General features: G+C 37.2%; 2 protein-coding genes across 4 annotated transcripts; one reads left to right on the plus strand and one right to left on the minus strand.

The window, feature by feature from the left end:
- Nucleotides 1-4,096: 4,096 nt before the first annotated feature.
- Nucleotides 4,097-19,144, plus strand: LOC104094036 (dolichyl-diphosphooligosaccharide--protein glycosyltransferase subunit 2-like). The gene is made up of 20 exons (XM_009599896.4): nucleotides 4,097-4,226; nucleotides 4,339-4,480; nucleotides 5,680-5,872; nucleotides 5,973-6,062; nucleotides 6,334-6,396; nucleotides 6,500-6,569; nucleotides 7,057-7,121; nucleotides 10,231-10,285; nucleotides 11,913-12,040; nucleotides 12,123-12,238; nucleotides 12,406-12,475; nucleotides 13,272-13,373; nucleotides 13,499-13,588; nucleotides 13,686-13,834; nucleotides 14,509-14,620; nucleotides 14,694-14,777; nucleotides 14,959-15,039; nucleotides 15,182-15,406; nucleotides 16,239-16,361; nucleotides 18,653-19,144. Exons 1-20 carry the CDS (start codon nucleotides 4,142-4,144, stop codon nucleotides 18,767-18,769), a joined length of 2,160 nt encoding a protein of 719 aa, XP_009598191.1. The 5' UTR covers nucleotides 4,097-4,141; the 3' UTR covers nucleotides 18,770-19,144.
- A 3,067-nt stretch (nucleotides 19,145-22,211) lies between these two features.
- LOC104094034 (uncharacterized) lies at nucleotides 22,212-27,568 on the minus strand. Of its 3 annotated transcripts, none has more exons than XM_009599893.4 (2): nucleotides 26,427-27,568; nucleotides 22,212-22,624 (listed from the first exon to the last, which is right to left on the minus strand). In XM_009599893.4, the coding sequence occupies exon 1, from the start codon at nucleotides 27,453-27,455 to the stop codon at nucleotides 26,451-26,453; it is 1,005 nt and encodes a 334-aa protein (XP_009598188.3). In that variant the 5' UTR covers nucleotides 27,456-27,568; the 3' UTR covers nucleotides 22,212-22,624; nucleotides 26,427-26,450. The 3 variants fall into 3 exon arrangements, with proteins under 3 accessions (XP_009598188.3, XP_009598189.3, XP_009598190.3); XM_009599894.4 differs by having other exon boundaries at nucleotides 22,212-22,587; nucleotides 26,427-27,500; XM_009599895.4 differs by having other exon boundaries at nucleotides 22,534-24,845; nucleotides 26,427-27,500.
- Between the last annotated feature and the right edge of the window lie 44,521 nt (nucleotides 27,569-72,089).

Consider the following 72,089-nt stretch of genomic DNA (forward strand, 5'->3'; position numbering starts at 1 on the left):
GTTTGCTAAGTCTGGCAGGAAATGACCAGATAGTGTGTCTATAGGACTACACGTTTAGAAATTACCTATGTGGGTATGAAGTGTAAGCCACTTCAAGGGGAATGAAAGTAAAGGCCCATATCCTAAGCACTCATGAAACCAGGCGGTGTTCATGGCTGAAACGAACACAACCGTAAAAACTATTGATAGTTAATGGTTGATTGTGTGACTTATGTTGTCTAGGTATACAACAAAGCTCGACGGTTCAAAGATATCAAATCTATCGATTGACCAAATATATCTGATATAAGTTCACTACGGAAAATTCAAAGGGAAACTTACTTATCCAGATGCAATTAATCCTTGCATGTAAATCACACACTCATCCGTGCATTACTTTGTCTTATAGTCATTTTCCATTCATGTGGGGGATTGTTGGGATTGAAAGTTGGTGAATAGGAAATTGAGGGAAGAAACGTGAAGGGAAAGCGAGCTCCTTATGCTTTGGAAAGAGCAATTGTCCCTGACTGACGGTGGAAAGAAAAGAGAATGTGCTTATATTGAGAAAGCACTTCCTTTGGTGTTAAATGGGTTGGAAAGAAGGTAAGCCTCGCGTTGTCGTCATCGTCGTCGCTCGCTCGGCTCGGCTTCGGCTTCAGATTCGATCAAAGATCGATTGATTGATTAATTTTTTTGGACAAAATTTCTTTCAACTATTTAATTAATTAATTAAATCAATTATCGTAAAGTCAACTCGAAATAACCTAGGACTCGCGCGCGACGCGCTCCGATCTATTTCTTTCCCGTATTATTTTAAATTCTTTTTTCGGAATATTTTGAACGTTCCCACTTGTTCCAACAGCCATGACAGGTTCTGAAAGATTGCAAAATTTCAGAAACAGTGCCAGAAAATGGCTATAAATATACCTTGATCCCATAATTTTTCCTTACAAAATTTCCTGAAGTTCTTCTCCTTCTTTTGCACAAAAAAATTCCAGTGTAATTTACAGCCATTAAGTGATTCGCTGTTCACCGACGTTTTTGGTACCGATACTCTGGTGAGTTAAATCGTTCTATCATGGGAGGATAATATTCCAACACCTCGGGTACTTGAGGGGAATTATTTCCTTAATGACACACTGTGCATTCAGTGGGTTCGATTTCATTTCGTAAATTATTTTCTGATTTTGGTTTATGACAATCTCCAGTTTCGGCATTATTTCTATTTTTCTTGTTTCTGTTTTATGTTACAAAAAGCTACTGTTTCGTAATATTATATTATAGTAATACAGATTAATAACAAGATTTGCATAGTCACTTGTCAAAATCCTTCAACAATTGGCTTTAAGGCTTCATGCAAGAAGCCAACTAATAGATTTCTTAGGCCACTCAGCAATAGCTATGACACTTGTAAAATAAAAGGACATATGACTATTTAAAATTTTGAAAATACTACCACAATTTGAAGTCTCCAAAATAATCCTGAAAAAACCTAGAGATTAGAGTTAAGCTTCCTCTAAATCAAAACCCTAAGCCTAATCTTTGATGAAGTTAAAACTTTGATTCTCTTTCGGTCAATATTATGTATGAAAAAAAAGATGCAGGGAGACTTTCCATTAAATAAATTCGAACAAAAATACAAGCTCTCCAACTCCGTCAAGCTCTCGATTACCGATGGGATATATTTGGTGAAGCTATTGCCACTAGGGGTGGGCATAATACCGGCTGAATCGAAAAAATCGGTCAAACCGTGAATTTTGATTGTTCGATTTCGGTTTAATCGGTTATTCGGTCGGTGCACGATTTTTAAATTATTAAATTTCGGTTTTTCAGTGCAGTTTACGATTTTGATGTTTCGATTTTCGGTTAAACCAAAAAACCGAACTTCTCTGAACTTGACTGCAGATTTTACGCCATCTCGTGGAAATACACCTGTTCATCCCTTAGCTGGAAATTTAACAGGGAACAGAACCCCCGCTTATTTTTAGCAACCATCCCCAACGGATAAAAAGAAAAGATTATCTGAACTTTTTGAAGAAAGCTTGAGAAGCGATCAGGACCAAAATGGGCAAAATACTGAAGAAAAACAAAATGGTACAAATACTAAAAAAGAAACTGCGTCAACTGGTGCTCAACTAAGCGATCTGGACTTCTAATTTACATTGATTTGTTAACTACTAAGCTGAAAATCCAGCAAAAAGTCTGGATCCATTGTAAATCCAAGATATAAAAATTTTGAACCGTTAATAATCGAAAAACTAAACTGGAAATAACCGAACCAAAATTTGAAAATACCGCACCGAATAGTAAATACTTTAGTTTGATTTGGTTATTAATATTACATAACCGAAAATTGAACCGTACTTTCATAATAACCGACCGAACCGATCGACGCTCAACCCTAATTGCCACTCAAATCTGTTGAGGTTTTTGTTTTTAAGATGAAATAGTCTTAAAATGAGGGTGAATGGGAAATAGAGGGAAAATAAAATTTTTGAGTAAAAATTTTAAGTTTCCCCCTCTTGACAATGAGACATTGTCCCATATTGGAAGATGAAGAGATTTTTGGTGCGTATATATATAATTGCTCTTCTTGTAGCTCTTAAAGAGTTAAGAAGAAAGCAATCCTCGCGCCGTCGTCGTCGTCGCTCGCTCGGCTCGGCTTCGGCTACGGCTACGGCTACAGCTACGAATTTGGATTTGGATTTGGATTTGGATTTGGTCAAATGATCGATTGATTGATTAATTTTTTGGACCAAATTTATTTGTTAATAGTAAATATTAACGTAAGATTATCCGCATTTGTAACGGATATTTTCCAATCCGTGTATTGACCACAAGGCAGCCGCCTAATGCTCTTCCCACCATGAATGTGCTTGCTCCACAAACAAGCTAATGCTTGCTCCACCATGGAGGGTGGACAATGGTTCTTCTTCAACACTGGCTGCTATATATATGTGCAGCAGCTGTTGAAGAAAGACACACAAGACACAAGACACAAACTGAAATCGCTCAACAGATTTGGCTATACATTGCACTCCTTTCTCTCAGTATTTTCATACGATTTTTTGAGTTTCTACTCCCTCGTTCTGCATTGTTTTTAACTTCAAACAAAGCAACTGTAAGTGTAATTTGCTACCGAACTTTGTGTTCGCTTAAACACTGGGGTTTGAAGTACCGCTACACTAGTGTGTGATTCGTTCTATCCTGGGAGAAAATAATCCATTACCTTGGGTACTAGGAGGGGATTAAATTCCTTAAGGAAACACTGTGAATTCAGTGGACTCGAATTATTTATTGTTTCATTACGATAACTTATATTTTGCAGAATTTTTATTTACATATACATCAATATTGGCAGGACTAACAAAATCAAGATACATGATGGTGTAATGATAAATAAAAGGGACGGAAAAAATGTTCGTTTATGGGTTAAAAAAGGGACAAAAAAAAAGAAATAAAAATTACAAGAATTTTCCATGTGGGCCATGCAATTTATACCCTATATCATTCATCCGGTTCTGTATATTACAAGGGGTATTAGTTCCACTTCAAGCAAGTATACGTGGGTGATAAGTCGCCCGTAAAGTTAAAGTGTATGATTGACCTTTTCAAATAACGACATAATACAATTTATATAATTTTTTCTAGTTTTAATTGCTTCACTTGCTTTGAGGATTGTTGGGTGAATGAAGTTATGTGGCATATAAGTTATACACAGAGTATATATTTATACTATCAAGTCATAACTTTTAAGATAATTACAAATAATTTTTATGATAATAATTAGTTGGTAAGCTGATAAATATTGTAACTAACATATTATTTACAATTTAACTACGCTAATATTATAAATGTTTATACAATTAGAGTATATAACTTAAATAAATCCTAACTAAAAATAGTAGGACAAAATATGTGGGTCAATTAATTTTGTGGCTTCTTATAAATTTATTTTAGTTTTATTACTTAATCTCTTTTTTTATACATGTAAGATTTACTTTTACACATAAAAAATTTAAAAATATTATTTTCTTAAATTATAAAATATAGGGGATGATGTACAAATAACACTCATATATTTGGTCTATTAATGAGTCACCGGAGACTCCAGAGAGGAGTAGTTGGGCAATAACAAAAACACAGTGGGCATATTTGGAATATGGCACCAAATATTTCTGCATATGATTCACACTCCACTTTGGTCTACTGTGGCGCAAACTCACCTCCCTCCCACCGCATTACGAGTAACTCTCGAAGATCTCTCTCCTTTCACTTCCATTTCGACACGTCCTATGCTGTTATTTGCTAACAATTTTATCTTCATTTCCTTTTTTGTATTTGATTGTTTCTCTACAGGAATGGCAAAAGTATTAGGATTTATGGTACTACTGGCATTGTCCGCATTGATCTGTGAAGCTGCTATGTTCAAACCTATCTCCGATTCTCACCGATCTGCCGCATTGGAGTTGTTTACTCCAACTCATGGATCTTTTTCTAGGTTTGCTTAATTAAACCCTCACTAAAACCCTTCTTTCTCTCAATCAATCAACTATTCCTTAATCCTAAACAAGTTGAGGTCAGCTATGTGAATCCTATGATTTGATGCTTTTAAGTTGTATATACTGTCAGTGTAAGTGATTTTTTACACTATTAAGTTACCCAAATAATATCTATAGGTAAGTTTTCTTAGAATGTGAGATTTATAATCTTGAAAATAAGACAAGTTACCTGCTAGAAACAAATAATTGTGTAAAAATTTCTTATACTTATGGTGTATTTAAGTTGAACTCTAATTTAAATTATATTTATATTGGCCCTCAACCCTTCTCCTTTATCAGGGCTGAGGGAAGGCTATGTTTGCGTCCCAATCTGTCTCTGAAAATATTTTGCACATTATAACACCATATTTACTATTTAGTAAGTGCAACAAAAAAAACTACACTTCAATCCCAACCAGTTCGGGTTGGCTATATGAATCCTAACTATCCTTTCATCCACTGATTGCGTGCAGAATTCTGTGTACACATCTTTGGTAAATACACAATTAAATGTATAATTGTAATGTTTGGGTCAGGTCTCATTTCTATATGGACCCGATGGATGCTACTGTTTTAGATGGATTTAGAACACTCTACCCTTTTGGCAGTATTATATACAGAACTTCAAATACCTTTTATTTGTATTTGCATAATAGTGGCATGTAATGAGTTTTAATGGAGTAACGTGGTCAATGAGGATTCATATAGCCGTCTCTAGCTTGTTTGGGATTGGGACGTAGTTATTGTTTTTGTTATCCTTTTGGCAGTAATACCATTGAAACCCATATTGACTTGATTCTTCTTCACTTGTTTCTTGGGAGTTGGAAATTAGCTCTGGGTATTCTTTTGGAAAGTCTTTGTGCAAAGTGCTCCATAACAAGAAATAAGGAGAAAAACGGAAAACTATGTTTGGCCACTTCAGGAAAGGCTGTTATCGGAATCTATAGGAGCTTCGGATTAACATATATTTTGTGCATTCTAATATCTGTGTTAACATTTAGTGGATACTCACCTATTGGAAAGAAGAACATTCATGGTACTCGGGGGGGAAATCCCTCAGTTTCCTTGTTACATTATGCAACTTCTTTTGCTAGCATTACTGTGTGCTCTTGAAACTTGAATGGTGCATGTCTAAATTTTGCTTCTGTAATCTCTCCAGTCTAGAAGAAACATACGAAGCCTTAAGGACATTCGAGGTTCTTGGAATTGAAAAACAGCCTGACATAAGGGCTGCTTCATGTGCATCAGTGGTGGACACTCTTTCATCTTCTTCTTCAGCATTGAAAGATTTGTTCCAGGCATTAAGAGTTAATGGGATACTGAAATGCGAGCTTAACAAGAAAGCATTAGCAGTATGTTTAAACTTGAAATTTTCCGATATACTGATTGAAAACCAGTTTAAGTGCATTATATTCACTTTTCTCTTGCTTCTCTTACTTTGTTTCTCTCAAGGGCATAGCCCCAAGACTTAAGGATGCTGTGAACAATGCCATCTCACTTCTTGACTACTACTACTCAGTTGGAAGTTTAGTTCTTGTCAAGGTAATGAATGGGGAAATGCCTCTTGTTTTCTTTTCTATTCTATCTATTGGAACTGATATCCTCTCCTGCCCCCTCAAACACCTCACAGAAAGAAAAATGAAAATGGAAATAGGAAAACAGAAGCATCTAAATATAGCTCTTCCTTTTGCTAAAAATTGATAACATCTGTAGATATCATGATCTGCTTATTTATTCTGTGTGCTTCATAAGGACATTGTATTCAGTCAGGAATGATTTCTATTTTTCTTACATGCCATAATTCACTCTGTAGGGTCTAAGTTCTATCATGGAGGTGCATCTTGAAAGTGCTGATTCAGTTTTCCGTGCCATAAAGGTTCCATTTTATGTTTGGCATTTAGCATTTGTACTATAACTGGAGTTTTTACTTTTTGTTGTCTTTATTAGGTGTTTGGCATGACATTTGAAATTCTTGACAGGCTTTCGGCCAAAGTGATGGAAGGTGGCGCTATAGCTCCAACAATCCTGAGTCTAGCACTTACGCTGCAGGTAATTACTCTCGTAGAGTAGATGAAGTTATATCTTTTTCTTATGTTAGAAGAGCCAAGTCTCTGCATACTTATCAAAAAAAAAAAGAGCCAACTCTCTGTAATACTACTCCTTAAGGTTCTTAAGTATTTAGGCAGCGTTTCTGGAAATATTTTATGATTTTTTTTAATTAATAATTGAGGCAACTAGATGTGATTTTAGGTTAATCTTGTTTTAAGTTCCCAAAGTTTATATATTGTGGAAACAAAAAAAAAAGAGCTTTTGGTTTTCTGAAAACCACTCGAAAAGGAATTTCAAAAAGTAGAACTGTTTTCCTATAATCACATGAAATTGTTTTCAGGTTTTTGATAAACTTTTGAAGCCAAACCAGATTAAGAACACTTTTTTAGTTCACTTGAGAGTCTGAGTGATATCATTTCCTGATAGAACACTTTATCTCAAACCACGGCAAATTGTTTACATTTTCCTGATAAAACACTTTTTACAGGAATTGCACTTGAGAGCCTGGCTGGTATCATTTCATTAGCTTCTTCTGAGATTGATCAATCTTTGGTGAGTCCTATTTGTCCTCTGTCATCCTCGAGTATTTTAATTCATACTACAGTCATCGTAAAATGGATTTTGTTTTTTTATTCACAAGCTTGCTATAAATGTTGGATCGCGCTTGCATTTCATGGAGACCCCATCAGATTATTGCATTCACCTCTTGATGGTTTTGCCTTCAAAATGTGGCTATATTGGATTCTTTTTGTTGAGATTTTCCTATATCTGTTTCTTTTACAAGTTCAATGTTGGTGCATTGCAAGTACACTGGCCATTCTTTGTCCGCCTTTAATATTACACACGTACTGCACATGTTGCTGCCCAATACACATGCGAGTAGAAATGATGTAACAAGTAATATTAGGGGAGTATTTCCAATGAAGATTTGGCACCAAAGGTTGTTAAGTACCAAGACTGATACAATCTTATTGTGTAGACTACATTATTAATGTAACTACCAATTAACCGATGTCTATTAACGATAATACTACGTAAATTAGTGGATCAAGCATATAATTATGATTTTCCCGAACATTTCATTAATCTATTTTTGATCAAGAACATTTCATTAATCTATTGCACCTCCTACACTTGATTTTAGTGGATTTGGTTATTAACCCTGGTCATTAATTTACTTGCATGTCTCTTCCTTACTTGCCTACAATCCTATCTCCCTTAACCTATTCTATGTATTCTTATGCAAATGACATTGATTAAGATGCTCTGTTTTCATGTTCAAATTTTCGGCTTACATAATGTGAGTTGGCATATCTTATTCTTAACACAAATCAAACCAACTTATTATCTATTTGTCATGATTCTCTGCTATTCAATCTTAAGTTTAATTCTAATCTCCCTTTTCCAAGTTCATTGTAAGATCTAATTGCAGGCCAACCAGTTAAATAAATAAGTACAAGATTGAATAACTAACCCACATTTATTGAATATAAAGCAAGAAACAAAAAGAAAAACAACAATAATACTAACAACTATGTATCAGTCTCAAACAAGTTCTGTCGGCTATATGAATCCTCACCGACCACATTACTCCATTTAAACTCATCTCATGCCAAGTATTATGCAGACAAATAACAAGTATTAGTAGTTCTGAGTATTTTTAATGTATAAATGTCTAGCTAGTTTTATTTTGGCTGCCAGCCTACCGCAGTCCTCCTACTTTATCCGTGCTTGAGATTTAATATGAAGCAATAAAAGTGCATTTAAATTAAAATACATGTTGAAATAGTTAAGTTCACCACTAAACTAATACCAAGAATATTCCATTAACATCCGAGGAAGTGGAAGAAAACACTCTTGGAGAAGCCTCTCTTCAAGAACTTTCTCTCTTCAATTTCTTGCCTAAAGTTTGCGAAACCCTTTGATCTAATAGTGAAGAATTCTTTAAATATGCGGATGAATGATAATTTGTTAATAATGGGACATGGGATAGCGCTGAGTGCTACATTGCCACATGCTACAAAGGGATAGGCCCTAAGCCTCTCAATATCTTCACACCTAGGCGCTATACGTCTCTGGACTTTGTTCCTTTCTTTCAGCTCTTTCATGCCTCTATGTTGTTCTTTTTACCCTAACGTCTTCAGTAATCTTTTTCCTTGCCCAATACTGATTTCCTTAGTTGACAAGTTTCCTTCTCCAGCGGCATATCTTTCCAAAAAACAACGGAACCTTGTTACTATTCAATCACACACCAATAAGTCATTTGAAGCATCAAGCAAATATAGATTCCAAATAAACACATATCATGTGCAACAACATCAAGAACAAGTGCAATTTACTTCAAACTGGATTAAAGAATCTCTCATTTAAACACAGTATAAGCCAGTTGACTTGGCGAAGAAAGCAAGATTTGGTGCAAATATGGTTACACTTCCTTTTGCCCCTACTAATAATAATAAGTAAAACACTTTACTTTTAATTTCACTCTCAAGTCCTAATAACTCCTAGTAGATCCATGCTTTTTGTTCAATGGCACTGACTAGGTGCAATATCAATGAAATCATTTTGACTTAGGGCAGTCTGGTGCACGAAGCATCCCGCATTCACACAGGATTCGGGGAAGGGCCGCACTCCAAGGGGTGTAATGTTGGCAGTCTACCCTGATGCAAGCATCAAGAAAAAATGCACCAAATGTCAGATGGCTGACAAGTGACATTTATTACTAAAATGGGTTATACTTGGATGTATTTCATTTGGAGCGATATTTGTGTCACTAAATGCGAGTTTAAGTTTGTTAAGTGTCCCACGTTGGTGGAGGGAATGGGTTATTGTCTTTATGTGATCTTCGCAATCTTCACCTAATGAGCTAGCTTTTGGGTTTGTTAGGCCCAAGTTCATTTTCTTAACATGGTATTAGAGTCAGAGCCATTCCAATTCTTAGTTTACCCAATGTGGGGCTCCCATATTATATTGTCCATACTCCATATATATCTAATCCTGGATGATGGTGGGGGTGGGGGTGGGGGGGAGTTGTTAAAAGGTTGTGGGAATGAGTTATTATCTCTTCATTTAGTCTCACCTTTTGCGCTAGTGTTTCTGATTGAGTTAGGCCCAAGTTTTATTTTTTTAACAAGTTTACATATTCGCGATTTGATGACTAAGAAAAACCATCTTTGGGGGCCTTCCTTATCCTTTGGGTTTATAAAATCTACAGGTGTAAAGAGGTGTCTAAACGGATTAAGATTTTTTTTATTCATCTCATTTGGTAGTGAGATCTGTATCTTTTTTATTATTTCAATTTTGTTTTCTTTTTAGTTCTTTAAAATAAAGGATGAGGAAATAAGTATCTATTTCTTAGATTCGAAGTGCGTCCAGGAGATAAAACGGACATCAAAGTCATTGTGTTGACATTGTGTGTCACTTATCAAAAAATAAAAGGCTAACATTTTGTGTTACTTCATTTGAAGTTGCTTGTGGCTGTGTGTCTAGGCTGTGCTGAGTTTGGCCATTATGTCATGTTACATGTTAAAGTTATTGCATGCTAAGTAGTAGTACATAACACAATTAGTTTTTTTATTTTTGTTTATTCCCGGACATTATTTTGTGTAATGCTTTTTTGTAGATAATTTGTATTCTACCTCATATTTATCTGCATTGGCAGATTAGCATGGTGAAAAATGATATATCAAATCTTTTCGATGGTTTGGAGAAATATGGTATGCACCTCTTTTGTTTCTTTCCTCATTTCTTTTTATTGTTTTTGTGAGCTGGTGGGGGTGGCAGTTGATAACAGAAATGCCAAAAGTTTCTCCTGCTCTAATAAATGAAACTTATGATGATTTACTCAAATGTTCTTTGCGACATATACTTGGCCACTTTTAGATATTGTAAATATAGAGGGTCTTCATTCCATTGCATAGAGAATGTAAGAAAGTATAGCATTTGCATTCAGCTTTAACATATCTCACGCCAATAAAAATATCTAGTCCATATAAGAAAAATTTAATCCATATAAGTATTAATATGGATTTGTGATTGGTTGTCAGAGTAGATGATCAAGATGAATCATGAATGTTAATTTTTTTTATTGTTTCTCTTTCTTCAGATCCTTAATAAAGAAGAAATGTACTAGCTTAAGCCGTTGTGTATAGTTTATTAATATTAGAGTCAGAAAAGTAAAAGTTGGGTAGTTTTACTTGTGGTTTGTTGAATACCAATGATTCAGGTGAAAGTGCTTTAACAAAGAACAGAAGTGCAAGATGTTATGGTGCCCTTGGGCTTTGTCTATGTTTCCTCAATAATTTGAATTCAGAAAGTTCTTCTGTCATTTTCAATTAATGACAATGTGTATATGTTTTAAGATATTTAAGGTATTCACCTTATGTTATATATGAACCTAGCATCTTTATGAGAATGGTCCATTATTAAATTCAGGGGCTGTTTGATTCACGGACAAAGTTATGTAGGGTATCTAATACTGGGATTATAATAATTGGATATATAGTACATATGCTTTTTTGGTGGACGTTTGGTTCATCGCATTAAAAAAGGGATATACGGTGTATAATTTAAAACATGTGTTTGATCTTAAGTTTTTTTTTTTTTTTTTTTGCAATTTCACTTTTTACTTTTGAAGTAAATAAATTAAAAAATAGAAAAATGAAAATAAGGGTAGATTTGTCTTTTATATCTTATATGTCTTTTACAAGGAAAGCTAATTCCTTTATATGTTTTTCTATGTTGGATTCGCTATAAAATAATGTCTAAATTGAAGTATAAAGCTATCCATATTACTTGTACCGGAAATGGAAATGCCAACCAAACACACTATAAAATAATCCCAAATTTTATACAGTATTACAGTCTTTTTTTTCTAATCCCAGTAACAAGACAACCCCTTAGTGTTTTATATTTTAGTCATTCAAATGTGTCTTCTTATTGTGAAGAGATGATTAATGCATAAACAAAATTTGCATGTCTTTAGTCCAGACTTGGGAAAAAAATTGAGGTTCATGTCTTCATGAGTTGGTTTTGAAAGACAGAAAGCTAAATATATTTTCTTGGGCAATGGTTTAATAGACAAAAGGGAAGGCGATTTGATTGTTTAAAACCATCTCACCTTTTGTCATTTGTGAACTTCTGATACACTTGGTCTTTCACGTTTACTGATTCTTTATTACACTGTTCTGTATTTTTCTGAGGGGCTAATCAGTTGAAGAAGTAGCTCATGAACAAATGGTTCACTTTTAGCCTACTTACAGCTCATTCTGTAGATTGTCTAGTCAGACAATGGTACATGAGGTCATTCTGAAACAATTATATTATTGTTATATCATATTACAGATGATGGGGCCTATTACTTCGATGAAAAACTTGTTGATGGTCGTGGACATCAGGGTCCCCTCTCAGCTTCGTCAGCTGTAGTGCGTGGGGTTACAGCTTTTGCCGCAGTGTCTACTGAAAAATTAAATGTATGTCGGTGTAGTACGTGGTATTTGTTTCTCCAGTATTATGACGGTCGTTTTTTGATAATATTTTCCTTATAATGTGCAGCTTCCAGGTGACAAAATTCTAGGTTTAGCAAGGTTTCTCCTTGGTGCTGGAGTTCCTGGAAATGCAAAGGATTTGTATTATCAAATTGATGCATTGGCTTCCTTAGAAAACAATAGGTGAGGTTGCAAATATACTCCATGTTCCCTTATTCTGATTTTTTTGGCATTTGTTCGTTTCTGTAAAGTGTTGTGTTTTTGCTGGTAACTTCGGATGAAGCATCTTTTCAGCAAGCAGTCCAGCGCCATTTCATTACTTACATATCAAGCATTTCTTTTCAATGCAGGGTCTCCATTCCATTGGTTTTATCACTCCCCGCCAGTGTGCTCTCATTGACTAGAAAGAACCAGCTTAAGGTGCGTCACTTTTGATATCATTCTCTTGAGTTCTGACTACATTACCCTTCAGTGTGACGCTTCGGGTTTAGACTATGAAATCTTTGAGACTCTATTTTCCAGTTTTGGGTGTTTCTTTAGTGATAACGTAAGATGTAGAGATTTACACGAATAAGATCTGAACAGAGTATGCTCAATATGAGAATTGGGCTTCGGCTAAAACCACAGAAAAGCGAAAAGCATCCAAATCTGATGATGTTTTAAGCAAAGTGCAACTAAATAACGTGCTTAAGTAGAACATGCACATAAAGAAAAAACATACAATAACTGAAAAAGTAAAGCCAACTATAAGGGTAGAGGAAGTGAAATACTGCTACTAAGTACATCAAGTTAAAACTATGGGATTCACGTCTATAACCATATTAACTTTGCTTTATAAATAAAAAAAGATAATTTCTAAGATGGAAAAATATTTGTAATTCAGATGTAAAAACTAGTTTTTTTTCGTTGTGTAATGCTGCCTTTCTCAAGCAGAGCTCATGTGTCTTTAAATTAATCTAGTTGGTTTGTTTGTTTTTGCTTAGACACACCCCTCAGTGCCATCGCTAAAGTGCTGTACAAGCTAGACAAAGCACACAGCCTGCTTAGCCACTAGTTTCTATGATTAAGCGTGAATCAAGTGTGCCTTTTTAAACGGTGATTTCTATGAGATATGTGATGCATCCTTTCTTGTATCATGTATCCGGTTATCTTAGTGTTCTAATAAGTTTAGCCAGCAGATCTGAAACTGATGGACTGTTATCTTTCTTCCAACTAGGTAAATGTGAACACTGTTCTGGGTTCTGCTGCACCTTCTCTGACAGTCAAACTCAAGCAGATTTTTAGCTCTGGCTCAAAGGATGCCTCTGTTATTGATCAGGTGCTAAGGGGCTTTGTTTGTGATCTAGTGCATCAGATGTAGCTGTTAATATTTTCTTTTGAAGTAGATTTAGCTCTCGACTTTCCCTTAACTTTGTGAATATTTTGTCTACCCCCATGATACAGGATCTCAAATTTGACCATAAAAATGCTGTACATTACTTAGATGCTTTGCCCAAAGACATTGATGTTGGCAGTTACATTTTCTCTTTTGAGGTACGCATCTCCTTCTCTCACGTAATCAAAATTTGCTTCCTAAGTCGATTTAAATTTGCCGAATTTTACCTTTGCATTGCTCTTGATGATATTGTAGGTTTTCCTTCATGATTCAGATCATAAAACGATCTATGCCACTGGAGGAAGAACAAAAGTACCCATATATATTACAGGAGCTATCAAAGTTGATAATGCAGAGATTGCTGTACTTGACAACGATATTGGAAATGTTGAAACTCAGAAAAAGTATGCCCTTTTCTTTCTTGTCCTTTTATCTCCTTTATGACATCTTTTTGCAGACTACATTCCTTTTCTAGTCATTGACTGTCTTTTGACCTATTGTTTGCATGTATTAGTTATTTATAATCATGGTCATAGTGAACTTGTTTCTGTTCAGATATGTGCTACTGCGAATTCTTAATACGGACCATAGACACAGATATCTTTTTTCTTTTCCTCTTGTTTTTAAAACTATTTCATTACAATATTTCTTTTGTAAATTTTCTAAGAATGGGCTAGCTTTTGATTCACTTTACTTGCTGTACTTAGTTGCCTTTAATTTACTTCTGACAGCTGAACTGGATCCATGTAAGCTGTAAAATCAATTTACCATTTATTGCTACCTCACATTGTTGTCAGAATATCATTTGTCTTTTTTTTAAAATTACATTCAACTGCTACTTTTTTTTATAGGAAATAAAGTTTCTTAATTATTTTCTATTGATTGTCATATGGGTAACTCTATGCCTACGACTACCAGGTTGGCACAAGCATCGAGTGTGTATTGACAGCTTATACATGTTTATGGATGCAACAGTTTGTCTGGTTTTGCTTGATTGTCTTTCACCTCATTTTGATGCTACCTATGATATCACTTGAACTTTTTGGTAGTTTATCATTTCTTGGGGTGTTTTGTACAGGCTTGATTTTGCCGGGGAGAATGCCATCTCTCTATCAGCAAACCATCTGCAAAAGCTACGGTTGTCATTTCAATTAACTTCTCCTCTAGGGCATGCTTTTAAGCCACACCAGGTTGGGAGCCTGACTTATCTGTTGAATAACTCTTTATCATCCACAGTTGGTGGACTTAAGATCTGGTCTGCAGGCTTTCCTCAAGTTGAGACATGAGAGCAAGGTGGACCATATCTTTGTGGTGGGGAATTTTGGAAAACAATTCGAAATAATACTAGTAAGTTCTTGAAATCGTTTCTGTACTCCGTTGCTCCCACTTAACATAACGTGGATGTGTTTGCGAGTTCACAACTCCAATTCCAAGAAGAAAGAAATATGTGCAGTTGCCTCTAATTCCAATATTAATAATCTCTGAAAGCGCTAAGCAGTGAATACTTGAATGGCATTCTGTCTTGTAGGATTTCCTTGGACTAGTTGAAAAGTTTTTCTATCTATCAGGTAGATATGACATTCAACTTACTGTCGGAGATGCTGTAATGGTATGTACTTATTCTAGCTTCATTAAAGCTACAGTATCACATTTTTGAAAAAATATGCAGTAAAGAAATTTATTCTTATGACATCTGTATTTTGATGAATATTTGATCTGGCATCTTGAGCTGGGCATTTTGTTTCCTCCAGGAGAACTCGTTCTTGCAACCCTTGGGTTCTGTTGAATTAGATTTGCCGGAGCCTCCAGAGAAGGCAGCTCGACCACCTCCTCAAGCTGTTGATCCTTCCTCAAGGTTTGGGCCCAAGGCAGAAATCGCTCACGTATTCAGGGTTCCAGAGAAAAGACCTCCTAGGGACCTTTCTTATGCCTTTCTGGCCCTTGTTCTTCTTCCATTCCTTGGATTTTTGGTTGGGGTAGGTTTCCTCTACTTCATGGTTGAGTTTCTTTTTTAAATAAGTCAAATATAATGATAGCAGTATCGCCTCCCTTCCCACATTCTAAAAGAAAATTCATATGTATAGAAGAGAATAGCTGTGGGTTCAAGTCCTAATATAGGTGAAAAAGGTTAGATGATTTCTTTCCACTCTCTAAATCTTGGTGTACAAAGTTGCCCGGTATCGGATACCCAAACTGGTCGTGGAGGTAGCAGGTACCCGATAGATTAGTTGAAATACGCGCAAGTTGTCCAGAACAACACCATTAATTAAAAAAAAGAGATAATTGTTGTATGATTGATTCTATTTCAATTGGTTGCTTTTCCTGGGCTTGAATGTGGAGCTTAGCATTCTCTCCCTTGTCTATTATGCCTCTTTTGTGGTTAATTTTTTTTAACTGTAATATTGGGGCCAGCTTGCACGCATCTCGACTAATTTCACAGGGTACCTGCTACCTCCCACCAGTGCAGGTACCAGATAGCACTGTGTACCAAGGCTTGGATAGATGGAAAGAATTCATCTAGTGTTTTTGCCTCCACTGGGATTTGTACTTGAGACCTCAATGGTTCTCAACTCACTTCATTGACCACTAGGCTATTCCCTTTGGTGCACTTGACCTCAGTGCTATTAGTTGCAGCATTAATACATATTAACAAAAACTTATAATTTGTGATGGGTTGTTGATACTTTGTTGAAATAGGAGGTAATATGCTCATTGTAGCAGCAAAAAGTTGCACAAGCAGGAATTTTATCGGCACTGGATTTTGTTTCTTGTGGTTAATTTATCATGCTTTCATGTTTTTTTTTGAAGCTTTTGAGGCTGCATGTGAACCTGAAGAACTTCCCAACAGCATCAGGACCTGCAATGTTTGCCATTCTTTTCCACCTCCTCATTGCAGCTGTGTTATCACTTTATGTTCTGTTCTGGTCGCAGGTATGTTCTTGCTTTATATTTGCTATTTCGATGTCATTACTATATTCTTTTCTGCATAAGCGACTTCACTTCTGGTCACAAGGACCCAGTTTTAGTAGTGGTTGGGAGTAAGGGCTCATGATATTTAAAAGAATTTATGTATAATTTCTTTTACTCTCTAGTTTTAGCAAACATGGGGCGGTTAGATAGCAAGGGAATAGGTGCCGTTCCCTTGTTCTCTCCCATTCGTTGAGTCACAGTTTACTGGTTGATAGAATTGATGATTCAGTTTTTGAAAGGATAGCCTTACCATTCCTCAAAATTATCTATAGGACTTCAACAAGGTCTTAGAATATGTTCTTTTTAATTGCTAAAAGCATTAATTATCTGAGAAGCATCTAACTTAGCGATGCTTTTCCTCTAATTCTGGTGTTCTGTTACTTGACATTCAACTTCCTTTGAACTTTATGCCACTTCAAATGATTTGATATAAGATTCAGGGGTGGTTTGGTAGGGTGCATAAGAATAATGTTGAATAAGGTGTATTAGTAATGCTGGTATTAGTTATGCTTGCATTAATTATGTTGGCATTAGTTATGCTAACATATTTCTTATCCATTGTTTGGTTTGATGTATTAAAACATTACACAATTTCTAAAAGAATTATTTATTTACAAAAATACCCTCATAACTAGTCCATCATTTTATCTTTTTAAAAGAAACATATGTTGGGGAATATTTTTATATGAAAAAGGTTTAGAAAAAAATATTGATTTGTCTACCTATATGTCGTATAGAAATGAATATTTATTTATAAAAAAGTATGCTAAGTATTTATTTATCTACTAGGGATATAATTTTATTTTTCACTTTCTTGGATTATTAGGCAAAGAAAACAACAACAAAAATCCCAGCTGGATCCCATACGTGGGGTCCGAGGAGGGTAGTGTGTATGCAACCTTACCCTATAAAGGCAGAGATGTTGTTTCCGATAGACCCTCGGCTTAAGGAACGGTAAAAATAAAGCAACAAGCAAAAGCAATAACAACAGTAATATAATAAGGTAATGAAAGCGAGTGGCATAACAAGTAATAAAGAAATAGGAATAAAAGAATACAAGAATAGTACTAGTACTATTGGTAAACCTAGGAGAAACCCACAACTACTTGTCAACCCGCCACCTTAATCCTCGACCTTCACACAATCCTATCTCTAGTCATGTCCTCGGTTAGGTGAAGCACCGACATGTCCTGCCCAATCACCTCTCCTCAATACTTCTTTGGCCTACCCCTGGCCTTCCTCACGCCCGCCATGGTCAACCTCTGACACCTCCTGACCGGGGCATCTTCGTCTCTCCTTTTCACATGCCCAAACCATCGCAGCCTATTAGGCAAAGAAAGTTTGCATTAAAAAAATAAAAAGGAAAATGAGTTGATTGCAAGTGCATTCCAGTACGTAGTGGTAGTGTACAAATTTATAAATTTACAGTAAAAAAAATGGCAAGAGTATAGATATAAATAGCGGGAGCAATTTACGTATCAAAAACTTTACATCAAACTTGCATTAATATAATAGCATATTTTAATCGAGCATAAATTTTGAAGGGCAATTTTGTCTTTAACTAAGCTAATGCATGCATTAAAACCCATTGCATTGTTAATACCATGGTTTCCTATGCATTAGTTATGCATAGGTTCAAAAAGTGTACCAAACAAGGTATTATTAATACACGAAGCTAATGCATGCATTATTTTATCTAATGCATCCTACCAAACGACCCCTTAGTGTATTGATCAAAAGAGAACCATAAATATCATATGTGGTTCTTTTGCCCCCACTGACACTGGTGACAACTGCCAAGTATTGCCTTCTCAGGACTGCCACTTTAGATTGTTGAAAATTGTAGCTATAGCGGAAGCGTCTCTCAAGTCTTTGGCTATAGCTATCCTTTTTCAACACTCACATTATCACCAGTTTGTTTGACTTCCATAAAATTTCTTCAACTAGTTAGTCCTGATTCTGCCCAATTTATTTCTGACGGCCTTCTATATTCTGTGTTTCTCATGTAAGATTAAAGCTAGGTCAGTCTCCCCTAAGCAGAGGCAGAGAGAGAAAACTGGATAAGGCTTCTTTGCATACCTTAACTTTTTGCAGTTGACAATTAGGGGATTTTGCAATTCCAAATAACCTGCTGGGTGTTCACTGCCTTTATAAGTCTGTGAAAGGCTCAAATTCGGCGTGTAGATTTATTTGTTAGACAGAGACATAGTCTTGCGTGCTAAATCAACATATTTGTTTGCCTCTGCTTGCAGTGGAATCTGTTCCAAACACTGAGAGCGCTTGGATTCTTGGGGATCTTCTTACTATTCGTAGGACACAGAACCCTTTCACATCTGGCGTCCACATCTGCCAAGTTGAAATCTGCCTGATTTAGATAGATTAATTTTATTAACCTATAAATGCGGTGGAAGTGTTCACGAGAAAGAGGCTAGCTATCTTCAATCATTTTGGATTTCTAGCCTACAGATGGTAAAAAAAATTCTGTTTTACCTTGCAAGTAGTATGATATTTAACCACTTATTCTTAATTTTGGGCAGTCTCTCTTGTGTAATTCATGAGCTCTTCACCTAATTATTGCACTATGGAACAGCTTGAGTGTGATTAGGACATTAGGAGGGAGGGTTATGGGGGATATAAATGATTCAACATCCTCTGTACAAAAGAGCAAAGCTCTCAGAGAACATCTGGCATATTGTAGGATGTCATATTTCAATCCCTCGAGCTATAAAACTATTTGCTGGAAAGTGTTGGCAGGCCTTCAAAATACGCAACTTATCAAACAAAAATATGTTTATTTTGCTGTCTATTGTCTTACTCTTGTTAAGGGTGGATTACATGCTTATAGTTTTAGCATTCGAAAATGCAAATAAAGACTGACAAACAATCAAAGTTTAGATGGATGTATTATCATTCATTTGATCTGTGTATCAAATTTTGTTGTATTTATACTTTAATGCTATGTGATGCTATCGCGCACAAAGGCAGCGAAAGTTTTTACTTTTATGCGAATATGCATGGCATCAACCATTAATAACGTAATAATATAAACTTATGCATAACGGTGGGACTGTGATTATTTTACAAATACAAAAAGAAAAGAAATATTGCTTTAATTGATGGAGAAGTGGGAATGGGAGGAATTGCTCCGTCACATCCCAATAATCAGAGCTTTCGAATGGACTATGGAAGAAAAATCTTTTATTTGCTGGCGTATTAAACAAATAGAGTTATTTTGCAGTTCATCGACCATTTCATACGACGGGAGTCATTGGTTAAAATTCAATAATAGGTAAAATTTGTTAAATACCGAGGACACTGATATCTAATTAGGTTTACGACCCACCTATAGTGATATTTGATTCACATTCTACTTGGGTGTAAGTAGAAATGCAGCTGTTTTTAGTTCTTTCACTGAATGATGGTGTCGTTGATCATTTCAATCAGGACAGGTTTTCAGTATTTGGACTTGGCACATATTCTATTATTTGGAAATAAATAAAATTAGTTATTTTACATGTATCCTTCATTTGTTTTGATGTACTCATGTCTAAAGTTTGTGACAAATAGGAGTATCGAGTATATGGATACTTCGTATAGGTTTCTCAAAATATATTAGTAGTTTACAACTAAACAATAGCAAAAAGTTGCATATACCGTTCTTGATACTTCATATCCTGTAACCAAGTATATGTGACAAATATTTAGATTCTTTCCTTTTTCCTATTTAGAGATTTAGGAGCACAAGAAAACTCTGAAGTTTGAAATTTCTTTATCATGTCAAAATATAGGAAACATTTATCTGAAAAAAATCATGGTCAAAGTTTTAGATGGTCGACTCTCAAAAAACAATTTGGGAGAGCGTAATTGTGTTTATAATAGAAAGTCCGAGGAGGAATTAAAGGATACATAAAAAGTCGAAATCTCTTTGATTTTACCAAAGAGAAGGGCTAACTGCTAAGAGAAGAGACCTTTACTTCCACATACAAATTGCCTAACTCTATCATTTTAATCATCTGTCAAAAACATCTAAACGTTCATTTTACGACAGAATAAATAATTATTTTCCTTATGACATTCTGCACGTACAAGTTTGTTAACATACGTGAAGGTTTTACGAGTTTGAAACTAGTTGTGCAAATGGGACTTCATAGCATTATTAGGAAGATCCATGAAGCTGTGCAAGTGGTTCATAACCCAAAATTAATAAACAAGGAAAAAAGAAAAGAGCTATTTACATAGCAATAATGAACTTGATCCTGCTTAAGTAAATGCAGCACTCTGTCTTTCAATTTAAATTTTTTTAAACTTACGAAGGATCCAAAACAAGGGCAAAAAGAAATATGAGCAAACCGCACTCTTAGCTATGTTGTACGTAATAGTTTTTGTAAATGGCAAATGTCCAAATATACCCCGTACTTTCGAAAATGATCTAAGAATACCCCTCGTTATACTATTGGGTTATTTATACCTCAGTCATACTCTGGGTTGAAATATACCCCTCATTTAAACGGAGTGACACGTGTCATCGTCTTGTTTGCCAATTCTAAATATTTCTTAATTAATTAAAAAGACTCATTATTTGGTACTCGAAAAATAATTTTCTAAAGCAATATTTTTTTTTGTAAAAATTGAAAAAAAACTGAAAATATTTTTTTTCCAGTTTTTACAAAAAAACGACTTTAAAAGAAACTGAAAAATATTTTCCAAAACAATATTTTTGTAAAAACTGAAAAACAATTTTCTAAATTTTTTTTTTACAGTTTTTAGTTAAAAAAATTCAGTTTTTTTCAGTTTTTAATTGCTTTAGAAAATTGCTTTTCAAATTTTTTTCCAATTTTTACAAAACAAATTGCTTTAGAAATTATTTTTCAGTTTTTATTAAAGAAATATATTTCTAAAAAATGGAAAAAAATATTTTAGATTTTTTCAGTTTTTAGTAAAAAGAATTTCAGTTTTTAACAGTTTTTAATTGCTTTAGAAAATTGCTTTTCAGTTTTTTTTTTTTTCAGTTTTTACAAAAACATTGTTTTAGAAAATAGTTTTCAGTTTTTTTTAAAGCAGTTATTTTGTAAAAACGAAAAAAAAAATATTTTCTTTTTACAGTTTTTAGTATAAAAAAAATCATTTTTTTCCAATTTTTACCAAAAATATTGCTTTAGAAAATTAATTTTTGGGTACCAAATAATGAGTCTTTTTAATTAATTATGAGATATTTAGAATTGGCCAACAGGACAATGACACGTGTCCCTCCGTTTAAATGAAGGATATATTTAAACCCAAAGTATGACTGCAGGGATATAGATAACCCAATAATATAGCTAGAGGTATTCTTAGACCATTTTCGAAAGTACAAGGGTATATTTGGACCTTTGCCGTTTTGTAAATGGGGGAGTCCTCCCACAGACTGATATATAGCATCTCATGCATATTATTGAAGATGTGAACTCGCCTAGAAGCTCACCATACAAATAAACACACTTCTCTATGTTTAAAGAATTGAGATTGTTCATCCTTTCATTTATTTTAGGAATAAGTTTGTCCCTCTCCTTCATATATTTCACTTTTGGACGTTGATCTACCGAAGGGATCCATCTTCAAAAAGGGGTACACTAATTTTTGGGCTCTACTATACAAGCTGGAATAGCTTTATTAACTCAGAGAACAATGTGCCAAACTGGCAACCGTAGAGATTTAACTCAAGACCAAGGTCAACTACTGTTTCTGTTTAATCTCAATGTAAAACAGGAAACCATTAAAGAATCTGTGGAACTAAAGGGTTAGACATGTCATAATCAAATGGAGATACAAGTATGAAGAGGAAATTAAAAAATATTTACCACTATCATTTGATTCTGCAAACAGTTAGTTCATTACGAGCAAAGAAATATCGGACAGATGGGTTAGGACTCGATCACTTAATCCAAGAATTTGTTGGGGGAAGTGCACAAATAGCCTATTTTAAGACCACAGTTTAAAACCAAACCGGTATTTAATAACTATTTGAAGTTCAGCCGCTATGTAATAAGTAACTAAAAGTTGGACAAAAATATTCCCATCTCCCATACCATGGCTTCGCGGTAGCAAAACTCTTTCAACTCTTACAGTCAATCACCGGAGATACCTGGGAGCTCTACTTATGTTATGGAGTTCTTGTGTCAGATCATGGAGCTCATCTTCTACTAATCTCCTGCAAATGTTTTCATCAAGTGTAAGAAACCACCACTCTGCAATCACAGATGCACTAGAGATCATTGAGTGATATGAGATTGCTAATCATACACCACATTCATTTACAAATGCAACACGAATAGCAGCACTATTGCAAACCAATATGGTTTGACCACAGTAAGCAATCAGTCCCTTTTATATATAAATATGGCCTTGTTAAACATACGGAATGTAGTTCGTTGAAAATTAGGAAATAAATTGATAAGTGATAACAAGAACACCAAGAGCCTGCATAAAAAACACTACAATCCTTGACCATCGTCTGAAGTTTGCACTGCTACAAGTGAAACTTTAGACCCTCACATAGGCGAAGTTCATGACCATAAGAAGAATTTTTTGCTATAAAAAACGATTGTGTTTTTACACATTTCAGTTGACTACCCAGTAAAAAGAAAGCTACAGACATGAGACTTAACACTAGTAGTTATAGACTTCTGAAAGATTTACGAACCTTTGAAAGGATATTCACCAGATTCAATGAATTAAGGCAGGCAAAATAAGATCCAAAGACAGCAGCAGCTAATAGTGTGGACATAGAAAACCGGGATACCATTAGCTACATCACAAGTAAAACCCAAAACTCCAACTATAAAACGTTTAACTGGTGTTCTCTTTTTCCCATCAGAACTAAGCCAACCAGAAGTCAACATATCTTTAATGGATGTTTTAGAGTTATATTGCCACATCCAAATGCTTTTAGACGGGCAAAGTATTAACACATTCACATTCTTCTGTGATGCTTTTAGTTAGTGACTCAAACTTGTAGGAGGCATAAGAAAGAGCATGATTGCTCCAGATGTGATGATTAAGTTCAGCTTTGGCATTTCCACCTGCTACACCCATTGCTACATGTAAATGGATACAGGCGGTCACACCATGGGTGTGCAATTTTGGCAGTGTTTTATGATTACCAGAGAACGAGGTCTGAAGTTTGCACTCCTATAAATGAACTTCAGACCCGAGGTATGAAGTTTGCGGTGCTACAAGTGAACTTCAGACCCGAGGCCTGAAGTTTGCACTGCTACAAGTGAACTCTTCCCAGGCTGCAAGTCATCAATAGGAGCTATTTATAGAGCTATTAGGAGTTTGATCCTGCTTAAATTAATAAAATCACCCCATCTTTCGAGTAAGTATTTTTAAACTTATGAAGCATCCAAAAAAGGGGCAACACAAAAAAATGACCAAATAAATGCTTATTTCGTTCTATATTTAAGGGGTACACCAATTTTTGGGCTGTATACAAGCTGGTATAGCTTTATTAACTCAGAGAACCATATGCCAAATTGGCAACCATAGAAATTTAGCTCAAGGCCAAGGTGAACTACTGTTTCTGTTTTATCTGTAGAACTAAAGGAATAGACACAGGTCGTAATAAAATTAAGTATTAAAAAAACATTTACCATACCCATTTTATTAAGCAGTCCATTACGAGCAAACAAATTTCGTACAAGAGGGGTAGGATTCGCTTAATCCAAGGATGTGTTGATCCTTTGTTTACTAATAGACGAAGCTCTTCTTTTATAATCTCCTGCCTGATGTAACATCTTTCTGTTTCTTCTCAGGATCTAAGAGAATACCTCACACAACTTCGGTTGGTGATGCTATAATCGGCAGAGGTATATTTTATCAGAAGGAAGGTTCAGTCGACTGAGCACAAAAACCTCCAAGAAAATTATGGGTCTACCCAGTTCTGCATAGAACATAGCTAACACCCTGTGATACGCTATTCAAGTTCTTTAAGGTTTCTACAAGCCCAGGCCTCGCAACAAACAGAATATCATGTCATGATTGGCATTAATAGTCTCCCCCAAGCAAATGTACAATACCTAACCCTTCCAATGGACGTATAGTAGAGTTTCGATACGATATATGCTAGAAATAGGAGAATATATGTCTAACAAGACTCAAGAGTGCCCAAGAAGTTCAGGAATTGCCTAAGCTTTTGTAAGGGAATTACAAGTGAGTCATTCCTATATCATGTATGTGTGTGTGTAAATACATGTACTTTATATTTTACAACTATTTTTGAAGAGGCAAAGAGGAGCTTCGGGTCGTGCAGCTTGCCGACCAACTCTTCCAAAATTTACCCCAGCATTTGGCTTTTATTGCTTCAGCTACTCTGTCTCCTTGATATTTGCTGCCAGTCTCCAGGTATTCTTGGCCCAATTTTTGATATCAATACTCATTGAAGCTTTATTATTCACCCCTTGAATGCAACTGTTAGATAGTTATGAACATAATATGAATTAGTCCTAGTCCCACTTAGAATAGGAGTATGATATGTATTGTATAAATAGGGCTCATTGTATTATAATTAATAGAATATCAATAATAGATTTTTCTCCCGTGCATTCTCACATGGTATCAGACAATCATGAGAGATTTATCGTTGTGCATAAATTCCAGCGACTGCGGGAAGAGAAATCAGTGAACCGGAAGTCTTTTTCTGGCAAACACTGGTCTGCCGCAAGTAAAAAGCCACTTTTCGTCAAGTGTTGTGCAAAAACCAACACCACTTTTCCACTCTTCACAGCAGCCACCAAATATTTGCTTGGGAAATATTTCCGTGTCCGTAAGGAGCTCTCATCAACCCTCCAAATTTCAGCAGCAATGTTTTGCAGAAAGGGCACGAAACAGATTAAAAGGTGGATCCAGAATAATAATTTCCCGGTGCATCTTTGGGCTGAAAGTGTCCTTAAGGAATTCTCGCCAATTATCATCCCCTCAAATGAGTTGGTTTACAGGTCAAGCAAAATAATGTTCTTCTGTAGGGGTCTATAGGATCAGGATAATTGAATCATCGCATCAACCTTGGAGTGAACGAGCTCAGAAGAAAATGAACCAAGACGTTAAATGAGAGACTCTCTCCCAAGCAAATCTACAATACTTAACCCTTCCAATGAACGTGTAGTAGAGTTTCAATATGATATATGTGAGAAAAAGGAGAATAGATATCTAACAAGACTCAAGAGTGCCCAAGAAATTCAGGAATTTCCTAAGCTTTATAAGGCAATTACAATTGAGTCATTCCTATATTAGGTATGTGTATCTGTAAATACAGGTCCAACGATCTGTGATATACAACTTGCTATACCTATCGTTCACTATCAACCGACGGAGTTTTGCCCCCACCGGACCACCAAGTCCGTTTCGGTCCACTTGTTTTCTTTATACGAATTCCATTTTTGGAGGAATGCGCCCGTAAATAATGGAGAGGAGCAGGAAGAATTAGAGAAGAGAAAAAAGGGCATTTGTTAAAATAAAATGGCCAACTAGGAGATTCGATAAAGCATGTACTAAGGGAACGAAGTCACGAACATTAATCAACACTCAACACAGCCATCTCAAAGGCCAATACAGAATGTAGATAATTAATCTGGAAAATCCTCTTTTCCTTTCTTCTTTTCCGGCAAGTACTATGAATAATCTAATTGTTTTTTATATCTTTCAAAGTAATTAAAAGCAGTAAATTTGCTTGATATATTGTGTTAAAAAATATCATATATAATGAGCAATGTATCTCTTTAACATTTCGCCATCGTTACCTTCAACTCCCTTAAGTGCTTAACACATCTTTCATCATGTAAGTTTTTTCGTTATTTTGATTTCTCTTTTGTGACGTCAAGTTTTAAACTAAAGCCCTGCTATTTGCATTATTGTTTATGCAACATTTGGCAGTTTCTAGACCCATTAAACCCCATTCAAGGAAAACAAAAAAAGGAACTGATCATAAGAAGACTAGAAGTAGTGTAGTTCATTACAATATATGTTTTTATTATCCACAAGCAAGGATGATACCTAGTACAGTGCAGAAATATACGATCAAGCCTGAGTTCCGGTCAAAGCCTTCATCTGTATATGATTGGAGTCAGCAGTGTTGGGGTTGGGCAGTGCCTCATAAGAGCCAAATCTCCTGATACCAACAGTTTTAGCAACAGCAGCATAAGTAACAATCACGACGAGCAACACAAACAACACATGAAGCACGAAAACCAAATCGAGGATAGCGACAGCTCTGAGCTTAGAATCTTCCAGATCACACTTCGTCGATCCCTCAACTCCACTCACAACATCCAACAGCTTATGACAACCATCGGGTATGAAGGCATCAACATAAAGCGAAAGTCCCGTCTGTAGGACCCACAGTCCCTGGAGACATATCGAACCGGCGAGCGCCACGTCAGCAAGGAAAAGCCTGGGTTGAAAGGCGATGAGGAGACAGAGAAGAGAGGAGAGTAAGGAAATATTAGCAGAAACCGAATCGCACTTGGCTTGAAGATCGGAGGTCTGAACGGAGGCGGAGTTCGAGGAGGCGGAGTAGTGGAGGTAGAAAAGTGCGGATGCTAGGGCAAAAAAGAGATCGGGAGGGAGCGGGAGGAGCGAAGTTGACTCGGAGATAAGGAGAGCGAGGGTTAAGAGGAGGAAAGAGAAAATGACGGCGGCGGCTTGGAGAGAGGTGAAGCGGTGGACAGGAGTGCGGCCTTTGAGGAGAGGATCGGCGTCGAAAGAGATAAGGGATTGGTGGATTAAGGAGATGAGGAGGCAGAGGAGGAGGAGATAAAGAGGGAGGTGGCGGAGACGGGAGGAGAAGGCGGAGATGGGGTGGTAGGGTTTGGCGGTGTAGTCTCCACGAGAAGATTTGAGGTGGTGGTTTCTGGTGGTGGAAATGAGGTGGTAGAGTCCGAGGGATAGCAGCGCAGACGAGGAGAACATGTGATACATCAGGGTTGCCATTGCTGCACTAGCTGCACTGCAGATGGTTTGATTTGATTTTTGAGTCACATTCTCAACTTCCTCAATTTCTACCTCTACATACTCATAAGTCATACACAATTTTGATTTTGTTATTTTCTTTTCTGCTCTTGCTCTTTTTTTTTAATGTAACGTCCTGTTAGTTAATATGAATTGTCCAACAATTTTTTTGATAAGGAAAAATTTACTCTATCCGTTTAAAAACAAAAAAAAAACTTTTACTATTTGAGAGTCAATAAAAGTTTCCTTGAATTATTATTTTTGCAATAATTTTTAAATATTCTAAATTATTAACTAATGTGACTTATTATACTTTTTTACGTAGATTCTAAAATATGTAAATCTTATTTCAAAAACTATGAAATTTATGTTTGAATTCACACCAATTAGTCAATTTAATTTTTGTACTCTGAAAAGGTGCAAAACAAATTGGAACGGGGGAGAGAATGTGACAGTGTTGATTGAAAATTCCGTTTTAATTCTATTTGTGGGAAACAACGGGATTTTTACTGATTTTCAATCTCCATACCCGTTTGATCATTTCCCCCTTCTTGAATAATTAACCTAATCAATGGTCCATCTAACCACTTAAACAAAAAATAATCGATGGATATTTAATATATATATATATATATATATATATATATACACACACAAGTTTCTAGACACGTGCGTTGCACGTGTGTCTCATGTTAATTGGTTGAAAACTTTTCAAACGATAAAGATAATATTAAAACTTGCGCACAATAAGTAATGGAAATTTTAAAAGGAAAAAGAAAAACACATGCTAAAATTGATGAATAGTCAAGCCGTGAAATCAGTCACTGATACTTGTATCGGGGTAGGTTGCTTATATCATACCCCATGGGGTGTGACCCTTCCCCTAATGACCCAAAATATTATCTTTAAATCTAATAATTAATTTTGAATTCTAAGACCTCGAAAAGCACTATTTGTCACTTCTCGACTTGCGTGTGAAGTCCATTAAATTTTCTGAAAAGTTTTTATGTGAAAAATGGATTAAAATGTGAACTAGAGCCTTAAAACTCAATTGAGTTGACCTTGGTCAACATTTTAAGCAAACGGACCCGGATCAGTATTTTGACAGTTCTGGTAGGTCCGTATCATGATTTGGGACTTGGGCGTATGTCCAGAATTTAATTTGAAGGTCCCTAGATCAAGTTATGACCATTTAACGAAAACTAGTAATTTAAAGGCTAAAGATTTCCAAGTTTGATCACAGGGTTGACTTTTTGATATCGGAGTCGGAATTCAGTTCCGAAAATTTTTATAGCTCCGTTATGTCATTTATGACTTGTGTGCAAAATTTGAGGTCAATCGGACTTGATTCGATAGGTTTCGGCATCGAATGTAGAAGTTGGAAATTTCATAAGACTAAAGTTTCAAGTGAGTTTGCACAAGATCTAATTTCAAATAAGCATAACTCTCATGATACGAAGTGTTATATGGTGTATTACCTATCAAATGAAAGATCTTTGAGTCTAGTTTCTAACACTTTAAACCGTTTATCATTTGGACATTCCTACAAGACGTTATGACCAAATTACCAAAAACTGGAAAAATACGATTATGCGGGAAATTGTGCGATCGCATAATAATTATGCGATCGCAAAACACATTGTGCGACCACAAAATGGGTCGCAGACCTGTCCAGCATAGCCCAATTTTCGTTATCTATTCTGTGGTCCATTGTGCGACCCGCATACCTATTGTGCGGTCCATTGTGCGACCACATACCTGAGTTCGGAGGGTCCATTTACATATTTTCATAACCCGACCCCATTTTGATAAATAGGTTTTGGGGCATATTTTGGGGTAATTGTCTGATGATTTTAGAGAGAAGTGAGAGTGTTCTAGATAGAGGAAGTAGATAAAGTGTCTTGTTCATCAAATTCTTGTCCAAGCCTTGAAATCCAACAAGAAATCCCTCAAGTTCTTCATCAAAGAGGTAAGGTTCTAACCCCTAATCTTCAATTTCGAGTTTGGGTAATGATGGGTGATTAAGAATATGATTCTTGGGGTAAGTATTCCTTATCCTATATTGATTATATTTCATGATTCCATACCCATTTACATCATGAATCCGTGAATTTAGGGAAGAAAAAACAGATTTTTATAAAATCTTTCAAAAACGAATATTTAAGATTTGAAGTTCCATTTTTGTATAGTTGAACTCGTAGCGAAACGGGTATTCGGATTTCGCGAGTTTTTCAAGATTTGAGCTGTGGGTCCCACTGTCGAATATTTAAATGAATTTCAGATTTTTATCCGAAAAATTAGTAAATTCATATGGAATTAATTCCTATGATTCGTATTTAATATCGAATTGTTTGTGAATAGATTTGGCGCTTTTGGAGACAAATTCAAAAGGAAAAGTTATGGTCGAATAATTTATTGGAATTTACAAAGCGAGGTAAGTGTCGTGGTTAACCTTGACTTGAGGGAATAGAACCCTTAAACTATTTGTTATGTGAAATGCATGTGAACGATGTATAGGCGAGGTGACGAATGTCTATACGTCGTCAAATTAATTATTTGCATATTTACTTGAAAATCATAAATTATTTTAATCATGAATTAATTGTTATAATAATTATTTCTTTCCTATTCTTTGACAAATATTAATTCTTGAATTTCTGCAATAATTGTTACATGTTACTTGAATTATGTGTATTAATTGCTACTTGACATTTAGCATATTTAACATTAAACTACCTATTTTCTCCCTGATTTTCTTAATAAATTACTATTTATCATTGTTTGTTTCATAATTAAATCATAATTATTGTGTGCTTGTTGTCTGAAAAACGTTATATTAATTGTGGTATTTTCTTTTATAAGAATTGGTAAAGGAATATATTGGAGGAGCGGGTTGCACGCCGCAACAGAATTAGTCCATATTGGAGGATCGGTTTGCACGCCACAACAGACTTATTAAAAGTCCATATTGGAGGTCCGGGTTGCATGCCACAACAGACTTATTAAAAGTCCATAATTGAGGATCGGGTTGCACGCCGCAATAACTTATTAAAAGTCCATATTAGAGAATCGGGTTGCACGCCGCAACAGACTTATTTAAAACTCGACATATATATATATATATATATATATATATATATATATATATATATATATATTGGGGGATCGGGTTGCACGCCGCAACAGACTTGATTAAAATGAATATATTGGAGGAGCGGGTTGCACGCCGCAACAGAATTGAAGATGAATATATTGTGAGAGCGGGTTGCACGCTGCAACGGAAATTGATGGAAATGATAATTAGTTATGACTGCTGAGTTGGCTTCAATTATTATAAATGAGTTACGTGATTTATTTCTATTATTTGTTGTTGTTACTAATATTACGTACAGGTTAATGTAAGTGACCCGCCTTAGCCTCGTCACTACTTCGTCAAGGTTAGGCTCAGTACTTACAGTACATGAGGTCGTTTGTACTGATACTACACTCTGCACTTCTTGTGCATATTTTGAAGTGGGCCCAGCGGAGTACTATAGACTTTCTCGGATTTCAGCTACTTAAAGGAGACTTGAGGTATAACTGCACGACGTCCGCAGTTATGAAGTCTCCATCTACTTTACTTTAGTTGTGTGTTTATTTCCAGGCAGCTTTATTTTATTCAGGCCCTTATTTGTATTATTCTAGAAGCTCGTGCACTTGTGACACCAATTCTGGGATAGTATTTAGACACCATTATTTTTAAGAATTATTCACTACATTTCAGACTTTACTTCCGCATCTGTTCTTTGTTATTAATAAATTTAAAATTTATTTTAAAAATAGATAATATTATTCTAACGTTGGCTTGCCTAGCAAGTAAAATTTTAGGCACCATCACAGTCCCGTCGGTGGAAAATTTCAGGTCGTGATAGTTGGTATCAGAGCACCAAGTTACATAGGTCTCACGAGTTATGAGCAAACTTAGTAGAGTCTGAAAGATTGGTACGGAGACGTCTGTACTTATCTCTCGGAGGCTATGAAGTTTAGGAACAATATCACTTCTTTCATTCCTTATCGTGCGACACTGATTTTTGCTTGAAACCTATATCTCGTATTCCTTTGTATCCACTCGTGTATGACATTGCGCACTCGGTATCAGTTGTGCGTCGACAGTTCGTGATGCCGCAGATGAACTACGAGGGAGCCAGAGATGCTCAAACAATGCCTTAACGTGTGATTCCGACTGAAGATGCGGACGTATAAAGAGATCATCCAGTGAATAATGTGGGGGGTACAACGTACCTTGGCATCTGGTTGATTTATACGAGTTGTGAAGGTTAGTATTGTAGACCGTCGGACGTGGTGAACTATGACTTCGCACTGAGTGGGGGAGTCCACTATCAATGAATGGATTGCGAGTCATGTGTTATATCAGTTTTGGCATGAAATGTATATATGTGGTACTGAAAGGTTCCTCCAAAATTTACATGTGTTTAAGGCCTGAGATTTTGTAGAGGATATGGTTGGGACTTACGGTATGTCCGCCTCCGTAATAATCCTATAGTTCAGTACCAAAGGAGTTAGATAAACAACATTAAATTTACAGAAGGTTTACTCAGTGTGGACGTCACGGTTGCGGATTTTGGGGTGCTTCGGAGGAAGTACAGTAGTTGACGAGATTCTGGACTATGTGGTTCGTGCCAAGATTTGTCTGTATGGAGCTCTACTTTTGTGATCGTTGTGTATAAATAGGGGTAAGGGTTACCCCAAATAAGATTCGAAGAGTATATTAAGAAATGGGTCAGCTCATCAATGTAGATTCAGCATAACAAAAGAAGAAATTGGCCTGGGGAGAGATAATTCTCCACCAGTGTTCGTGGCAAGCCCATGAAGAGGGCAAACCAGCCAGAGAGTGAGCCACAGGCTCATTAAAGGACTCAATTATGATCGAAAATTTTTGTACGACTCGGGAGCTACAGGCTGATACTTCATTTCCGCTAGTGGTAGAAATTGCCAAGATATTAGTATATGTTCGGGGTGAAACTAAGGAGACCAAGAGGTCTCGAGGTACTAGAGGATTCAGTAGATTGTACTCTGCAAGTATAAATCATTATTACGGGGGCTCGGGCAGTCAGCCAGCCCAGTCTGCACACCGGATTACTCGAGGTGCTCCAGTAAGTTCTTTTAATGCACCCCCGGCATGGGTTTTCCACAATGATTATCCCAGTTATCTAACACAGACTCAACGTGAGCAGCCAAAATCGCAAAGGCGTTGTTATGAATACGGTGATACTAGGCACATCATGAGAAAATTGTCCCAAAACTGGGAGAGGCATATTTCATCAAAGCACTCAGGCTACGTGTCCCATTGCAGTTACTACACCACCCATACGACCAGTTAGGGGAAGAGGACAGGTGGGTAAAAGGGGTCCTAGAGATGGAGACCCAGCCGTTGTTATATTTGTTTTATGGTATGGCAGAGGTCGTTACATCAGATGGTATCGTTATAGATACGTCCTCAATTTAAAATAAAGGAATAATTTTCTTAACTTGATTCGGTTATGAGTATCAAGACGATTTCTCCTATTGTGCTCCACTTATGAGTGAGCTCCGTAATTCTATAATCTACTTATGTGTTTACTCCTGTTGGGAGGTTTTATGGAGATAACTACGCCTATCATTCTATGTTGGACTCTAATAAGATCTGCGAGGCTAAAGGAGCCTTTCTGGTACTCATTTCGGTAAGTTTTGATGTAATTTTCGGATAATTAATTATAAATTGTGAATTATATGCCTTGCCGGTGCGGGGTTCATTATGTGTTATGATTTTGTTTAACCGAAATTATTTAAAAGGAGAAAATAGAAATTTTCGATTGGCACAATGTGCATATTACTTGTGATCTAGAACTGAGGACGGGATCCTCGCATTTTTAATATAAATTGATATGTTTAAACCGGGCTACGAGCTGCAGTGAAAGTTATATAAGGACGAGATCCTTGTGAAGAAAATTCTTGTGTTTAAGTTCTCCCTTATGAAATTAAATTTGTACTATAACAATAATAGGGAGTCATGCTTATTAGGCTTATTTGAGAATTCTTGTATGAAATTCTCTGTGCATATTTGCCAAATTCGTGTTTGTAATTATGGAGTTTTAACCTATGAGGTAGGTGGTCACCCATGTGGCGTTAAATGTTACTTGTTAACTCGGGTAAATAATTATGAGGTCTTCATGCCTCGCATCTCGTTATCAGTATTGTGAAGGTTTGCAATGAGATTTTTGTTAACATGAGGTTAATTGGCAATTCTGTAATTGATCATAAACAACTATTAAGAACAAATATCCGCTGCCAAGAATTGATGACTTATTTGATCAGCTTCAGGGTGCCAATGTATTTTCAAAGATCGATTTGAGGTCTGGTTACCATCAGTTGAAGATTAGGACATCTGATGTCCCTAAGATAGCTTTTCGGACTCGATATGGGCATTACGAATTCCTAGTGATGTCATTTGGGTTGACAAATGCCCCAACAACATTTATGGATTTGATGAATCTGGTGTTCAAGCCCTATTTGGATTCTTTTGTAGTTGTATTCATTGATGATATCTTGATTTACTCCAATTGAGAGGAGCACGAGTAACATCTTCGGAGTGTGCTTCAGACTTTGAAGAATAACCAGTTATACGCCAAATTTTCAAAATGTGAGTTTTGATTAGGTTCAGTTGCCTTTTTGGGGCATGTTGTATCGGCAGAAGGCATAAAGGTAGATCCTAAGAAGATAGAGGCTGTTCAGAATTGGCCTAGGCCTACTTCAGTTACAGAGATCCGGAGTTTCCTAGGTTTAGCAGGTTACTATCGTCGGTTCGTGGAAAGGTTTTCATCTATAGCAAGCCCATTGACTAGACTGACCCAGAAAGGTGCCCCATTCAGATGGTCAGACGAGTGTGAGTTGAGCTTCCATAAGCTCAAGACGTTTTGACTACGGCACCAGTGTTGGTATTACCCACATGTTTAGGATCGTATACGGTATATTATGACGTATTTCATATTGGGCTTGGTGTAGTATTAATGCAAGATGGCAGGGTGATTGCATATGCGTCGCGCCAGTTGAAAGTTCACGAGAAGAATTATCCTATTCATGACTTAGAATTGGCGGTCATTGTTCATGCACTGAAGATTTGGAGGCATTACCTCTACGGTGTCTCGTGTGAGGTATTTACCGATCATCGTAGCCTTCAGTATCTATTCAAACAAAAAGATCTTAATTTGAGGCAGAGAAGATGGTTAGAGTTGTTGAAAGACTATGATATCACCATTTTTGTATCACCCCAGAAAGGCCAATGTGGTGGCCGATGCTTTGAGTAGAAAGGCTGTGAGTATGGGCAACCTTGCTTATATTTCGGTTGGTGAGAGACCGTTAGCTGCAGATGTTCATATATTGGCTAATCAATTCGTAAGGTTAGATGTTTCAGAACCCAGTCGGGTTCTAGCTTGCACAGTCACTCGGTCTTCTTTATATGAGCATATCCGAGAGCGACAATATGATGATCCTCATATACTTGTCCTTAAGGACATAGTGTGGCACGGTGATGCCAAACAGGTTGTTGTGGGGGAAGATGGAGTTCTGCAAATGCAGGGTCGTATTTATGTGCCTAATATTGACGGGCTTCGTGAATTAATCCTTGAAGAGGCATACAGTTCCAGGTATTCTATTCATCTTGGTACCGCCAAAATGTATCAAGATTTGCGGCAACATTATTGGTGGAGGAGAATGAAAAAGGATATAGTTGCATATGTAGCTTGGTGTATGAATTGTCAGCAAGTTAAGTACGAGCATCAGAGACCTAGTGATTTCCTTAAGAAGTTAGAAATTCCTGAGTGAAAATGGGAGCGTAGCACTATGGATTTTGTTGTTGGACTCCCACGAACTCAGAAAAAATTTGATGCAGTTTGGGTCATTGTGGACAGGTTGACCAAGTCAGCACATTTCATTCCAGTGGCAATTACCTATTCTTCAGAAAGGTTAGCTGAAATTTATATTCGTGAGATTGTCCGCCTTCACGGTGTGCCCGTGTCTATTATTTCAGATCGAGGTGCACAATTTACCTCACACATTTGGAGAGTTGTACAAGGTGAGTTAGGCACGCGGGTTGAGTTGAGTACAACATTTCATCCACAGATAGACGGACAGTCAGAGCGCACCATTTAGATATTGGAAGATATGCTTCGTGCTTGTGTTATGGACTTTGGAGGTTCTTGGGATCAATTCTTGCCACTTGCTGAGTTTGCTTATAATAATAGCTACCAGTCGAGCATTCAGATGGCTCCATATGAGGCATTATACGGAAGGCGATGTCGTTCGCCAGTTGGCTGGTTTGAACCGGGAGAGGCTCGGTTGTTGGGTACCGATTTGGTACAGGTTACCTTGGATAAGGTCAAAGTTATTCAGGATCGACTTCGCACAACTCAGTCTAGGCAAAAGAGTTATGCGGACCGTAAAGTTCGTGATATTGCATTCATGGTTGAAGAAAGAATATTACTCCGGGTTTCACCTATGAAAGGTGTAATGAGGTACGGAAAGAAGGGCAAGTTGAGCCCTAGGTATATCAGACCCTTTGAAATTCTTAAAAGGGTGGGTGAAGTAGCCTACAAGATGGCATTACCACCTAGTTTATCAGCTGTTCATCTGGTGTTCCATGTGTCTATGCTCCGAAAATATCATGATGATCCATTCCATGTATTAGATTTCAGCTGAGTCCAATTGGACAAAGATTTGGCTTACGAGGAGGAGCCGGTGGCTATTCTAGCCCGGCAGGTCCAATTGAGGTCTAAGAGTTATTCTTCAGTTCGAGTGCACTGGAGAGGTCAACTGGTAGAGTCATTTACTTGGGAGTCCGAGTCGGACATGCGGAGTAAATAACCACACTTATTCACCAGCTGAGGTATTTTTTTCTAACTTCGTTCGAGGACGAATATTTGTTTTAGAGGTGGAAAATGTGATGACCCAAAATGTTATCTTTAAATCTAATAATTAATTCTATGTTCTAAGACCTCGAAAAGCACTATTTGTCTCTTCTCGACTTGCGTGCAAAGTCCGTAAAATTTTCCGGAAAGTTTTTATGTGAAAACTGGATTAAAATGTGAACTAGAGCCTTAAAACTCAACTGAGTTGATTTTGGTCAAAATTTTGAGCAAACGGACCCGAATCAGTATTTTGACAGTTCTGGTAGGTCCGTATCGTGATTTGGGACTTGGGCGTATGCCCGGAATTTAATTTGAAGGTCCCTAGCTAAAAGTTATGACCATTTAACGGAAACTAGTAATTTAAAGGCTAAAGATTTCCAAGTTTGATCACTGGGTTGACTTTTTGATATCGGAGTCGGAATCCACTTCCGAAAATTTTTATAGATTTGTTATATTATTTATGACTTGTGTGAAAAATTTGAGATCAATCGTACTTGATTCGATAGGTTTCGGCATCGAATGTAGAAGTTGAAAATTTCATAAGACTAAAGTTTCAAGTGAGTTCGCACAAGACCTAATTTCAAATGAGCATAACTCTCATGATATAAAGATTTATATGGTGTATTACCTATCAAATGAAAGATCTTTGAGTCTAATTTCTAACGCTTTTAACCGTTCATCATTTGGACATTCCTACAAGAAGTTATGACCAAATTACCAAAAATTAGAAACATACGATTATGCGGCAAATTGTGCGATTATGCGATCGCAAAACACATTGTGCGACCGCAAAATGGGTCGCAGACCTGTCCAGCGCAGCCCAGATTTTGGCATCTATTCTGTGGTCTATTGTGTGACCCACATACCCATTGTGCGGTCCATTATGCGACCGCATACCTTAGTTCGGAGGGTCCATTTACCTATTTTTATAACCCGACCCCATTTTGATAAATAGGTTTTGGGGCATATTTTGGGGCAATTATCTGATGATTTTAGAGAGAAGTGAGAGTGTTCTAGAGAGAGGAAGTAGATAAAGTGTCTTGTTCATCAAATTCTTGTCCAAGCCTTGAAATCCAACAAGAAATCCCTCAAGTTCTTCATCAAAGAGGTAAGGTTCTAACCCCTAATCTTCAATTTCGAGTTTGGGTAATGATGGGTGATTAAGAATATGATTCTTGGGGTAAGTGTTCCTTATTCTATATTGATTATATTTCATGATTCCATACCCATTTACATCATGAATCCGTGAATTTAGGGAAGAAAAATCAGATTTTTATAAAATTTTCCAAAAAGGAAAATTTAAGATTTGAAGGTCCATTTGATATCGGAATTGGATAATTTTTATATGGTTGAACTCGTAGCGGAACGGGTGTTCGAATTTCACGAGTTTTTCGGGATTTGAGCTGTGGGTCCCACTGTCGAATATTTAAATGAATTTTGGATTTTTATCCGAAAAATTAGTAAATTCATATGGAATTAATTCCTATGATTCGTATTAAGTATATCGAATTGTTTGTGAATAGATTTGGCGCTTTTGGAGACAAATTCAAAAGGAAAAGCTGTGGTCGAATAATTTATTGGAATTTACAAAGCGAGGTAAGTGTCGTGGTTAACCTTGACTTGAGGGAATAGAATCCTTAAACTATTTGTTATGTGACATGCATGTGAACGACGTATAGGCGAGGTGACGAATGTCTATACGTCGTCAAATTAATTATTTGCATATTTACTTGAAAATCATAAATTATTTTAATCATGAATTAATTGTTATAATAATTATTTCTTTCCTATTCTTTGACAAATATTAATTCTTGAATTTTTGCAATAATTGTTACATGCTACTTGAATTATGTGTATTAATTGCTACTTGACATTTAGCATATTTAACATTAAACTACCTATTTTTTCCCTGATTTCCTTAATAAATTGCTATTTGTCATTGTTTGTTTCATAATTAAATTATAATTATTGTGTGCTTATTGTCTGAAAAACGTTATATTAATTGTTGCATTCATTGGGGTAATTTCTTTTATAAGAATTGGTAAAGGAATATATTGGAGGAGCGGGTTGCACGCCGCAACAAAATTGATTGAAATGAATATATTAGAGGATCGGGTTGCACGTCGCAACAGATTTATTAAAAGTCCATATTGGAGGATCGGGTTGCACGCCGCAACATACTTATTAAAAGTTCATATTGGAGGATCGGGTTGCACGCCGCAACAGACTTATTTAAAACTCGACATATATATATATATATATATATATATATATATATATATGTCGAGTTTTAAATAAGTCTGTTGCGGCGTACAACCCGATCCCCCAACAGACTTATTTAAAACTCGACATATATATATTGGGGGATCGGATTGCACGCCGCAACAGACTTGATTAAAATGAATATATTGGAGGAGCGGGTTGCACGCCGCAACAGAATTGAATATGAATATATTGTGAGAGCGGGTTGCACGCTGCAACGAAAATTAATGAAAATGATAATTGGTTATGATTGCTGAGTTAACTTCAATTATTATAAATGAGTTACGTGATTTATTTTTATTATTTGTTGTTGTTACTAATATTGCGTAAAGGTTAATGTAAGTGACCCGCCTTAGCCTCGTCACTACTTCGTCAAGGTTAGGCTCAGCACTTACCAGTACATGAGGTCGGTTGTACTGATACTATACTCTGCACTTCTTGTGCAGATTTTGGAGTTGGGCCCAGCGGAGTACCATAGATTTGCTTGGATTTCAACTACTTAAAGGAGACTTGAGGTATAAATGCACGGCGTCCGCAGTTATGAAGTCTCCATCTACTTTACTTTAGTTGTGTGTTTATTTCCAGATAACTTTATTTTATTCAGGTCCTTATTTGTATTATTCTAGAAGCTTGTGCACTTGTAAAACCAATTCTGGGATGGTATTTAGACACCGTTGTTTTTAAGGATTATTCACTACATTTCAGACTTTACTTCTGCATTTGTTCTTTGTTATTAATAAATTTAAAAATTATTTTAAAAATGGATAATATTATTCTAACGTTGGCTTGCCTAGCAAGTGAAATGTTAGGCGCCATCACGGTCCGAAGGTGAGAATTTTGGGTCGTGACTTTCCCGAACCCTACGTAAACACGGAATGCTTTGTCCACCGCGCTTATCTTTAATTACCTAATGACTTAATTGTAGGTCACTATTATAGTTGTTTGTACATATACTGAAAATATATAAACTTTTCTTATGTAGTCTTCTGATATATTAAATATTCAGCCTATCAATTTTCTTATATTTTGGTAGTTCATCAACACATAGTTTAAATGTGATTATGTGCAACGTCACGTATGTATGCAAATGCGTCACGTCGTTTCTTTTAAAAGTTGTAGCCTCCTCCTTTTCTATAGTTGAATACATATCAAAATATTGTTATCCAACGAAAGTAATATTTTATAAAAATTGTATATAAATTCAATCAACATATGTATTTTCTAGAAAGGCTAGCAGATCAATTTCATTGTATAGACATGCATAGAAGTACATAGTTAAATTTGCAATAAGAGATATTTAATAATTACTGAAATCAAAAAGTTTAATTGATATATGTAAATCATAATTGCATGTAGACGTTTATGTGATTCAAAATTATGAATACTTTCATCTATGAATTTAAAATAATAATATGGAGGAATTATGTAAATAGAAATATATTACGGAATATAACAAGACAATCGTGTGTTAGATATCCATAGTTTGATGTTTTAGTACTTCATGAAAATTTTAAATTTCAAGATTAATTTTTAATTATCCGAAAAGAACTTGACAAACAAAAAAAATATGAGAATATATACTTATATGTGTGTGATGTAATACCCATATTTTGAAGAGAAAAATTACAAGCTCAAACTTAAAAAGAATTTCGGAGGCATGACATGCCTAGTAAAAGCGGGCAATTCTCTACTTTTAAATAAACTATATTTTTGTCACATATTAAAATGTGAAACTATCACAAAAATCGAATCACATAAAATATCAATTACAATGTATGTAAGAGAATTTCTAACATTAATTCAGCTTGACTTCAAGCTATTGGCTAGTCTTTTCATCTTTACCTAGTGTATGATGTATTCAATTTTGCATTCAATTTCAATATTTTTTTAATTTTATTGTGTAGCATGTGAGGCTTCTAACTTTGCTATTGATTCTAACCCCGTAGTTGGAAAATGACTTTCCTTTACTATCTCCTTTTTGTAGTAATTTTTTTCGCTCTTTTAATTCTCTAAATATTAATATATGCAATTGATTGCTAGAATTTCTTCTAAAATAAAACTTCCATATTTCCTCCTTTTTTTGGCTAAATATATTCTTCAAGTTTCGTCCTATTGAATTACAAAAATATAATGAACAAACATTACCTTAAGCTACAACGGTTATCAAAAGGAAACAATTATCCCAAGCAAGTGTTAGACAAAATTACCCATATTCCTTAAATGTTTATTGCTCTATAGAGAAAAGAAAAAGGAATATTACAACTCTAATAATGGAGCTAGACCTTTTCATTTCATCCTGAAAGCAAAACGTAAATTTATAGCCAAAGGAGAAAAAAGGAAAAATAAATAAAGAAAATAATCAAAATAAAATATGATAATAATTAAGAATAAGTGCATTATGTTTAAGATTTCAGGGGTATAAATCGTACGTACTCCATAGATACAAGTGCTAGGTCTCCTGTAAATATAGGCACAAGGAGACATTATCCTTTGGTCACATGTACTGTGAAGATAGTATTTGTAATTGGTTAACAAGGAAAAAAAACAATTGGAAAGCAATAACGCAGCCCAACATAAACTAAAGTCCACTGAGGTTTCTTTTATCTGGCCGTTGTTATTGGAGTTGAGCAAATCAAATCAAACCAAACAAGAAGGGCAGACTTTTATGAGCAAAAGGAGACTTCTGACAAAAAGAAGAAAAACGGGAAAAGTGATGTGGATTCACTTCATTATTCTTCCTCCGGTTTGTTCCATTGCTTCAAATGTTGTTTCAAAAATCATTTTACAATCTTTCGTGATGGCTAGCATAGCCAATCCTTTGATAAAAGCGTTCTTTACACATAAAATAGAAAAAATAGAATTTAAGATGATAATAATTAAGAATTTTAATATATAGATCCATGGACGGGTAACAAATAACAAAAAACATCATTCCAAGTATAAATAATGCATCTAGTTAGAAGTAACTGAATTCATAATTCAAAATTCATACTTCAAAATGGATACATATAAGTTTACAATTTATGTAGATTGTACTTGTAGCATGCATATATAAGAAATAAACATAGCACTTATGATGAAAGCTTATGTTACCTTAGATGAATATGGAACATCCGAGAAGTCAACCGGACTTCAAGAAAAAGAGTTCATTAGAGGAGAAGTAAGATTTCTATAATTTAATTAATGGAATGTTTGAAAACCACAACCAGAAAGATGTATCGCATGGACCTTGAAGACTTTGTACCCGATGAATTATTTTTCGTATCTGCAAGAAAAATTAGCTATTAGAGAAACAATACACAGTAAATCATTAATGAAAAGAACATAAACTAACAATTATACAATATTTAGACATAAGCTGATTTAAAAACACTACTAAAAAATTCGGCAAATACCGTCAAAAAAACCGACCAAAGTTGGTCGGTAATGGCCAATAACCGTTCAAAATGCGACCATTTTCGTGTGGACGGTATTTTGAAAATATATTTTTTGTATAAATTACTAAAATTTTAAAAAACCGACCAACTTTGGTCGGTAATGTAAAATTTATTTTATTTTAAATAATTAAAATGTAACAATACTGACCAAAATTGGTCGGTAAACTGGACTGGGCAGGCAGAAAACCGATCAAAGATGGTCGGCAATGTTGAATTCTGGGAATTCATTGCACATTAACCGATCAACATTGGTCGGTAATGTGCAATTCTTTTTAAAAATTAGTAACCGACCAAGGTTGGTCGGTTTTCTGGTTTTAATTTTGGTAGAATATGCCTGTTCTGGTAGCTACACCACCTGCCAAATAGAAACAACATACCAATAACCCCAATTCAAATGTAATAACCACCAATTCACCACTAATTTACCACAAATCTAATCAAAAACCCAACAACAATAACAATAACAGCCAAACATCTAATTAATACTTTAAAACTAACAAATTAAAGTTCAATTGAACATCATAATCCAAAATCAAGCAAATACTAATTACAACAAGTTCAAAATTGTTCAATCTAATCCAAAACTGGTTCTATTAGTCTAGTTCAAAGTATATCAAAGTAATTGTCAAGAGGTATTTTCTACAACATCATCATCACTGTATGATGAATTTTCATCTACAAGACGGTATAGAGAAAGGTCTTGTGGAGGGCGGGAAGAACGATCACGGGGAGGACGGGAGGAACGATCACGAGCAGGACGGGAGGAACGATCATATGAAGGTCGAGCCTCTGGCGATGACTCACGAGACCGGGGCAACGGAAAAGCTCCAGTAGATAGGAGAGTTCTGATCTGAGCTTGCATGCTAAGGAATTGAGCATCTCTAAACCTTTCTCTTTCCTTGGCCGCTTCTAGCTCGGATGTGAGTTTTGTCACTGTCTCCCGCATAGCCGAGAGGCTCTCCCTATCAAGTTCCTCGCCTTGCGAGGAAGTCCCTATTCCTTTTATTTCACACCTATAGCGATAGAAGTTTTTAGTAGGAAGCCCGTATACCTTCCCCCATTTTGGACCGCCAACAGCCTCCAACCATATTCTTTCAGCATTCTCGTCCGAAAGTTAGGTTTGCTCGCCCGATTCACCAGCTGGCTGACTATGAATGAAGGCCATCCTACATTATTTTTGATTAAATTAGTATTTAAAAATTCTTATAAAAGTAAATTATAACACTTAAAAAAAATTAAAAGCTTACATATGCAGTCGAGGCCCGGTCTTCGACCCACCTATCTCCATCCCCCTCTTTTTTCTTCTTTACAATATGCGTCTCCTTGAATAGTTCATCATGGCTCATTGGACGCCCATACTTCTTTTCCTGAAAATAAATTAATTTAGTTAATAAATAGAATTGATATACTTAGAAAAGTAAAATAATTTAATTAAGCAATTACTAATCTTCTTTTTATTGTCCCCAGGCTGATAGTACCCCCAGTGTGCAAGAAGCATCCCTTCTCGGATGAGCGAGCTTTCTTTCCTTTTTCGCACCTCTCTAAGAAATCCGCGACAAGCCATTGCCTTGACAAATCATTCCATAAATGCTCAAGTAACCAGCCAGACCTCTTGTTCTTCTTCCGAGAAATGATCGGCCAATCTCTTGCGAGCTTTATGATAAAACTTTGCAGCCACTTCCACGCTATAGCGGTCTTCCCATACACACTTGCTCTGCATTTCAAAAGTTAAATATTAGATGGAAACATCATAAATATAAATTATTAAACTGCTTAAAAGAGCATTTATACTTTAAACTGATTGAAAATTTGCTCCTTCAGCGAGAATGGGAAATCAGTCCAAGTAGCATACCTAAACCTGCAATTTAACAATAAAAACACATGAATATATTAGTAAAAATATTACAAAACAATAGACACAAAAATAACAAATAACTCTTACCCATCACCCTCAGGGACTATGATGATTCTGCCATAGCGATCATAATGCACTACCTCTGGATCATCATCCTCTACATGTGTATCGGAGGCATGTGTAGACGGTGTAGGAGGATTGTAACACCCCGAAAAATTTTGAAGAACTTAAGTGTAAATTTCGGTAAAACTTTGCAAAGAAAATAATGTTTCATGGTGCCGGACTAGGCTTACGTGTTTGAGGACTCGGTCCTTTTGGGTTGAACAATGCACGAAAAAGTAAAAAAATGTTTTTGGCGGAACTGTGCATTTCTGCGGTCCATTATGCGACAGCAGAATCACTCTGCGGACCGCATAATGGCCGCAAAGTGACACAGTTATTTGGGTCTGTTGGAAGCAATTATGCGGTCGACTATGCGACCGCATAACTGTTATGCAGTGTACTATGCGATCGCAGAATAGTTATACGGATCGCATAGTGACCGCAGACTCAGGCAGATTTTTGGTCATTTTGGAAACCAATTATGCGACCGATATTCGGTCCGCATAACCATTATGCGGTCGCATATGCGACCGCAGAACCTGTTCCGGAGCTTTATTTTTGAGTTTTTTAAAACCTGACCCTATTTCGTTAAATACACTCTTTGGGTCATTTTTGAGCTATTATTTGATATTTTAGAGTGAGAGAGGGTGCCCTAGAGTGAGAAGGTGTGCTCCAATATTGTTCTTCAATTCTTGCTCAAGTTGGAAGATTAAGAAGGGAAGCTCACTAGGTCTTCATCCTAGAGGTAAGATTCTATACCTTAAACCCTAATTTCGAATTTTGTCTAGAAATGGGTAATAAGCAAGATAATTTCTGGGCAAGAGGGTTGTTTATTTTATATGCATGTGTTATCAAAGGGTATAGAAAGATTGTTGAGCTAAAAATGGTAAAAATTGGGTTGTGGGATGATGGAATCCTCCATAAAAGGACCTTGAACCTTAATCCACACTTAGTGTTTGATAAAATGCTCAAATGAGCTGAGACCATGAATATATTCCTAATTGTGGTTCAATTTTGTTATGTCTCAAATAGATTGGGATTGGTAGAATTTCCGGAACGTTGTAGTAATTTAAGGAAATCTCAATTGAGGTATGTTGGCTAAACTTTCTCTCTTGGAATTGAATTCCATAATGTTACCTGAGTTTCAAAGTATGGATTGCATATTAAAATGTTGTGGCTTTGAATCGTATTTCAAATGAAAGCTAGTATGCCAAATTGTGTGAGAAAATCTCAATATTCTTAAGACTCTTAATTGCTCATATGTGTACCTAAAGTCTTGATTGGAAATGTCTTATTATTGATAACCTATAAAGATGGTTGGAAGTGAAATCAGTGAATTGGGGATATAAAGTGTGGCTAGCGTGCCAATAGTGAAAGGTATACTTGTGGCCAATGGTACCGATGTAATGAAATAATGTGGGAAAGATTATGAAATGAGCTTTGACTCAACTATTCCAAAATTGACTTCGACAATATAATCGGCTAAAAGTTTATGAACTCAAGTGATGCCCATATGTGGTTGTTTTAGCTAATTCTATGCTTTGTAAGTAATTTTCAATGTGATTTGCATTCTTACATGTTTGTGAGTGGGGATTGTGTATGATTTTAATCTGTGCTTCGATTGCCAATTATTTTACTCCATTTATTGGAAAGAAATCGATTATGTTTAAAGCCTTCATTACTAATGAACTTAAAGTTGTGATTTCCAGAATATTCTACTTGTTGATAATTATGATGATGATCTATGAAAGGGAAGAAATGAAAGTGTGGGATATAAAATACGGCCATTGCACCATGAATAAAGAATCATATGTATGGCCAAGAGAGCCAATAAAATAATAATGTTGTAAGTGATTGAAATTACGGATTAGGTGATATGTGATGTGAAAGGTTATGAGATGTACATATTTGTACTTTTGTTTCCAATGTGTTATGAAACCCTATGGACGGTCTTTGAAATGCATAGGTATATTGTATTATGAAACCCTATGAACGGTCTATGAAACGCATAGGTATATTATGTTATGAAACCCTGTGTACGGTCTATGAAATGCATAGGTATATTATGTTATGAAATCCTGTGGACGGTCTATGAACGCATATGTACATTATGATATGAAATCATGTGGACGGTCTATGAACGCATAAGTACCTTATGATATGAAATCATGTGGACGATCTATGAGCGAATATGTATATTATGATATGAAGTCCTATGGACGGTCTATGAACGCATAAGTACATTGTATTATGAAATACATTGTGTTATAAAATCCTGTGGACGGTCTATGAATGCATAGGTACATTGTGTTATGAAATCCATTGTGATATAAAATCCTGTGGACGGTCTATGAAACGCATAGGTGCATTGTGTATAAGAGGTATAGATGTACGGTATGAATAAACACTATGGACGGTCTATGAAATGCATAAGTGTATAATATGATATGTGAACACTAAGGACGGTCTAATGAGATACATTATTAATGCAGACATTAGGTGCCCCTTTTGTTGTCCTTGTTTGTACAGGTTGTTTCAATTACATTATATTGTGTGTTCCACGTATAGATCATATGGACATTCTATTTTGAAAGAGGATTTCTAGCTATACATACTAGTGCTATTTGACAGTACTAACGTCCCTTTTGCCGGGGGCGCTGCATCTTTAATGGATGCAGGTGGTTCTACAGTAGGTGGCATTGATCGGGGATAGCAGTACACTCCTTTCAGCCAATTTGGTGAGCCCCACTTCATTTTGGGGTCATGTATCTTTTGTTTCTTATGTACTTTGTGGTTAAGGTATAGCCGGGGCCTTGTTGCCGACATTTCCATATTACTCTTCAGTTGTACTTAGAGGCTCTATAGACAGGTTGTGGGTGGTATTTGATGTTGGGAATTGGATTAGAACTGTTGGTATTTGGCAACATATTTTTCATTAAATCTATAAACTCATACTATTTTGGAAATATTGAATGATACTATTAATGGGAATGAAATGGAAGCGGTTAATGAAATCTCTTCAGTATTTGATTAACGGAGTACATCTCCTCTTTATTCATGAATGAATCTGGGTAGAATGAAATATAACAGGCTTGCTCAGTCGGGTTCACTCGGTTGAGCGCCGGTCGCGCTCCTCGATTTTGGGGCATGACAGGGATCAGAGCTACTGTCTCGCAGAAGGGTTGAAATAGATGGAGTCGATGATGAAGATGGTTGTGATCCCTGTGACTGCGACATAGCTGGATGCGACCAATGTGGCTGTGATACTGATGGCTGTGACCCGAGTGGTTGTGACATGGATGGATGCGATCCATGTGGCTGTGATATGTAGGGATGCGATCCACGTGGATGTGATGCAGATGGTTGCGATCCACGTGGTTGTGAGACAACTGGACTGTATGTCGGACGTATAGTCCTATGGCCCTGTGATGGAAGACCTGGTGTCTGGATGAAGGTGTAGGCTACGTGATGCTGTGGCAGCTCAGTATAGCCGTGCGGTGGAGGATAAGACATAGGCATCTCTGAAGAGGGTGGAAAAGAGAGGGTATTATTATCTACCCTCTTCTTTCCCCTCCTAGCCTTTTCTCGACCCCGAGTATTGTTAGGGTCATTGTTACCTTAACCCTTGCCTGCCATCTGCATAATATAATACATATTTAGATTTAAACTTATAAGAAACTAGTTATAAAACGAGAGTGCTTTAAAAAACTAACTTTTTAATCCTCGTCGACGTATTGTTCCTCGTTCGAGAATTCCTTGTCCTCACTTGTTTGAATTTCATCAGTTGATTCTTCATCCTCATTTTCTATAATTGTTGCTTCATTTATATCAACTTCTTCCAATATGCGTTCAGGATGTTCCAAATTATTTTCTAACTGATCGTCCACTATTTGGTAAAAATTAGAGATATCGTTTCGATATGCAACATCTGACATATTCTCGACTTCCACCCTACCTACAAGCTTAGTTTGTATAACAACCCACCAATCGGACTTATTCCGCTGCAATGGATAATGAGCATAATACACTTGCCTAACATTATGTGCAATAATGAAAGGATCATAGCGATCATACTCCCTCGTATGATTAACCTCAATTATATTATATTGGTGGTGTACTCTTGTACCTCTTGTTGGATTTAGGTCAAACCACTTGCATCTAAAGAGTATCAATTTCTTATATGGCCAACCTATATATTCTAGTTGTAATATTTCTTTGACCACACCATAATAATCTATATCTCCAACTTGGTTGCCATCACCACCTTGAACCCACACCCCGCTATTATTGCTATTTTTATTTTTAGAGCAATCCTCTGTATGAAACTTATAGCCATTCACTACGTACTTAGACATTGTTGTGACCTGAAGCCCAGGCTCCCAAGATATATCTTTCAAAAATTAATTTACACCATTATTTAGATTATTTACCTACATAGTGTTAAAAAAATTCATAAGTTAGTATAACCAAATATATATATATATATATATATATATATATATAGCAGAAACTTAAGAAGAACATTATCAAGATAAACTTACAAACTGTTTGAACCACGTATCAAATCTCGTATATACAGCATCATGGCCAAATTGACCCACGAAGTGACTGTGACACATCAAATATTTTAAGTAGTTGCATTAATATGTAATTATATTTTGATAACTAATAAATCAAAACTTACTTGAGAAATGGTACAATTTCGGGACAATTTAGCAACACATGAGTTATAGCTGACTTGTATTCCATATCACTCAAACTTCTCTTTCTAACATCCTTAGAACATCGACCTGGTTGATTGAATATTTTTCATTGGTGGATATAATGGATCATTCACACATTCGACAATGTGCCTATTGGGCCTATTCCTAGAACATGGCACGTTACTCTCAAAATAATAAGAATAAAAATGTGCAGTTTCCTTTGCAAGATAGGCTTCGCATATAGATCCTTCAATCCTATTCCTCTGCTTAACAAATTGTTTGCATTTGCCAATTGTCCTACATAATGTCATGTTAGCCAAGAACATTCAAATAAAATAGAATATTATATCAAACTTATAATATTACCTCTCAAAGGGATACATCCATCTGCATTGAAATATCATATCAAAGATGTTTAGTATCATCTGCATTGAAATATCATCTACATAATGTCATGTCAAAGATGTTTAGTATTAATTCTTCTATATTTCATTAATTCATCACTAATAATGCATGACATAGATTAATCGAAATAGGTCGAGACGTTTTGTTTTTAATATTCATCGATATAGGTGAAAACATTTTGTTTTTAATATTCATCGATGCATCTAAGTAAGTTATAAGTCGATGAATCAATTTACAAATAGATATATTTGATGATGATCAATTATATATACTAATTAGATTATTGCTTTTTTACAAGTCTATCCCCAAAAGAACCCATGTGGTCCTAGCGCTCCGTGTTCATATATATATATATATATATATATATATACATACACGCTTCGTTGTACTACTTTAACATATAGCATGTTATAGTATATGTTAGTGTATTCATTATTTGTATTACAAAATAAAGTGTTAACTGATTATATTTATATTATTTAGATAGTAAATATTAATGTGATTCAAATTAAAAGTTTGACCATGATATATATATATATATATATATATATATATATATATATATATATGTCAAAGATATTTAGTATTAATTGTTCTATTTTTCATTCATTCATCACTAATAATGCATGGCATAGATTAATCGATATAGGTCGAGACATTTTATTTTTAATATTAATCGATATTGGTGGAAACGTTTTGTTCATCGATGCATTTAAGTAAGTTATAAGTCGATGAATCAATTTACAAATAGATATATTTGATGATGATCAATTATATATACTAATTAGATTATTGCTTCTTCACAAGTCTATCCCCAAAAGAACCCGACCTTGTGGTCCTAGCGCTTCGTGTTCTTATATATATACATGTAACGACCCGACTTGTCGTTTTAAAAATTAATACCCCATTCAATGACTTAAGGTCCCGTACAAATTCATAATATGTATTATGATCCGCGGGTGTGGTCGAGTTTGATTTTCGGAAGATTTAGAATTTAATTGAAAGAGAAATTCTCATTTTGAAGCTTAAATGGAAAGAGTTGACCAAAGAGTTGACTTTTGAGCAAACGACCCCAGAATAGAATTTTGATGATGTCAATAGCTTTGTATGGTGATTTCGGACTTAGGCGCATGTTCGGATTTGGATTTGGAAGTCCGTAGGACAATTCGACACATTTTGGCGAAAGTTGAAAAATAGACGATTTTCGAAAAGTTTGATCGAAGGTTGAATTTTTGATAAAGAGGTCGAAATCTAATTCTGAAAATTTGAATAGGTCCATTATGTCACTTATGACTTGTGTGCTAAATTTGAGGTCAATCGGACTTGATTCGATAGGTTTCGGCATCGAATGTTGAAGTTGGAAATTTCATAATAGACTAAAGTTTCAAGTGAGTTCGCACAAGACCTAACATCAAATGAGCATACCTCTCTTGATATGAAGATTTATATAGAGTGTTACCTATCAAAAGAAAGGTCTATGTGTCTAGTTTCCAACGCTTCAAACCGTTCGTCATTTGGAGATTCCTACAAGAATTTATGACCAAATTATAAAAGGATGGAAAAATACAATTTTGCGACCAATTATGCAATCGCAAAACTGCTTCTGGGCACCGATTTTGCGATCAATTTTGCGGCCCGCATGCCCATTCTGCGGTCCATTATGCGACCGCAGACCTGCTTTTGGAGGGTTAATTTTTCTATTTTCATAACTCGACCCTATTTTGATAAATAAGCTTTGGGGCTTATTTTGGTGTGTTTTTCTGAGGGTTTTAGAGAGAGGTAAGAGCATTTTAGAGAGAGAAGGAGGGAACCTAACATTCTAATTATCCAATCTTCGAGAATCAAGTAAGCTAATCACAAGATCTTCATCAAAGAGGTAAGATTCAACCCCTAGTCTTCAATTTCGAGTTTGGGGTAAAAGATTGGTGATTGGGAGTATGATTCTTCGGTGTAAGAGTATTATGTATATATGCTTGTACCAATAAGGTTTGTGGGAATATTGTTGAGATCAAATAAGTAAAGATTGGGTTGTGGAATGAAGAAAATCTTGTAGAAGAACCTTGTAACCAAATTTGCACACCTAGTGTTTGATAAAATGCTCAAATGAGTTGAAACCATGAAAATCTTCCTAATTATGGTTCACTTTTGTTATGTTTATAAATAGATTGAAGTTTCTAGGATTTTCGGAACCTTGTAGTAATATAAAGAAGGCTCAAGAAAGATTGGAGCCGTCCGGAGGTTAATTCACGTGAGAAAGCTATTTTGGAATATCGACCTAACTTCAAAAGGGTAAGTGTCTTGCTTAACCTCGAGTGGGGGAATTTTTCCTTAGTCATTGAGTCTTATGTGCAATTTGTGTAATTGAAACCCATGTACGCGAGGTGACGAGTACGTACTTAGTTTATATGTGCAGATTTTATTGAGTTAAAGTCTTGAGCATATTGTGTAGTAAATTGGATAATTGTTGCCTTATTTAATCATCTATTTGTCGTGCGTAAATCCTTATTGTTGAATCTGTTGTTATATGACAAGTTGATGTGATTGTTATTTGATTATTTATGAAATTCCGTGAATTTGATGGTTTGATAATTATTGGAATTTAATTTCATTTCAGATTTTCTCCTCTGTAAATAATGAATTAAATGAGCTTAAGAAGAGGTGTTTATATAATTATCGAAAATTTGGAGTTAATATAGACTTTGCTTTATGTTAAGTAATTTCTATCTCTGTTGATTGTTTTGGGTGTTGTACACATTGTGTGGATCCTTCGACTATTTGTTGTGAAATTAATTGACTTGGTTGTATCTTTGGAATTTTGGTTGTAGCCATTGGATAAATTGTGATATGAATTGATTTTGTTATGTTACCGTGATAATTTACAGTGTAAATTGTTGTGTTGTGTTAATTATTATTTTGAAGATATAAGAGTAGCATTTTACCATTGATATTATGTGGGTATAAGGGTGGCATTTCATTGTGGTTGTGTTTGTTGAAATATTATTTGGGCGGAGCGATAAGGGTGGCAATATGAGCGATAAGGGTGGCTATTAATATTGTCTGGACGGAGCGATAAGGGTGGCTATATGAGTGATAAGGGTGGCAATAGGAACGATAAGGGTGGCTATTGTTAGGGACGATATGTGATGATGTGGGGTTGTGGTGTTGATAATTTTCATGTGATGTTATCATTTTCTTGTGTTTATTTTTATACCTTGTGCAATTTGTCTTGTTGTTGGTAAATTGATAACAATCTGATTTATGTTGAAATTGAGAACCTGTGGCTATTGTCAGGCGGATTATAAAATGAAATGTGGGCACAAGGTGCCGTGGGTAAATAATGAGGATATTGACACGTGAATTGTCCGTGCAGTTGTGATATGAATTGTGGGCACGAGGTATTGTGATTAAATGATAATGATATTTGGCACGTGAATTGTTCGTGCAGTTGTGATATAAAATGAGGGCACGAGGTGTCGGGGGAAATATGATGATTTAATTATGGGCACGAGGTGCCGTGGAAATATGAAAAATGGGTTGAGATCCGTGTTTACGAAAAATATGGAAATGGGCTGAGACCCGTATTTTTATGATTATGAAACGAGGTGTCACATGGTGACTTTTTAATTGAAATGATTATATTCAAAATATTTATTTGAAAGGATTTTTATGTAGAAGGTATTATATGAAAAAATTATATTTGAAAGTTAATTATTTGAGAAAATTATATTTGAAAGAGAGTTATTTGAAAGAATTATGTGTGAAAGACATTTATTTGAAGGATTTGATTTATTGTATGTAATTGTATTTATTAATTGTTATGCGATATTAATGGTATTCTTGTTGTCTGCTGTGCATATTACTGGTTGTTTTATGTTGCCCTTATTGTTATCTGCTTTCTATTATTTTGTATATTATATTGCACAGGCTATTAGACTAGTGAGTGTCTTGACTGTACCTCGTCTCTACTCCACTTAGGTTAGTCTTGATACTTAGTGGGTACCGACCGTGGTGTACTCATACTACACTTTTACATATTTTTGTGCAGAGTCAGGTATTAGAATTATTGGGCTTGAGAAGCGTTAAAGCGAGATCGCAAGGATTCAAGGTAGAGCTGCTTGGTCGTCGCAGTCCCTTGGAGTCTTTTTATTTTATTGTACTGTTAATTTTTAATCAAACAGTATTGTATATTCGGTCATCGTGATCATTCCATGTATTCAGTTAGAGTTCGTGACTTAGTACTATCAGTCTTGGGATGTTGTACATTCATATTTGTTCCGATGTTAGTTTTGGTTACTTATTTAATTAAAAAATAAATGGCTCCAAAAAAATATAATTGAAATAGGCTTACCTAGTCTTAGAGACTAGGTGCCATCACGACGCCTGTGATGGGATTTTTAGGTCGTGACAAGTTAGTATCAAAGCTCTAGGTTCATAGGTTCTACGAGTCACGAACGAGTCTAGTAGAGTCTTGCGGATCGGTACGGAGACGTTTGTACTTATCTTCGAGAGGCTACAGAATTGTTAGGAAATTTCCATTTCATTCATTCCTGTCGTGCGGAATTTGTTGAATTTGGAATTTGAACCTTTATATCTCCATTCTCTCACAGATGGTGAGGACACGTGCTACTAGGTTAGCTGAGCAGACATTCACACATACTACTAGGGCTGCAAGAGGCCGGGGCCGAGGTAGAGGTCGAGGAAGGGCACATGCTGTGACTAGAGCATCTATCAGAATAACAGTTGAGGAGCCACTAGTAGCTCCAGTTGGGGGACAAGTACCAGAAGCACCTGTTGTTACCTTAGAACTTCAGGAGACTTTAGAACAGTTCCTGAGTATGTTTGGTACATTAACTCAGGCGGGATTGATCTCTGTTGCACCAAACATTCCACAGATTGGGGGAGTAGCTCAAACTCCTACCACAATTCCAGAGCAGCAGGTTCACGTTGGACAGGTTCCGAGTGTAGTACCGGTACAACCTGTTATTCCGGTTCGGCTTGAGGTCAGGCCCGAGGGATCAGAAGAAGAACAAAAAAGACTTGAAAGGTTTAAGAAATATGATCCACCAACTTTCAGTGGCACAACTACAGAGGATGCCCAAGGATTTATGAAAATTTGTCACCGTATTCTCCGCACTATGGGTATTGTGGAAATTAGCGGAGTTTTCTTTACTACATTTTAACTGTCAGGTACAGCGTATCGGTGGTGGCAAATTTATGAAGAAAGTAGACCAGCCGATACCACACCACTAACTTTGGCTGAATTTTCGGAAATGTTCTTGAAAGAGTTTGTTCCCTAGACTCTCAAAGATGCGTGGAGCATAGAGTTTGAACGGTTGCGTCAGGGCACTATGACAGTGTCAGAATATGCTATCAGGTTTAGTGAGTTAGCCCGTCATGCACCTATCTTAGTTCGTACAATCAGAGAACGGGTTCGCAGATTCATTGAGGGGCTCGATTATGATATTAAAATATGCATGGCTCGAGAGTTGCAAACTGATGCTCCATTTCAAGAAGTAGTGGAGATTGCAAGGAAGATTGAGGGTGTTTTAGGCGAGGAAAGGGAGTCTAAGGAGGCCAAAAAGTCTCGAAGGTCTGGAGGATTCAGTGGGTTTTACTCTTTAGCTAGAACCCATTATAGCGGAGGCTCGAGCAGTCGGTTAGCTCAGTCCGCACATCAGATTACTCAGAGTGCTCCAGTTTATAGTGCACCACCGACACGAGATTCTTACAGTGGTTATTCCAGTTATCCGGTACAGACTCAGTACGAGCAGCCGCGACCTCGGAGGGGTTGTTATGAGTGTGGTGATACTAGGCATATCATGAGAGATTGTCCCAGACTTGGGAGGGGTGGATTTCATCCAAATACTCCAGCCACAAGCTTTATTCCAGTTGATACTCCACGTGCACAGTCAACTAGAGGTGGAGGACATGCGGGTAGTGGGCGCTTAAGAGGTGGAGGCCCGACCCGTTGATATAATCACTATGATTTGGCTGAGGACAAAACACCATATGGTGTTGTTACAGGTACGATCCTGATTTTATTATAAAAGGATATTTTCCTTAATTTGATTCGGTTCTGAATATTGAGGTGAGTCCTCCTATTATGCTCCACTTATGGGTAAGCTTCGTAAATTTGTGATCCACTTATATGTTTATCCCTGTTGGGAGATTTAAAGATGTGAACCCGAGTCTGTCATTTTATTTTTGGTACACCATTGAGGGCTATAAGCCCAAAAATAATTTTTATTATTCATTACAGTGGGTTTAATGTATTTCAGAATAATTAATTCCAATTTTTATGAATTATATGCCCTACCGGTAGGAGGGTTCATTATATGTTGTGACAATTGTTTATGAAATATATTGAAAAGAAGAAAGAAAGGAAATTGAAAATTTCAATTGTCACAATGTGCAACATACTTGTGATTCGGAGTTGAGGACGAGATCCTCGCATTTTTACATGATGTGAAATATTAAAAAAGGGCTGCAAGCCGCGATGGAAGTTATGTAAGGACGAGGTCTTTGTGGTGAAATATTTATGAGTTTAAAATTTTCCCTTTGTGAAATTTAATTGTACAACAATATTAATAGGAAGTCATGCCTATTAGGCTTATTTGATAATTCTTGTATATTTTTCTGTGCATATTCAGCCATTTTCGTGCTGTAAACATTGAGTTTTAACCTATGAGATGAGTGCCCAGGTGGCATTAAATGTGACTCATTAATCCGAGTAAGCAATCATGAGGTCTTCATGCCTCACATTCTGTTGTCAGTGTTGTGAAAATTCGAAATGAGGTGGTGGTTAATATGAGATTAATTGATAATGCTGGAATTAATTATGAACAACTTTTAATATCGGAGATGTGGTGATGAGCATACGTATGATGTGCTTCATGTCCTGATATCATTATGATAATGCAATGCTTGTAATGCTGCGATTGGTGTTATTGATATACACCTTGTGGTATTTTGTTGGATTGTGGATGTGTTGTTAGGAGTTGTTTTGGTGTTACTCTAGCAGGTGGATAGGCCCAATTACAGGGGGGACTTTGCCAAAATTTCTAAAAAATTTAGGAATTAGTAAAATTTGGAAGATTGAGATTTGCAAAGGAAGAGATAAATATGTTATGTGTTTGAGGGCGAATAATTCTAAGCGGGGAAGAATGTAGCAACCCAAAATTTTTTATTTTATTTTGAAGTACTTCAATACTATCAAGAAGGTTGATGTGTGCGCAGGCACGAGTTACTATAGCCAGTTGAGACTAATACCGTGTGTCGAAGTAAAAATTAAGCCTTTTGGAAATGATTGCAGAGTTAGGGAATTTGCTTTAAAGCTTATAAGAATGGAGAAAAGAAGTAATCTCAATTGAGATGGTGTCGTCAGACCCGTATCAAATTTCGGGAACGTAGAATCACCCATAAGTATGTGTGTAAGAATACACTCACTAATTTAAAGTCCTCAGAAAGATTCTTGGCATGTTCGAGGACGAACGTATGTTTAAGAGGTGGAGAATGTAACGACCCGACTTGTCGTTTTAAGAATTAACGCCCTGTTCAATGACTTAAGGTCTTGGGTAACTTCATAATATGTATTATGACCCGCGGGTGTGGTCGAATGTGATTTTCGGAAGATTTAGAATTTAATTGAAAGAGAAATTCTCATTTTGAAGCTTAAATGGAAAGAGTTGACCAAAAAGTTGACTTTTGAGCAAATGACCTCAAAATTGAATTTTGTTGACGTCAATAGCTTTGTATGGTAATTTCGGTCTTAGGCGCGTGTTCGGATTTGGTAGTCCGTAGGACAATTCGATGCATTTTGGCGAAAGTTGGAAAATAGACGATTTTCGGAAAGTTTGATCGAAGGTTGAATGTTTGATAAAGAGATCGGAATCCGATTCTGGAAATTTGAATAGGTCCGTTATGTCACTTATGACTTGTGTGCAAAATTTGAGGTCAATCGGACTTGATTCGATAGGTTTCGGCATCGAATGTTGAAGTTGGAAATTTCATAATAGACTAAAGTTTCAAGTGAGTTCGCCCAAGATCTAACATCAAATGAGCATACCTCTCTTGATATGAAGATTTATATAGTGTGTTACCTATCAAAAGAAAGGTCTATGTGTCTAGTTTCCAACGCTTCAAACCGTTTGTCATTTGAACATTCCTATAAGATGTTATGACCAAATTACCAAAGGATGAAAACATGCAATTCTACGACCAATTATGCGATCACAAAACAGTTATACGATTGCAAAACTGCTTCTGCGACTGCAAACTGGTCCGTGCAGTTGTGATATGAATTGTGGGCACGGGATGCTGTGATTAAATGATAATGATATTTGGCACATGAATTGTCCGTGCAGTTGTGATATGAAACGAGGGCACGAGGTGTCGGGGGAAATGTGATGATTTAATTATGGGCACGAGGTGCCGTGGAAATATGAAAAATGGGTTGAGACCCGTGTTTACAAAAAATATAGAAATGGGCTGAGACCCGTATTTTTATGATTATGAAACGAGGTGTCACATGGTGACTTTTTAATTGAAATGATTATATTTAAAATATTTATTTGAAAGGATTTTTATGTAGAAGGTATTATATGAAAGAATTATATTTGAAAGGTAATTATTTGAGAAAATTATATTTGAAAGAGAGTTATTTGAAAGAATTATGTGTGAAAGACATTTATTTGAAGGATTTGATTTATTGTGTATAAATGTATTTATTAATTGTTAAGCGATATTAATGGTATTCTTGTTGTCTGCTGTGCATATTACTGGTTGTTATATGTTGCCCTTATTATTATCTGCTTCCTATTATTTTGTATATTATATTGCACAGGCTATTAGACTAGTGAGTGTCTTGACTGTACCTCGTCTCTACTCCACTTAGGTTAGTCTTGATACTTAGTGGGTACCGACCGTGGTGTACTCATACTACACTTTTACACATTTTTGTGCAGAGCTAGGTATTAGAGTTATTAGGCTTGAGAAGAGTTAAAGCGGGATCGTAAGGATTCAAGGTAGAGCTGCTTGGTCGTCGCAGTCCCTTGGAGTCTTTTCATTTCATTGTACTGTTAATTTTTAATCAAACAGTATTGTATATTCGGTCATCGTGATCATTTCATGTATTCAATTAGAGTTCGTGACTTAGTACTACCAGTCTTGGGAGGTTGTACATTCACATTTGTTTCGCTGTTTGTTTTGGTTACTTATTTAATTAAAAACAAAATGGCTCCAAAAAAATATAATTGAAATCGGCTTACCTAGTCTTAGAGACTAGGTGCCATCACGACGCCAGTGGTGGGATTTTTGGGTCGTGACAATACAGCTATCAACCCACACACACACTTCGTCGTACTACTTTAACTATATATAGCTTGTTATAGTATATGTTAGTGTATTCATTAAAGTGTTAACATATTACATTTATATTATTTAGATAGTAAATATTAAAGTGATTCAAAAGTTTGACCATATTTCATCTAAATAACCGACCAACTTTGGTTTGTTATTTTCCAGGAAATAAAATATACCGACCAAAGTTGGTCGGTAAATGCTTCCCCTGCAATAATCGACCAACTTTGGTTGGTAATCTTAAATATAAATTATTTTAATTTTATAAAATATTTTAAATAATAATATAATTATTAAAATTTAAAAAATTAGGTTCACATTACCGATCAAAGTTGGTCGGTAATCAAAAAGTTGCTTTGACTAAGCAAGTCTGACCATTTCAGTCAACGTTTTGACCATTATACCGACCAACTTTGGTCGGTATTTAATTTTAAAAAATGTAAAATATTTTTTTTGTAGTTTTTGTCCGTGTTGGACGGGTTTTTGGTCGCTTATTTTGACCGACCAACGTTAGCCGGTATGACTTGGTCGATTTTTCCTGATTTCTAGTAGTGAAAGGCAATAGAAAAGAAGGGTTGGGGAGAAAATAAGGAGATGCATGCTGTAGGGAAGAACTGAAGCATGAGGCAGATGATATTGGAAATTGATTGTATATACCATGTTTGATAAGAAACGGGAAGTGCAATAAAAGCATAGGAATCATAATCGATTCTTCTTCATCTTAATAACCTCTGAGATTACCAACTTCACAAATTCCCCCGGTTTTGATAGGAACAAAGAGAAGTGTGTGTACGTAGTTGGACAACAATTAAGAGTCCTTATAGAAATTAATAATGATTTATTGTAGTACAATTTTATCTTTTAGGTTGACATAAATCGTACATTTGCAATACGTATGGGAAGGTTAAGTATTGTCCTTAAGCTAAGGGTAATGTATACGGTCGTAACTGATTACGGCCTTCGTACGACTGATCGAGATAGGAACATAATGGACCGAAGAAAGTCTTCATAATATCGAGATGAGATCCGAAGAAGGCACAAACGAGTTTCGAGTTTCAGAGACATGTCAAATACCGAGCTCGAAGTCATTATCGAGCTCGGGTCCAAATCGAACTATGATGGGAAGTGATGGAATCGAGCTTAAGGGCCAGAGGCCGACCAATACCGGCCCAATACTGGGCTCCGAGTCAACATCGAGCTCGAACCCACATCAAGCTCTAAACCTAGAAACCGACAAATATTGAGTCCGGTCAAGATCTAGCTCATAGACAAGAGCCGTTACAACCGCACTAAGGGAGAGAATCTCGGCGGGAATTAAGGAAAAGCTGATTTATCATGGGTTCTCCACTATGTATTTTTAATTATATCTAAAGTAGGATCCCTCTACTATAAGAGGGATGCCTATATTTCTGTAAAGAGGATCAAGTTTGACATACATTGTAACTCAGATATCATACAATCCCATATTGAAGAATTATCCCTTTTAGCTTCATAGATCGATTCATCTTGCTTAATCCATAAATCGTCCTCTTTTCAACTTTGCTTATTTTTCATTCTTTACAGTCAATATTCGATATTTCTATTTACTCTTACGATTTGTGTCAAGTTATACCACATACCCTTAGAACTACGTACAAATTTAACTCTATCCGTTTTTTCGGGTAAACAGTTTGGCGCACACCGTAGGGCTAAGGATAATAGTGATTATTTGATACGAATTTGCAAAACACACCATTTTACGCTCGTTTTCGGAAGTGCCTTTGATTTCGGACTAGCAACGACGAGCTCTCAAATTAATTAGACTTACCTATCGACAACGAAGTTGGAGTTCAAGGTGAGAACAACAACTTGACGCGCCCAGGGCCGGAGTGCCACTTGACAACGCCGTTGGAGCTCGAGTCGAAGTATCATTAGACGTTAATTTGCATGTGTCCATTGAGGCAAACCTACATTCTGAACTTGAAAATAGCATTCATGGTGGTACTCGATCTGCAGCTCAAGAAACCCATAACGTTGAGGAAAAAGGAATCAACTTGCGTATGGTTTTCGAAATGTTTCAAGCTTAACAGGTAGCGATAACTCAGTTGTAGAGTCAAACCCAGGTACCGAGAAGGCCGGAGCCCAGTCTACCCAGAGAAATAACCCACAGAACGGAGCCAGCAATAATAATATCAAATGAGCAAGAGTCGGGGACTAATTCCAAAATTGCTAAGATACTCGAGGAACTCACAAAACGGATCGAAACAAACAATAAAAAAGTGGAAACATATAACTCCAGGGTTGATAAGATCCCGAGGACACCACCAGTGTTGAAAGGGTTGGATTCCAAAAAATTTGTGCAAAAGCTTTTTCCACCAAGTGCAGCTCCAAAACCGATCCCCAAAAAATTCCGCATGCCCGAGATTCCTAAATATAATGGAACGACCGACCCGAACGAACACGTCACCTCTTACACATGTGCCATCAAGGGTAACGATTTTGAAGACGATGAAATCAAATCTGTGCTGTTGAAAAAATTCAGAGAAACCCTCTCGAAGGGAGCAATGATTTGGTATCACAACCTACCACCAAACTCCATCGACTAATTCTCCATGTTAGAAGACTCTTTCGTAAAGGCACACACAGGAGCGATAAAGGTCGCAACGAGGAAATCAGACCTTTTCAAGGTAAGACAAAGGGATAATGAAATGCTGAGAGAATTCATGTCCCGATTTCGAATGGAACGCATGAAATTGCCAGGAGTCACAGATGATTGGGGCATTCAAGCTTTCACCCAAGGATTGAACGAGCGGAGTTCGGTAGCATCACATCGTCTGAAACAAAATTTGATCGAATATCCAGCTGTAACTTGGGCAGATGTGAATAACCGATAGCAATCAAAGATCAGCATCGATGACGACCAATTAGGAGCCCCTTTCGGTTCAGTACATCCAAATAGGTCGATAGTTAAAAACCAGAGGGACATAGCTAGGGATTCAAGGTCGAACAGAGACCGATATCAACCATATACCACATATCGAAGGAACAATGGTTCGGAATGCAATTTCGCCCAGAACAATCAAAGAAGTGATCGAGGACAGAATTCTCGGGGACTTATGAGCAAAAGTGGTTTTGACAAGTAATCCGATCCCATAGAATCACCTCGGTTATTGAAATATAACTTTAGCATCGATGCATCAGACATTGTGTCGGCAATCGGAAGGATCAAAGATACTAGGTGGCCCAGACCCATACAAACCGATCCTTCCCAAAGAAACCCGAATTTGATGTGCAAATATCATGGCACGCATAGTCATAAGACTGAAGATTGTAGGCAATTAAGGGAAGAGGTAGCCCGTCTATTCAATGAGGTCCACCTTCGAGAGTTCCTCAGCGATCGAGCCAAGAATCATTTCAGAGAAAGGGACGCCAACAGGAAAAATGAACAGGAGGAACCCCAACATGTCATTCATATGATAGTCGGTGGGGTCGACATTCCACAGGGACCCATATTCAAATGCACTAAGGTATCAATCACTAGGGAAAAGCGAGCCCGAGATTATGTGCCCGAAGGCACTTTATCGTTCAACAACGAAGAAGCAGAAAGCATTTCTCAGCCCCACAAAGACGCTCTGGTAATTTCTATCTTATTAAATAAAGTTCAAGTTAAGCGTGTTTTAGTGGATCCAGACAGCTCGATGAATATCATCCGATCAATGGTCGTGGAGCAGCTCGGTATACAAAATCAAATCGTGCCCACAACTCGGGTCTTAAACGGCTTCAATTTGGCCAGTGAAACAACTAGAGGGGAGATTACTTTACCGGTGAACGTGGCTGGAACCATTCAAGCTACTAAGTTCCACGTAATCGAGGGTGACATGAGGTACAATGCCCTACTCTGAAGGCCTTGGATCCACAATATGAGGGCAATCCCTTCGACTCTCCACCAGATAATGAAATTCCCAACGTCGGATGGTGTAAAAACAGTATACGGGGAGCAGCATGCTGCAAAGAAAATATTTACGGTTGATGAGGTAGCACCGATATCAAAACTATCAACCTCGGAAAGGTCGAACATCGAAGCTAAATAGGAAGTCAAATAGCAATCACATCCACCAGCTTCGACCGAATCGAGGAAGCAGGAGGTAAAAGAAGAAGAGGAGGATTTTCTGACCCCTCGAACTTTTATTGTTCCCGAAGATTCTGGCGCCACCAAATCAACGGTCGAAGAGCTGGAGTAGGTTATATTGATCGAGTACCTACCCGAGCTAAAGGTATACCTAGGAACGAGATTAACCCCCGAACTCAAGGAAAAGCTTATTCAATTTCTTATTGATAACATAGATTGTTTTGCTTGGTCCCATTTAGACATAATAGGGATCCCACCGAATATAACGACGCATCGACTAAGTCTGGACCCTAGGTTCAAACCGGTGAAGTAAAAGAGAAGAACCCAGTCCGAGGTAAAGCACGCATTCGTAAAGAATGAGGTAACTAAACTTCTCAAAATAAGGTCCATTCGGGAAGTGAAATATCCCGAATGGTTAGCCATTGTAGTTGTAGTCCCTAAAAAAGGTAACAAACTTAGAATGTGTGTAGATTATAAGGATCTAAACAAGGCGTGCCCCAAAGATTCTTTTCCGTTTCCTAACATCGATCGCATGATCGATGCCATGGCCGGCCACGAGATCCTTACTTTTCTCGATGCCTATTCCAGGTATAATCAAATCCAAATGAACCCGGAGGACCGAGAAAAAACTTCACTTAACACCAAGTATGGAACATATTGTTATAATGTAATGCCCTTCGGGCTAAAAATTGCAGGAGCTACTTACCAACGCCTAGTAAATAAAATGTTCGAGGAACAAATAGGTAAATCGATAGAAGTTTATATTGATGACATGCTAGTTAAGTCCCTGCGCGCAGAAGGCCATTTGGCTAATTTGCAGGAAACGTTCAAAATTTTAAGGAAATACAACATGAAGCTCAACCCCGAAAAATGTGCTTTCAGAGTCGGTTTGGGCAAGTTCCTTGGCTTCATGGTATCAAATCGGGGGATCAAGATCAACCCCGATAAAACCAAGGCCATCGAAGACATCACCATCGTAGACAGTGTAAAAGTCGTACAAAGGCTAACCGGAAGGATAGCTGCCTTAGGCCGATTCATTTCGAAGTCGTCGGATAGAAGCCACAGATTTTTCTCTCTACTCAAGAAGAAGAACGATTTCGCCTGGACCCCGGAAATGCCAACATGCATTAGAGGAATTGAAGCGATACCTATCGAGCCCATCGCTGCTCCACACTCCGAAGGCAGATGAGAAACTTTACTTATACTTGGCGGTATCGGAAATAGCGGTAAGTGGTGTCCTAGTTCGAGAAGAGCAAGGTACGCAATTTCCTGTTTATTATGTAAGTCGAACCTTAGGGGAAGCTGAAATTAGATATCCACACTTAGAGAAATTGGCACTTGCACTGATAAGTGCCTCTAGAAAGTTAAGACCATACTTTCAATATCACCCCATATACGTATTAACCACTTACCCACTTCGTAATATTTTGCATAAACCCGAACTATCAGGCCGATTTGACAAATGGGCCGTCAAACTCAGTGGGTACGATATCGAATGTCAACCCCGTACGTCCATCATGTCTCAAAGTTTAGCGGACTTCGTGGCCGATTTGATGCCACCCCCGTACCCGAAGTTGAAAAGGAACTCTTGTTAAAATCGGGCACATCATTGGGGGTATGGACCGTTTTCACAGACGGGGCTTCGAACGTGAAGGGGTCCGGGCTAGGCATTGTTTTAAAGCCACCCACAGGTAGTACTATTAGGCAATCTATCAAAACTACTAGGTTGATTAACAACTAGGCTGAGTATGAGGCCATGATTGCAGGTCTCGAGCTAGCTAAAAGAGTGGGAGAAGAAGTAATTGAAGCCAAGTATGACTCTTTACTGGTGGTAAATCAAGTAAACAAAACATTCGAAGTTCGAGAGGATAGAATACAAAGGTATTTGGACAAACTACAAGTAACTTTGCACCATTTCAAAGAAAGGACTTTACAACATGTAACTCGAGAACAAAACAGTGAGGTCGATGCACTTGAAAATTTGGGGTCATCGGTCGAGAAAGATGAGATCAGCTCGGGGACTGTAGTTCAACTCTCGATATTCGTGATCGAAGAAGGTCATGCCGATATAAACTCTACCAGCTTAACCTGGGATTGGAGGAATAAGTGTATTGAAGATTTGGAGAATGGAAAGCTCCCATCGGACCCTAAAAATTCGAAGGCCCTACAAACCAAAGCTGCTCGATTCACATTGACTGCAGATGGAATATTATACCGAAGGACATTCGATGGACCACTGGCAGTATGCTTGGGACCAGGAGAAATCGACTACATCCTACGTGAGATTCACGAGGGCACTTGTGGAAATCATTCTGGTGCCGATTCATTAGTTCAAAAAATAATCAGAGCAAGATATTATTGGATCGATATGGACAAAGATGCAAAGAAGTTTGTTCGAAAATGTGATAAATGTCAAAGATTTGCACCGATGATCCATCAGCCCGGAGAGCAACTTCACTCAGTCCTATCCCCATGGCCATTCATGAAATGGGGAATGGATATCGTCGGCCCTCTGCCATCGGCCCCAGGTAAAGCTAAGTTCATTTTATGTATGACTGACTACTTCTCTAAATGGGTTGAAGTACATGCGTTCGAGAAAGTGAGAGAGAAAGAGGTTATAAGCTTCATCTGGGATCATATCATATGTCAATTCGGTATACCTGCCGAAATAGTGTGTGACAATGGGAAACAATTTATCGGCAACAAAGTGACGAAATTCCTCGAAGACCACAAAATAAAAAGGATATTATAAACACCGTATCACTCTAGTGGGAACGGATAGGCCGAATCGACGAACAAGACTATCATTCAAAACCTAAAGAAAAGGTTGAAGGACGCTAAGGGGAAATTGAGAGAAATTCTACTTGAAGTTCTTTGGGCATATCGAACAACATCAAAGTTCAGTACAGGGGCAACCCCATTCTCCTTAGTATATGGCTCCGAAGCCTTGATTCCAGTCGAAGTCGGGGAACCCAGTGCCAGGTTTTGACATACAACAGAAGAGTCAAATCACGAGGCTATGAACACTGGCCTCGAATTATTGGATGAAAAACGAGAAGCCGCTCTTGTCCGATTGGCCTCCCAAAAGCAGCAGATCAAAAGATACTATAATCGAAGAACCAATCTTCGCCATTTTAAAATTGGGGACTTAGTGCTAAGGAAGGTCACCCTCAGTACCCGAAATCCAAATGAAGGTAAATTGGGTCCAAACTGGGAAGGACCGTATCAGGTACTCGAAAACGTCGGTAAAGAATCCTAAAAGCTCGGTATTATAAACGACAAACAACTACCAAGCAATTGGAACGTGTCGCACCTAAAACGATACTACTACTAAGGTACGACCCTCCCATCTTCATTTATATTTCGAAACTAACCCTTGCAGGAGTTCGATCAGGAAGAAGGATGGATTATTTAACACGAAGCTTTAGGTCTGAAAGCACGCGTTAGACTCTTTTTCCCTTAGACCTGTTTTATCCCAAATAGGGTTTTCGGCAAGGTTTTTAATGAGGCAACCATTGATCGTGCTAACTTAGAACAACTCAACAGTATCCGAGGCCTCTTTACAATCAACCTCGAATACTGGGGGGGGGGATTACCCTCAAATATATCGGGTTCGATGTTCGATTATTAAGTTCGATGCAAGAAAGTTACTTCATAACAACAGGGTTTCGATATAAAAAATTGTAAGAGCCAAATGGTTGAAACGAACCATGCTCGCGTAGTTGTTCGATCCATGATACAAAATATAAACACATGTATAATGACAAAAAGAGACTTCTTTGCCTATATCTCATGTCTCAAAACCCATCCTCTATTTCATTAGCTATTATGCAAACACGCTCAAGGATCGACCATTAGCCTATTAATCGGGGACTGCCAACCGAAAAATCAATGAGGCTAAGCCCCACACAAACCCTATGGGCTACCTTACTTCGGGTTCGAGCAATCACTCACTCGACTATTAAGCCAACGGGCTACCTTTCTTCGAGTTCGAGCAAAGAACTCACTCGACTATAAAGCCTACGGGCTACCTTTCTTCAAGTTCGAGCAAAGCACTCACTCGACTATAAAGCCTACGGGCTACCTTTCTTAGAGTTCGAGCAATCACTCACTCGACTATTAAACCTACGGGCTACCTTTCTTCGAGTTTGAGCAATCACTCACTCGACTATAAAGCCTACGGGCTACCTTACTTCGAGTTCAAGCAAAGAACTCACTCGACTATAAAGCCAACGAGCTACCTTTCTTTGAGTTTGAGCAATCACTCACTCGACTACTAAGCCTACGGGCTACCTTTATTCGAGTTCGAGCAATCACTCACTTGACTATAAAGCCTACGAGCTACCTTACTTCGAGTTCGAGCAAAGCACTCACTCAACTATAAAGCCTACGGGCTACCTTACTTTGAGTTCGAGCAATCACTCACTCGACTATTAAGCCTACGGCCTACCTTACTTCGAGTTCGAGCAATCACTCACTCGACTATTAAGCCTACGAGCTACCTTACTTCGAGTTCGAGCAAAGCACTCACTCGACTATAAAGCATACGGGCTACCTTATTTCGAGTTCGAGCAATCACTCACTCGACTATTAAGCCTACGAGCTACCTTTTTTCGAGTTCGAGCAAAGCACTCACTCGACTATCAAGCCTACAGGCTATATTTCATCGAGTTCGAGCAAATCACTCACTCGACCTCTAAGCCTACGGGCTATATTTCATCGAGTATGAGCAAATTACTCACTTGACCTCTAAGCCTACGGGCTATATTACTTCGAGTTCGAGTAATCACTCACTTGACCACTAAGACTATGGGATATATTACTTCGAGTTCGAGCAATCCCTCACTCAACCTCTAAGCCTACGTGCTATATTAATTCGAGTTCGAGCAATCACTCACTTTACCACTAAAGCCTACTGGCTATATTACTTCGTGTTCGAGCAATCACTCACTCGACCACTAAACCCTACATGCTATATTACTTCGAGTTCGAGCAATCACTTACTCGACCTCTAAGCCTCCGGGCTATATTACTTCGAGTTCGAGCAAATCACTCACTCGACTACTAAGCCTACGGGCTACCTTATTTCGAGTTTGAGCAAGCACTCACTCGGTTATAAAGGCTACAAGGTTCGAATTCGATCAAATTGCCTAAAGCCTTACGAAAACATTCATAAGGCATGAATGAAACAAAATCTTCACAAGGCAGCGCATAAAATAGAGGCAAGTCGGGAAAAGAAAAGATATTTATATATATATACAAGAGTGTTTACAATGTCCGAACAGGGCCCTACACAAAAAACCAAAATGGAAACTAAGGGCTAAGTTTCTTGGTTATCTTCGGGGGTGGTCTCTTCTCCATCGGGCTCCTCCCCGCTCTCGGACCCACTCTAGCTCCCATAGTCACCATCATCATCTTCATCGGAAGCAAAGTCTTCAGCATCGGCTTCGAGCTCTTTATTCCTTTTTATCTCTTCGGTGAGATCGAAACCTCGAGCATGGATCTCCTCGAGGGTCTCCCTACGAGATCGGCATTTAACAAGTTTAGCAAACCAATGTGCTCGAGTTTTTGTGGTCTCGGTTTCCTCTCTTGTTTGTACCTGAGCAGCTTCAGCATCGGCCCGATAGATGGCCACGAATGCATCCGCATTGGCCTTTGCTTTTTCGGCGTCAGATTTGGCCTTGGCAAGTTCGGAGGCCAACCGAGCCTCGAGCTCCTCTATTTTTCTTGCTTGAACCGAACTCTTCTCCTTCATACCTTGAAGTTGATTTTCGGCCGATGATAATTGGGGTCGAGTAGTTTCTTTTTCTGCGGCAAGACGGTCCATACCATCTTTCTATCCCAAGGACTCCGCCCTTATCATATCGACCTCCTCACGAAGCTTCCCAATCACCTCAAGCTTCTGCTGTAGCTGTGAGATCGAAATATTAGCCACCGTTCCAGGATCGAGCCCATGGGTTTTTAAGATTATTATTACCTGCTCGGTCAGGTCGGTCTCGTCTTGATGAGCCTTGGCCAACTCAGCTCGGAGGTCCTTGATTTCTTCTTCCCTTTGCCCGAAGAGGAGTCTAAGGGCATTTCTCTCCTTCGTGACCCGTCGGAGGCCGGCCTCGTATCGACGCAGCTCAGCTCGAGATTGAGAACATGCTTCTCGATGAACCGATGTGGCCTACATAAGAAAGAAGAAAAGAAGTTAGAGAAGAATAGCAAACATAAAAGTGATATCAACGAAGGGAGTTAGAGCTGACCCGATTTAGAGCTTGTTACACTTCACAAAAAAGGCCCGACACATCACTAGGGTGAGAAAAATCCTTGACACCAGTAAACAAATCACAGAAGGGGTCCTCCCCTTCATGAGACCGGTTTATTTCGAGGGACCCCAAAGCTTGGGCTTCCCGAATCGCCCCTTCGAAAAAAGCAGGGAGAGTGGGCGAGTCTCCGATTATTATTTCCCCAAGCGACTCGCTTGGGGCGTTCTCCTCAGTTCGGAGAGCTTCAAGACCGGCCCCTTCAGATATACCCACCGTTTGTTGACTTTGGTGGGAAGAATCCTCGATCTCTAACAATTCGGGGACTCTGCCCGAATCTTTCTCAGATACCACCTCAGTTCGAGGCGGAGACACACAAACCACCATCGATCAAGCTGCCTTCGAGGCATCAATGGTTTTCTTTACTCGTGTCATCAGTACAGACCCGTTGTCTTCTTCTTCCTCGTCTTCATCTATTAGACGCCAAACTGATTCTTAGGTCAAATGGATGGTATTCTTCCTCGACTTACGAGCCGTCCTCGTCTTCGGTTTGGATCTTCGGAAGTAGAGGCCCTTTTTCTCATATTATCCTTCACCAGTTTTGGAACAAAGGCCGAAGCCTCTTTCTCGTCGGACGGGGGCTTCAAAACCGCATCTTTGTCCAGGCCTACACACAAGAGAATTGATTAATTATATGGGAAACGCTTCGTTCAAACTATCAAAGATACGAGAAAAAGGCTTACCATGATTTTTGGCCTCCCATCGGCCCTTTGACAAATCACGCCATGAGCGCTCGGCGTATGTAGAGGTCGAAGCCAGGTCCCGTACCTAGTTCTTAAGGTCAGGAACTGCACCGGGCATCCAAGGAACTGCTGCATCACAAAAAGGGATATCAGTGAGAAAGAAATGAAGGAACAAAATAATAGGACATAACAGTAGAGTTACACTTACGCTTCATGTTCCACTCCTCGGGAAATGGCATCTTCTCAGCCGGTATTAGGTTCTAAGTCTTCACTCGAACGAACCTACCCATCCACCTCGATATTTGTCCTCGTCTATACTCGAGAATAGAACCTTGGTGGCCGGGCGCTGAAGTTTTATTAACCCGCCTTGAAAGAGGCGGGGGCTGTACAATCGAATGAGGTGGTCGAGGGTGAAAGGCATCCCCTCGATCTTGTTCACGAAGAAGCGGATCAGAATAACGATTCGCCAAAATGAAGGATGGATTTGGCCTAGGGTTATTCGGTATTGGCGGCAAAAATCAATGACGACAAGGTCGAGGGGGCCCAGTGTGAAAGGGTAAGTATACACACTTAAGAACCCTTTCACATAAGTAGTGATATCTTCTTCGGGAGCCGGGATTATCGCTTCTATTTTCTCCCAGTTACAGTCTTTCCTCAGCTGCTCAAGGTGCCCCTCGGTTATCGAGCACATATACCTCGATATTGGTTCGCATCGACCGGGAACCGACGATCCTTTATCGACCTTAAAATCGAAGGTAAGAACACACGCCCCGGGAACACACTCCTCAGGCCGTGGCTCCACCAGTGTTTTGTCGACGGTAGGTTGTGAAGAAGAAGATTTTTCTTTTTGAGGAACGGTTTTAGATGTTTTCGCTATTTTTGATATAGAGATAGAAAATAGAAGGAGATGACAAAGATGTGGTGTTTCGAAGAAAGATTTTGCAGTGAAAATCACAGAAGAAAGATATTTGCAGAAAAATCACAAAGACTCACAGATGAACTCAGAAGATACGAAAAAGAACTTGGAAAATTTTGAGATTGAAGATGTAAAAGTGATAAATGGTAAAAGGAGGGGCTATTTATAGATTGAGCAATGGCGGTTCAATATTAGCGATGACCGACCACCGTCTGACACGCATTAAATGCCTTGTTAAACTGAACCGACGAGACAACTATCATGTACGTCATGGTCGGGCTCGATGCAAACGTCAATGTATATCCAATCGAGCCGTTGGAAAATCATATCGTTTCTCGCCACATCCTTCCCGAGAAATGAGGGGACTATCTGTATACGGTCGAAACTGATTTTGGCCTTCGTACGACTGATCGAGATGGGAACATAATGGACAGAAAAAAGTCTTCATAATATCGAGATGGGATCCGAAGAAGGCACAAACGAGCTTCGAGTTTCAGGGACAGGTCAAATACCGAGCTCGAAATCATTATCGAGCTCGGGTCCAAATCGAACTATGATGAGAAGTGTTGGAATCGAGCTTAAGGGCTAGAGGCCAACCAATACCGGCCCAATACTGGGCTCCGAGTCAACATCGAGCTCTAAACCCGAAAATCGACAGATACCGAGTCTGGTCAAGATCGAGCTCATAGATAAGAGCCGTTACAACCGCAGTAAGGGAGAGAATCTCGGCGAAAATTAAGGAAAATATGATTTATCATGAGTTCCCCACTATGTATTTTTAATTATATCTAAAGTAGGATCCCTCCACTATAAGAGGGATGTCTATATTTCTATAAAGAGGATCAAGTTTGGCATACATTGTAACTCAAATATCATGCACTCCCATATTGAAGAATTATCCTTTTTAGCTTCATAGATTGATTTATCTTGCTTAATCCATAAATTGTCCTCTTTTTAACTTTGCTTATTTTTTATTCTTTACAGTAAATATTCGATATTTCTATTTACTGTTACGATTTGTGTCAAGTTATACCACATACCCTTAGAACTACGTACAAATTCAATTCTATCCGTTTTTTCGGGTAAACAGGTAATATTTTGATTTGACTTTTTATGTGTATTTCGGTAATTCAATCTTACACTTAGGAGCTTTCCACTTTTAATATAATAACTAAATAATAAATAAAAAATATAAATATAAATATAAACATAATTAATATAAATATAAATATATGATATATGATTAATGTTGTGAATTTTATAAAAGGACATTTAGTATAAAATATCATTTAATGGGAAGTAATTTTAATCTTAGGTAGAAGATAATTTGGTCATTCATATATATATATATATATATATATATATATATATATATATGGGTCTTGTTAACATATTACGTGAAAGTATGTTAGCATTGTACCCATATTTACTTTCCGATAAATACCCCTAACAACGAATCAACAATGCACAAATTAGAGGGACAGAAAGTAGTATAAGTTAGCATTGTACCCGTATTTACTTTCCGTTAAATACCCCTAACAACGAATCAACAATGCACAAATTAGAGGGACAACTTTTGTCTTTTCACCAAAACCTAAACCCAATTCTCTCTTAAATTTTGCCCTCTCCGT

This window comes from Nicotiana tomentosiformis, chromosome 5, assembly GCF_000390325.3.
Source record: "Nicotiana tomentosiformis chromosome 5, ASM39032v3, whole genome shotgun sequence".
NCBI lineage: Eukaryota > Viridiplantae > Streptophyta > Magnoliopsida > Solanales > Solanaceae > Nicotiana > Nicotiana tomentosiformis.

Excerpts from the sequence above, each read along its gene's own strand:
- LOC104094034 (XM_009599893.4), bottom strand. The coding sequence starts at position 27,455 with ATGACTTATGAGTATGTAGAGGTAGAAATTGAGGAAGTTGAGAATGTG.
- LOC104094036 (XM_009599896.4), top strand. The coding sequence starts at position 4,142 with ATGGCACCAAATATTTCTGCATATGATTCACACTCCACTTTGGTCTAC. Across the intron at positions 6,063-6,333 it reads GAAGTTTAGTTCTTGTCAAG|GGTCTAAGTTCTATCATGGA; the intron begins GTAATGAATGGG and ends TTCACTCTGTAG. Across the intron at positions 13,374-13,498 it reads ATGCCTCTGTTATTGATCAG|GATCTCAAATTTGACCATAA; the intron begins GTGCTAAGGGGC and ends CCCATGATACAG.